Raw genomic sequence first — 72089 nt, 5'->3', positions numbered from 1 at the left:
GATGACAGCAGTTTATGCTTAATGCTTTCAGTGTTATTTTTATTTAAAACTTTAAAAAAGCATATCTCTGGGTCCCCGTATTGGCTTTTTTCTTTGTATATCCTTATATTTATTAAAATTCACTCTATTTTGTTACATTGGTTTAGAATTCTTCATGTGTTATTTTCTGACTTTACTACTGTTTTGGTCCTGCATAAACACTTTACTCATTGCCTTTTTGTTAAGTCTGTCTGAAAGGGTTGGGACCAGGTTAATTTAATGACGTTAATGGTCACCCTGGGAAGGGTGTAGATATTACTTAAGGTGGGTCATTACCCCACCCCTAAGTAATACTCCAAACATTTGTATAATATATTACTTTGAAAACTTTACATGATGGTTTGCATGCATGATGTGCGTGTTCACATGCATATACTACTGGTATCCATGAACACTGCATTGATTTGCACGCATTCTGGACTGGTTGGCATACATAAGTGTATGGTTCAGTTACATAATATATTGTTTCACTCTTGTAATGTAGTAGGTTATATGTGTAATGTGTTGTGTAAATGTACACCCCATTGGTTTGAAAGCATTAGTTGCCAATTTGTATGCATGGTGTACTGATTTGCATGCATAAGAGGTTGGATTCCATGTTTAAATATGATATTAAAGCATGATGCGGTAGATGTAAACAGTTGTATGGTTCCCATGAATAATACATTGGTTTGCAAGCACACTAAGGTGGTCATTATGTCCTTGGCGGTCAGGTTATCACCACGCCGACGATAATGACCACCAAATAATAACCACAGCAGTGATCCCTTCCATAGACAGCCAATGTACCACACCAACTACCAGCGCGGTACGACCACTGAACACATCGGTAGCCACCTACAGCCAGGCGGAAGACATAGATCGACCCTCCATATTATGACATAGCACACCACCAGGATTTCTGGGGCGGTAGCAACAACACCAAAAGCCTGGCGGAAACACATCATTTAAAAGGAGACACTTACCTCCATGGACACAGAGGAGTCTGTGGCTGCCATGGAAGCAGAACTGCAAGTCTTCCCGATGCTATACCACGCCATGGCCGTCCAGGACCACCAATGACAATGAAGATGACGATGATGAGTACAGCCACCTAACACACTAAGGAGGGAGAGAGGTAGGTGAGAGTGACACACACACACAACACATACCATACACACACACACCACACACCCAGAACCAGCTGCAGAGTAAATCGACTGCAACAGGACCCAGGAGCAAAGAAAGGCAGGACACATACCTCTGTTCCAACCACTGTAGTCATGTTGGATGAAAATTAAAAATAAACAAATATACACAACTGCATATGTACATGGAGTCCCAAAAGCCAGTTAAAAGTCTCTAATGCCCACAGAGCAATGTCCAAGCCCCAACTAGACTCCTGACAACATTGGGACTCCATTGTTCAGGGGCATCATGTTGGAAATGGGCAGGCACCTCAGGGGGCAGGGGGCAGTGGTGCTTCTCATTGGGAGGGGACTCTTAGCCCACTGGTTCTGGTGGGGGGCTCCTAGCCCACTTGTTCTGGAGGGGGCTCCTTGTCTACTGGATACAGAGGGGGCACCTAGCCCACTGGTTTTGGAGGGGACCCTTGCCCACTGGTTCTAAAGGGGGGCTCCTTGCCCACTGGTTCTGGAGGGGACCCTTTCCCACTGGTTCTGGAGGGGACCCTTGCCCACTGGTTACTAAGGGGGCTCCTTGCCCTCTGATGATGCAGGGAGTTCCTTGCCCTCTGGTGATGGAGGGGGCTCCCTGCCTTCTGCTGATGAAAGGGGCTTCTTGCCCTCTGGTGACGGAGGGGGATCCTTGCCCTCTGCTGATGGAGGGGGCTCCTTGCCCTCAGGTGATGGAGGGGTCTCCTTGCCCACTGGTTCTGGAGGGGGGGTCCCTGTACTCTGGTGATGGAGGGGTCTCCTTGCCCACTTGTTCTGGAGGGGGGTCCCTGCCCTCTGATGATGGAGGGAGCTACCTTCCCACTGGTTTTGGAGGGGGTCCTTGGCCACTGCTTCTGGAGGGGCCTCCTTGGGCTTTTGCTAGTAGGGGCATCCTTGGGCTATGTATTTGTAGGGGCCTCCTTGGGCTTTGTTTTTGCGGGGGACTCCTTGGGCTTAGATTTTGTAGGGGCCTCCTTAGCCTTGGTCTTGGGAGGGGTCTCCTTGGCCCTAGTTTTCGAAGATGGCTCCCTGGTCTTGGTTGTCTGTTTGGGAGGGGGCATCACTTTAGCCCTCTGTTTTGGGGGCAGAGGAGTGTCCTTGGGGTGGGGGCCGGTGTCGCATTCATGTGCCCCTTAGTGGCAGATGGAGACTTTGGGGGTGGTACAGTGTTTGACTGGGTGCTTAAGGTACTTGGCTTGGGGGGTGGGACCTTCTTCTTATGGGCAGGATGGGGAGGGAAGAGGTCAAGGCGGGAAAGGAAATGCTTCTTAGGGCCATTAGGGCAGGATGTGGGAGGAGGGATGGGAGTGGAGGTAGAGGGAGTGGTTGTAGGAGGAGGAGGTGTGCTGGACTTGGGTGCAGGTGCATGGACAGTGTGCGTGTGTGAGGTGGATGGCTGTTGGGGGTCTGAGTGCAAGCGTTTGTGTGTCTTTGGAGGGGGGCAGACAGGGTGGGGGAAGACAAACAGGATGTGTGGATGGATGTTGTGGTGGTGTCTACATGTGAGGTGGGTGTGCTGCATGAGGTGGTGATGGTGGTGATGGTGACTGTGCATGTGGTGTGTGGGGTGCATGTCTGCAGGTCTGCTGTTGTGGTGACTGTGGGCAAGGCTGTGTAGGTGGCATGTTCAGGGACTGCAGTGCATGCAGGTGTAAGTGCAGATGTGATTGTGAGGGAGGAGGAAGAGAGAGTGGAGGCAGTGGGTGATGCTATGTGTGCATCTGTCTGTTAGCTGTGTGGGTTAAAGTTTGTTGCCTGTGTTTGTGCGAGTCGTGTGTAATGTTTTGTGTGCATGCTTGTCTGAATGTGTGCGTGGGATGCATTGGGGGTGAGGAGACTGGGAAGTGGTAGTTGGAGGTTGGATGGAAGAAACAGGGACAATGGCTGCAGTCAGTGAAGAGGCCAGAGCCTGAACTGATCTCTGTAGGTCCGGCAAGCCACCGTGAATGCCCTCCAGGAAGGCATTTCATTGCTACATCTGGGATGCCAGAACCTGAATGGCATTCACTTTCTTTGACTGCCCTACAGAGAAGGATCTCAGGAGGTCATTAGCCTCCTCACTGAGGGCAGCAGGGCTGACTGGGGCAGGGCCTGAGGTGCCTGGTGCGAAGGAGATGCCCACCCTCCTGGGTGAACAGGCATGGGCAACTCAGTGGGGTGCTACTGGGAGGGTGGTGCTGGTATGGGGTGGTGGTAGAACCTGTAGCTGGGGTGGTCCCAGAGGGGTCTACCACCACCAGGAAGCTCCCATCGGAGGAAGAATCAGAGTCAGTGCTATCAGCTCCTGTCCCACACCGTGGTGCTCCCCTCGCTCTCCATCCCACTGGTCCTCTCAGCGTCAGTGGATTGTGCCTCCTTGGTCCCATGGGCTGCAGGTCCGTCGCCAGATGATGCTAATGCACACATGGACAAGATGACATAAGGAGAGAGAGAGGGGGAGAAAGAAAGGGAGCACATGGTCAATCACAGCACCAACACCACAGAGGGCATGCATATCACTGTCACACACTGTGACTGAGAATGGGCAGTATGGACCACACTGGAATTCCATTGGCTAAGTACCACAGCAGGTAGGAGCCAAACACTGCCAGCTACACACACACTGGGACCACCTAAGCCCTGTCTACCATGGAAAGCCAGCTACCTAGCTATCAAAAACATGCATTTTACTCAATTAACCTAAACTTGACCACGCAGCAATGTCTAAACTGGCCTATTGGGGCATCCACTGACTGATACCCTGCATTCAAATCCCATGCCAGGCAACAGAGATGGTTGTCAAACACACAGTACTCACCCCCTTGTGACTGCTGTGATGCCCTTAAGCGCCCATCCAACTCAGGATTGGCCACCCCCAGTATGCGGGCCATCATGAGGGTCAGGTTCCGATGGGCACCTCCCCCTTGTTGTGAGGCCATCCCCAGCTGGGCCTCCGCGGTCTTCCTGGCCCAGCATCTAAGGTCCTCCCATCGTTTCCTGCAGTGGGTGCTCCACCTGCTATAGACCCCCACGGTCCGCACTTCCTTGACAACGGCACACCACAACCCCTTCTTCTGATGGGTGCTGACCTGCAGAGGAAACACAAACAGTGGGACACCATGAACCACACAGTCCAGCCTGTCACACATATGGCCTATATACTGCATTAGCCCCTCATCGGGCACAAACATGACCCATACCCCTGCACTAACACTGCCACCAGCCACACACACCCAAATGACACACATACATCTACATGCAGCCATGTCGCATGCAACGTACCCATGATGTACTCACCTGTTGGTCTGGAGGCCCATACAACTGCCTACATAGGAGTAGGACCCCATCCACAAGCCTCTCCCACTCTTCCAATGTGAAGGCTGGGGCCCTTTCCCCTGTTGCATGTGCCATGGCAGGTTCCAGACACAGGTCACAGCAGCACACGCAGTGGGGATGTCGTCCTGTGGAAAGTCAGGAATCAAGTGAAGTGGTGGAAGTAACATGGTGATCACATCCGCAGCGGTGAACACCTTCACCGCCGGCATTGACCATCATTGGTTCCCATACTCCATAGAGGGCCATGTTAGCCAATGAGGAATTGCACAGTGGTGCAGACCGCATCCTGCCATGATGAGAACGTTGGCGGAGTGAGGTCACTTCCACCTGTCTCTGCACACAGGACAAGCGGTAGCCATTTTCTAATGCTAGTACACATGTACAGATTAAGAAGTGCACCAGTGTTCATGGTTCCTGTTGTCACTCCCTTCTTACTTTTGGGTCCCTTAGCTACCAACCACTGTGGAGGAATAGGAGGAGGAGGCAAGCATCCATGCACAGACCCCTTGCTGCACTGGAGGACAGGCACATCATCCTCACCTATCATCTGGAAATGGCCACAATCACAGAGCTGTGTGCACAATTGGAGCCTGATCTGCTACCTGCTATCCATTGCACAACAGTAATACCCTTATTGTGCATGTACTCTGAGTGCTCCATTTCCTGGCAACTGTCTATTTCCAGGTGACAGTGGGCTTGGCTGCAGGAATGTCACAGCCAATGTTCTCTATTGTGCTTGCAAGGGTTTTGTCTGCCTTGCTGAAACACATGTGCATCTACATTGCATTTCCCCAGGTAGATGATTTACCCACTGTGAAGGCTGGATTCTAGGCGATGGGACACATACCACATGTTATTGGGGCCACTGACGGGACCAATATTGCCTCAGTCCCCCCCAGGGCCAATGAACAGGTGTACAAGAATATGAAGAGTTTCTACTCACTCAATGTTCAGATTGCTTATAGGTGAGCCTTAGTCCCCACCCAATGTATGTCAGTGTATGCCTTCAGGAGTCATGCCATTGTGCTGGACTAATGTGTGTCCCTCACTTCTTGCAGGTGATTCCAGCTACCCAAACCTGCCTTACTCCTGACTCCTGTTAGGAATCCGAGAACAGGGATTGAGAATAGGTACAATGATGCTCATGGGCGTACTATGAGGATTGTTGAAAGGACCTTCGGGCTCCTGAAGGCTAGGTTCAGATGACTCCATCTGACAGGTGGATCCTATGCTACTCCCCTGAGAAGGTCTGCAGGATTGTTGTGTGCTGCATGTTGCACAATTTGTGCCCTATCTGCGGGAGGAGGGGGTGACAATGCACCTGTGGCAACAGTGGACAGTGAGGACAGTGAGGAGGAGGAAGACGAGGAGGATGTGGACAACAAGACACTTTTGATCCAGCAGTACTTCCAATAACACTCAGGTAAGACTGTTGAACTAAACATTTCCCAATTTCAATGTTGTGCTGTGTGGCTGTAGCACTATGCTAGTCATCACCTTTGGATCCCACCTGACTGTCACCTATGCCTTCCCTTATTGCAGATGTTGCTGTGGTTACAACAGTATATGCTGTGATGTGTACAGACTGCTGAGACACATTTGTAGGATGGATCAAAATATTAATGGACATTTACAAAGGATCCTGCAGCTCATAACATATTGTACATTACCTTCAGATAAAGCACTGTTACTCAAGTTGTGCCCCAGGGTGTTTATTAAAAATGTGTATACAATGCAAAGTTCAATAGAGTGGGATGATGGTTGGGAATAGTCCAGTATAGTGGGCCAGTCTGTTTGTGGCACAGGTCCAGTGTCCAAGGGGCCATATGAAGGAGAGCAATGGCAGTTTTAAGTGGACAGGCTGACACAGTGGAACACAAGGGGGACATTCAGGAGGGGTTAATTTCTTGGTGGTGGTCTTGGCAACTGTCTCTGGTGTCTGTCAGGGTCACAGGGACTGTTTGCGGGGTAATTCACCTTCTTCAGGGGGATGGGTGCTGGTGGCCTGTGGGTCCTGTGGCAGGGCCTCCTGTCCACAAGCTGCGGCAGATGTGGAGGGCTGGTCTGTACACTGGCTTGTGGAAGGGGCCCGCTGGTGTGCACAACAGTCCCTCATGATGTTGTTCTGCATCATCCAGCACCCCTGCAATGCAGACCATGGTGGTGTTCAGGGCCTGAAATTTTTGCTTGATCTCCTGGCTGTGTTCCCCCTGCAGCCGCTGGATCTCCTGCATGAATTTTATCACCTGACTCATCTTGTCCTGGGATTTTTGGTAAGCCCTCAGGACCTTAATGAGTGCCTCCTGGGCAATCGGTTCCCTGGGCCTGTCTCCCCCTTGGTGCACAGCTGTTCTCTGAATGTCCCTGGCCCCCTGTGCCTGTGTCCCCTGAACCGTGTGCCCACTGCCACTGACCGCAGGACCCTCATTGTCTCTCCTGTAAAGTGTGGACTGGGGTCCCTGTATAGGTGGGCACACTATTGATTGACGTGTCCTGTGGACAGATGTCTGGGGATGTTGGTTGGCTGCTGTGGTGTTGGATCCTGAGGAGGGAGGCTCTGTAGTGGACTGAGTGTGGGCTGGGATAGCCGACTGACCAGTGGTCCCTGATGGGCCAGGGAGTTCATCCAGATCCAGATTTCCAGAGTTGCTGTCATCACTGGGGGCATCTTCTGGTGGGGGACTGGGTAGCTGTGGCACCTTCTCGCCACTGTGATTGCCTGGGGCATCTGTGGGGATGTAAGTGCTGTATTATGCTACATGTCTGTGACATATTCTGCATCACTAGCTTCCCCTGTACTGTTGCCCTGCCACCTTTGTTTGTGTATGGTGATGGATTGTGGGACTGTTAGTTCTCCATGCTGTCCATGCATTGGTGGTGGGTGTACATGCAGGGCTGGAAGGGATGTGCATGTAGTGAGTATGGCTAGCAGGGCTTGGCATTTAGGTTTGTTAATTGTTGTGGTGCACTGTGTGGGATAGAGAGAGGTGATGGGTGTTAGGGTGAGGGGTGGTGGTGTGGTGGCATGCAGGTATGGTGGAGTGATAGGTAGTAAATGTTGACTCACCAGTTTCCAGTCCTCCGGCTACTCCAATGAGTCCCTCAGGATGCAGGATTGCCAAGACTTGCTCCTCCCATGCTGTTAGCTGTGGGGGAGGAGGTGCCACCGTCAGTCCTCTGGATGGTGAGCTGGTGCCTTGCTGCAATGGAACACACCTTCCTCCGTAGGTCGTTCCACCTCTTACTCATGTCTTCCCTTGCGCGTGGATGGAGTCCTGCAGCATTCACTATGTCCACCATCCTCCACCATAGCTCCATCTTCCTTGCTATTGATATCTGCTGCACCTGTGCTCCAAACAGCTGTGGCTCTACCCAGACTATTTCCTCAACCATGACCCGCAACTCCTCATCGGTGAAACGGGGGTGCCTTTGTGGTGACAAAGGTGTTGTGTGGTGTGTGTAGGTTGTGCAGAGTGTGATGTGTGATGTGGGTGTGTGTGTGGTGTGTAAAGCATGTGGGATGAGTAGGTAGTTGTGATATGTGTGTGCAGTTCTCTTTTGTGTTAGTGTTGCAAAGTGTATCTGTCTTGTCGTGTTAGCAAAGGATTCTAGGTGATGGGGGTGTTTGTTTTATAGTGCTGTTAGTGGGTGTGTGGGGTGTGCGTATTTGTGTCAGGTGTGTTTTTTTTGTTCTGGCCAATATTGTGTTGTTTTGTGTATGGGTGGCCTTGTCTGCCGCGGCGGTGCTCACTGCCAATGATTTACTGCCGTTGAATGTCCGTTGTGGTGATTTGTGGGTCATTATTAGGAGGGCATAGTATTGGTGACATATCAGTATGGGTGGTAGTTCCAACAATTTATCATGTTCAGTGGGTCTGGAGGATTTGTGGTTGTGGCAGTTTTCGGTCGGTTTTGCCTGTATGTGTCATAATCTGGGAGACGATGTTCGCGACCGCAGCGGTATGTTGGTGGCAGTCACTACGCCGGTATTCGGAATTTACTGCCAATGTCATAATGAGGGCCTATGTGTGTTTGCATGCAAAATATTATGGCCCTCATTATGACATTGGCAGTAAGTCCCGCTTACAGCCATGCCGACTGCCACCAACATACTGCTGGTGCGGCGGTTTACTGCTACCCATATTATGACTCACACATAGCAATCCGTAACTATACAGCCACACACACAAGTCCACCAGCCCAAAGTTCGGTAATAAACTGGCGGTAGCAAAACCCACACCGTTACGCCAACAGAACTACACCCACAGCATTATGACCCATGAATCACCGCGGCGGACATTCAACAGTGGTAAACCATTGGCTGTACATACCGCCACACTCAAAATACAAACACACTAACAAAATAACACTACATTGGACAATTCAAACTACACACACCTGACACATACACACACCACACCCACATGCCCACAACACTATAAAACACACATCCACACTACCCACAACCCTTTATGACTCAAATAAATTCACAACAGAGAGAGAGAAACCCCAAGAGCACCCACAGAACCAGAGCCACAGAACACCATCACCCATACACCATCCACACACCATACAGCACACACCCCAACACATCACCCAATACACCCTCACACACACCACACACACTACACCCATGGCACCACAAAGACACTCCAGGTTCTCAGAGGAGGAGCTAAGGGTCATGGTGGAGGAAATCTTCTGAGTAGAGCCACAGATATTCAGATCACAGGTGCAGCAGACATCCATTGCTAGAAAGATGGAGCTATGGCGGAGAATCGTGGACCGGGTCAACGCCGTGGAACAGCACCCAAGAACGAGGGATGACATCATGAAGAGGTGGAACGACCTATGGGGGAAGGTGTGTTCCATGGTTGCAAGACAACAGATAGCTGTACAGAGGACTGGTGGTGGACCCCCAGCTCCTTCCCCACAACTAACAACATGGGAGGAGCAAGTCTAGGCAATACTGCATCCTGAGGGACTGGCAGGAGTAGCAGGAGGACTGGAATCTGGTAAGTCAAATCTCCATTACTATCACCCCCCCCTACCTGCATGCCATCAAATACCCCCAAGCCTACCCTCATCCCCATCACCCCACCACCTCACATACACCCCGCCATCATAACCCACCCATTCCAATATCAAGCCCTGCATGCAACACCAATGCATGGACGTCACTCACAGCCCTGCATGGACGCACATCACAAAAGCATGCACATCAGAGAAAATCACCTAGCCCACAAAATCACTACTCAGACAAGGCAATGCTGACAGGGCAATCACAAACATACAGGGCAGCACACCCATGTACAAGATGTCATATGCAGAAAAAATAACTCTGGATTTACATCCCCACAGGTCCCCCACACAACATCACCAGAGAGGAGGTGCCAGCAACATCCTGTACCCCCACAGAAGAAGCCCACAGTGATGACAGCAGCTCCAGACGCCTGGATCTGGATGACCACCTGGCCCATCAGGGATCTCCAGACAGTGGGTTACCCAGGCACAGTCCCATACCACCACAGAGCCTCCCCCCTCAGAAAACACCACCACAGTACCCACCCAGCGGGCCCATACCTCTGCCCCAGGACACGTCAATCAGCAGTGTGTCCACCACTACAGGGACCCCAGGCAACCTCACAAACACAGGACGATCGGGGACCTGGGGTCAGTGGCAGTGGGCACACGGTTCAGGGGACAGAGGCAAAGGACAACTGGGAAGCTGGGAGGACTGCTGTGTGACAGGGAGAGGACAGGCCCAGGGAACCCACTCTCCAGGAGGCACTCACCAACATCCTGGAAGCATACCACCATTCCCAGGAGACGATGGGCCAGATACTGGACAAGTTGCAGGAGACCCAGCAGCTGCAGGAGGGACAGTACCTGGGGATCAGGGAGGACCTGAAGGACAACCACACCACCCTGGTCACAGTTGCAGGGTTTCTGCCAGACATGGCCAACACCATGAGGGAGGCAGTGGCACACCCCGGGCCCCTGACACTAGCCACACCGATGAACAGCCCTCCACCTCCGCTGCCACTAGTGGACAGGAGGCCCAACCACAGGACCAACAGGCCACCAGAACCCCCCCTGCAGAAGGAGAACCACCGCGCAAACAGTCCCTGTGATCCAGGCAGAAGCCAGAGAACATTGCCAAGACCCCCGCCAGGAAATGAGACTTTCCTGATTGTCGCCCTTGTGTCCCACTCTGTCACTCTGTCCAGCTTGAATTGCCATTGCTCCACTTCCTATGCCCCCTTGGACAATGCACCTGTGACACCAAAAGACTGGCCTCTCTCCTGGACTTTCCTCCACCATCAACCCAGCCCATTCCACTACCCCCTCTGCTTCTTAGCACTTAAATAAACACAATTTAAAAAATACAGGGATGGAGTCTGTCAAATGATTGAACAAACTATTTGTTTAACAAGCTTTAAACACTGCAATATAACTGTACAGGAATAAATACATAGGCATGACATGTAGTAGGCTACAGTCTCAACAAAGGGAGGGACTGGGAGATTAGTTGGTCCAGTGTACGGTCTCCCAATTAACTGAACATTCAAAAAAGGTGTACACTGTTCCAAATGGAAAAATATAATCACTAGGGGAACATTAAAGTTCAGGAGCAAGAGCCCTCACACGTCCGAGAGGATGTCATGCTTCATCATCGGGTAGCTCCTCGTCAGACCGGCGCTGCAATGTCTGACGGGCTCCCCGTAAGGGGGCTCTTTGCTGGAGATCTTTTAGGTAGCAGCTGTGGTAGCGGACACTACAAGACCTGGTGTTGCGGTCAGGCGCTAATCCTGGCATGAGAGTGAAAGCTAAAATTGGTTCCCAGTCTTAATAGGAGCGAGTCAATTTAATTAATCAATGGAATAAGACCGGGACCAAGATTAAAAACAGAAGGAAAGTGTAAAATGAGGAATAATGCTCAACCACTTTCTGCATGGTGCTGGAGCTTAAGGAGATTATCGTCGGGATCCTAGGACATGGTCAACATGTTTCGCGCACAGTGGTCTAACAAGATCCTATGACGCTTCTTCAGGACCAATACATAATGAGACTTCTCCTGTCTATATTACCAAAAGTTTGCAAAAATGTCAAACAAATCTTATAGTCACTTACATTGAAGTTCACTAATTGTCAGAAACCTCTAATGGTCGCCCATCCCTTGGTACATGGGGGGCCCCTTGGGAAGTAGCATGCCGAAAGCGGTCACTATTTGTGGATGACGGCAGTCTGCAGGGGAACCTACCCTGACGTGCTCTCCCGAAAAGACAACTTCCCGACTCGGTGCGAGTCTTTTAAAGAGAAGCTTTCCCGGCTACAGTCAACACACCAGGTGCCAGAGTGGGGAACAGATATCTGAAAATAGAGATGCCAAAGGGTAAAGAAAGTGGCCATAGAATTGGGAGAATCTGCCTGCCATGTACAATGTCAAATACAAAACTGTCATTGCAAAGTGAAGTCACAGTGTCCTACCTGTGTGTCACTGGAAGTACTGTCGTATAATAGCTGTTCTGTTGTCCTCATCCTCTGCCTCCTCATCTTCACTGTTCACAGGGTCCACTACTGCCACACACCAATCTCCAGCCTCATCCTCCTGCAGAAAAGGCACCTGGCATCTCAAGGCAAGGTTAGGCAACATGCAGCATTCCACGATGATATGGCATACCTTCTTGGGTGAGTAGTACAGGGATCCACCTGTTAGATGGAGGCAACGAAACCTGGCCTTCAGGAGGCTGAATGTCCTCTCTATTATTCTTCTTGTTCACTCACATGCCTCATTGTAACGTTCCTCTGCCCTTGTCCTGGGATTCCTCTCAGAGGTCAGCAGCAATGAGAGGTTAGGGTAACCAGAGTCACCTGCAAATATTGAGGGAAACCTATTAGCCAAACACTAACCCTTATAGCCAGCACCATACCCATACACAAACAGACACTGCGTAGGAACCATGGGCTCATTAGCCACACTCGGTGCCTCTGGAGTTGAGCCATCACATATGGGATGCTGCTATTCCTCAGGATATAGGCATCATGCACAGACCCAAGATACTTTGCATTGACATGGGAGATGTACTGGTCCGCCAGGCCAACGATCTGCACATTCATCGAGTGAAAGCTCTTTTGATTTCTGAACACCTGTTCATTTCTCTGGGGGGGACAAATGCAATATATGTACCATCAATAGCCCCAACAATGTTGGGGATGCGTCTCATTTCATATAAGTCAGCTTTCACGGTGGCCAAATCCTCCACCTGGGGGAAAACAATGTAGCTGTGCATGTGTTTAATTAGGGCAGTCAACACTCGGGTCAGCACTATTGAGAATATTGGCTGAGACATTCCTGCTACCGAGCCCACTGTCACTTGGAGGGAGCCACTTTCCAAGAAATAGAGCACTGATAGGACTTGCACTAGAGGGGGTATCCCAGTGGGGTGACGGATAGCAGATATAAGGTCATGCTCCAATTGGGCACACAGCTCTGTGATTGTGGCCCTGTCTAGTCTATAGGTGAAGATAATGTGCCTGTCCTCCATTGTGGCCAAGTCCACCAGGGGTCTGTACACGGGGGATGTCTCCATCTCCTATTTATCCGCAGCGGTTGTAATCTAGGGGACAAAGCGGTGAGCAGCTGGTCAGTATTCCACATTTCCAAACACTACACTGCATTGCATGTTGTGACTGTAACAGTATGTTGTTGGATAGGCCCAAATGGTACCTATGTGTACCGTGACGCAGTAAGGTGCCATGGCCTGCCCCCCAATGAAATGGCGTCCACCTGTCCTGTGTGGATCGACATGTGGAAATGAGGTAATGCCGCTGATGTTGTGTGCCTTTGCGGGAGGCGGTCCAGTACCGCCGTGCAACTCCTCATTGGGCCCTATGGGTTACAGTGGCCAATGGTGATGTACGCCGTCGGATGGTGCGCACCGCCATGGATGTGACCGCCATTTTCTATCTGTTCACTCACTTGCTACCTGACCTGCAACAAGAGAGGACCTACACTGCATGTGCTGCTGTGACCTGTGTCTGGAACCGATCCTGGCTCGTATCACTGGGGAAAGGGCCCCTGTCTTCACCGCTGCGGAGTTGGGGAGACTGGTGGATGGGGTCCTACCCCAGTACTGAATGCTGTATGGGCCTCCAGACCAACAGGTGAGTACACTGTGAGCACGATGCATGGGGCATGAATGCATGGAGTGCTGTGTGTGAGGGCCACGTGTAGGGGGGTTGGTGGAAGGGTTCTGGGCAGCGTGATGCATGTATTGTGGGCAATGGCTGTGCATAAGGGGATGTGAGGGCTATGGTGGACCATGAGTGTAACTGGCCGGAGGGTATGACTGATATCCTTCTCTATGTTTCTTTTTCAGCAGGTCAGCACCCATCAGAAAAAGGGTATATGGCATGCCATCGCCAAGGATGTGCGGACCCTGGGGGTCTATGGCAGGCGGAGCACCCCCTGTCGCAAACATAGGGAGGACCTGAGACACTGGTCAAGGAAGACGGTGGAGGCCCAGCTGAAGATGGCCTCCCAACGAGGAATGGGTGCCCGTCGAACCCTGACCCGTCTGATGGCCTGCATACTGGCGGTGGCCTATCCAGAGCTAAATGGGTGCTTGAGGGCATCACAGCAGCCACAAGGGGGTGAGTACAGTTTCCCAATACACTACTTGCGCGTGGTGGGGTTGTCACCGGGTGGGGTATGTAGGCCTTTGGGCGCCCCTAGGCCAGGACGGACATTGCAGGATAGGTCCCATGTTGGGCAGGGTTCTGATGTAAAATACCTCCAACCAAGCTAGTAGGAATCCACTCCTGGGCAGGAGTCTGTGTGTCTCAGGTATGCTGCTATTGGCGTTAAGTATTCCTGTCCATGGACTGGTGACTAGCATTGTGACTGTTAGTGCATTGCCTAGTGTGTAGGGCTGTTCCCTGTGTGTGTGTGTGTGTCGTGTACGCCAATGGTGGTGTTGTTGCTGCCATTGACCAAGTGTATCCTTCGTCTCTTCCTCCCCCTTTTTGTTTTGTCACCCTGTCCTTATGTGCATTAGCATCATCTGGCGGAGGAGCAGAGGCACCGGCAACGGAGGGAGCTGCATCCCACAGGGCCCAAGAGGCTGAATCCACCGACGGTGAGGGCACCAGTGGTACGGAGGGCAAGGGGAGCACTACGGCAGAGACAAGTGGGGACAATGCGGACAGTGATACCTCCTCCGATGGAAGCTCCCAGGTGGTGGCGGACACCTCTGTGCCCACCCCAACTACAGGTACAGTCACCACCCCTCGCACCAGCACCGCCCTCCCAGCAGCCCCTCAGCGAGTTTCCCGTGCCCGCTCACCCAGGAGGGTGGGCATCTCCTTCGCCCCAGGCACCTCAGGCCTGCCCCAGTTAGCCCTGCTGCCCTGAGTAAGGAGGCTATTGACCTCCTGCGATCCATCTCTGTTGGGAAGTCAACCATAGTGATTGCCATCCAGGGGCTGGCAGGCCATTTGCAACAAACAAATGCATTCCTGGAAGGCATTCACTCTGGCATGGCAGCCCAACAGAGATCAATCCTGGATCTGGCCTCCACCCTGATGGCAGCCATTGTCCCTGTCTCTAGCTCCCCCTCCAACTTCCTCTACCCAGTCCCATTCCCCTCAGCCCCAACCTATCCCAAGCACACATTCAGACCAGCGTGCACCCAAGACAAAACAGGCACAACCAGCTGCCAAGGGGGCACCACCAGCTGCCAAGGGGAAGGGCAAGGAGGCACCACCAGCTGCCAAAGGGAAGGGCAAGGAGGCACCACCAGCTGCCAAGGGGAAATGCAAGGAGGCACCACCAGCTGCCAAGGGGAAGGGCGGCACCACCAGCTGCGAAAGGGAAGGGCAAGGGGCCTGCACCTGCAGGCAGGAAGGACAGGGGACCTGGTGCTGAGACTGATTCTGACCCCCACCACCAACCATGGCGGTACAGCCATCAGAGGCTGCAGGGGAGGGGCTGGAGCCTCCCCCCACCACTGGCATTACCGACATCAGCACTGCCACTAGCACCGCCACCAGCACCACTGCCAGCAGCAACAGCCCCAGTGGGCAGCTGTCCGAGGCTGCAGGGGAAGGGCTGGAGCATCCCCCCACCACTGTCTGCACCGCCACCAGCACTGCCACCAGCACCACTGCCAACAGCAGCAGCCCCAGTGGGCAGCCATCCAAGGCTGCGGGGGAAGGGCTGGACCCTCCCCCTACCGCCACCAGCACCACTGCAAGCAGCAGCAGCCCCAATGGGCAGCCATCCGAGGCTTCAGGGGAGGGGCTGGAGCCTCCCCCCCACCACTCACATCCCCAACACCAGCACAACCACTGCCACTACTGAGCAGCCGTCACCGCTGGCGGGCAGTGTATAGTCCTGCCTCCATGGGCTGTAGTGCTTCCTGGACCCTTTAAATCCTGTAGGTGTGACACCCAGGTGAGAGACTGTGACCTTGCACTCCCCAAGGGCTGCATCAAAGGGCACAAGGCCCCCTCCAGAACCAGTGGAAGAAGCCATCCACTCACTCCCTCCTTGCCAGGATGAAGCACACTGGGCACAAGGACCCCTCCAGAACCAGTGGAAGAAGACATCCACTCACCGCATCCTTGCCGGGATGACACACACTGGGCACAAGGCTCCCTCCAGAACCAGTGGAAGAAGACATCCACTCACCGCATCCTTGCCGGGATGACACACACTGGGCACAAGGTCCCCTCCAGAACCAATGGAAAAAGCAATCCACTCACCCCCTCCATGCCAGGATGAAGCACACTGGGCACAAGGCCCCCTCCAGAACCAGTGGGCAACCCACCCACTTGAGAGACTGTGGCTTTGCGCTCCCCAGGACCAAGCAGTGGGAAAACCACCCACTTGAGAGACTGTGGCTTTGCACTCCCCAGGACCAAGCAGTGGACAAACCACCCACTTGAGAGACTGTGGCCTTGCACTCCCCAGGACAGAGTAATGGGCACGTTGCCCCCTCCAGGACCAGTGGTGTTGTACCATATTCCGGTTGAGGTGCATCCCCGTTCCCTATCCCCCTGAGGTGCCTGTGTATTTTTGACCTGATGCCCCTGCAGTGTTCTCTCCGTGTTGTTGCAGGAGTCAAGTGGGGCCTTGACCTATGTGTAGTGGCCCTGTGGCCCAAGGACATTGAGGACTGGGCAGTGTTCCTCCATTTGTATATATGTATATAGTGTTTTGATTTTGAAGAACAAATTTCTATTTTATCTTATTACACTCACTTTAATCTATTCCTTTTGTCCTTGCATTATTCCTAAAGGGTACGGGGTAGATATGTGATGTTATTGCATCTATTTATGTGTATGGTGTGTGTATTGCTGTTCGTAATGCAAGAAGAGGTATACAGTCATGGGGAAGATGTACAACTCCATGGCATTGTGGTTGTTCCCTGAGTCTCCAGAGGTGAGTCCTTTGCCTTCTGTGTACTGTTTCCGCCGTGCTTTTGATGTTGTTGGTACCGCCCTGAAAAAGGTAGCGGATAGGTCTTTTGTAATACTGTGGGCGGTACATTGTCTTCCACCTGGCCGTTTGCAGTAACTACCGCAGTGCTTGTTGCTACCACCGTGGCGGGCGGAATGTTAAAGTGGCTGTCTGTGTGGGCGGTTTCCGCTGTGGTCATAATTCCATTTTTTTATCGCCGGCCTGCTGCCAGTATTACCGCTGCTTTATCACCGACCCCCAAAGTTGTAATGAGGGCCTATGTTTTCAAAACATCACTTCATGATTTATTTGCACAATATACTGGCTCATGTATCATACTAGTTAATGAACAGCAAACACCTTGGCTTGAAAGGGTTTTCTTTCAACAAAAGCCTCTGCTTGATGCATTGGCTTGCCTCACTAAACTATGGTTTTACTCCGCAAATTTAAGGGAGTGGAGAGACAGGGACCACAAGATCTGTAGAAGGTTAGGCTGTTAAAAGAAATGTTTTTTTTATTTTAAACGGTTTTGGTTTACCAATTTAAAGTGTGATTTAGTGGGCTGTATTATATTTACTGCAAATCGGACCAAAACTATGACCCAAATAGTTCCAAAAGTATGTCCTGGAATATTGCTCACACAAATCAATAAGTGACGCAAGAACATCTAATATTATTTTTACACAAACACATATGGTGTGTTTTTAAACTAATGCGCTATTCATTGGAGCATGCAATTGTATGCCTACTAGTAGTTTATGCAAATCAATATGTTAAATATGCAAACTAGCAGGTTACATGAGAGAACAGAACATTATGCATGCAAATCAGCAAGCACTGATTTCAAACCAACAAGTTGTACTTTAAAACCATTACTTTGCACATACAAAACAGATCATTAGAACAATGAAACAATTGATCATATAATTATGTATGTCACGCAGCACAATATGCATTCAAATCAATGCGGTATTCATGAAAACCAATAGAACATGTGTGTGAACCACTGCATCACACATTCAAATCAGTATGTAATGCTTTCAATACAAGAGGCTGTATATTTAACCAATATATTACACGTACACGCCAGTACACTACAAGAGAGAAGCAGTACATTATGTATCAAATTCAAACAACTGTGCATGTCTACCAGAAAATTATAAATGCAAATCAGCATATAGTCAAATCAATATGTTCTACATTTCAACCAATATGTTGTACACACAGTATATCACACAAGTGAGCCAATATGATATGTATATGAGCCAATATTAAACATGTGCACACATGACTTACTCTTGCAAAGAAGTATGATATGTCTATGGTTCAGTGTGTTATGCATACAACCCATACATTATAAGGGTGAATCGACATAGCATCATAATCAATGCATAACACATCTGGACCAGTGAGTTATGTATGCATGTCAACCAGTGGAGTGCTTGCAAAACAAGAAAACTTGAAGAACCAATGCAGTACGCACTAAGGCCTATTCAACTAATATGTGTCACATACAAGTTCATTGGATTTCGTTTACTTTGTCATCTCATACTAATTAGAACTACTTACATACATATCAAAGGCCGCAAATACACTTTTCTTATGCAGTCACAAACTCAGGAGATGGTATTGCTGGGTCATGTTGGCATCACTGGAACATCTGTATCCTTGCAAGTAGAGATCTTGCATGAGGCAGATAATGTGTCAAAATGTTACTATGCAGCTGAATGTCATCATAAAATGTTACGAAAGCAGCAACAATATTATGTTAATAAATACGACAGAAATATCAGATAGTATACACACAGTTAACAGTAAGAGGACAAATCAAAATTTATACTTTTCGATAAATGCTTTGCATCGTTTAAGTATTTAGATGTTGTAGTCTGTAATTCAGATTCAGAAAAGGACAGCTATACTGCTGTATGCCCGGAGAGGAAATACATTTTGTTTTCAATGTTAAGTTCAGCGTTGAGGAAATCTGTGAACTATACCCGCGCTTAAAATTCTGCTTCGTGGCAATGTAAAGCTCACGGGCCTCTTACTTTATCATAACGGCTAAAATTGGTCTCCGACAGAAAAAAAAATTCTGCTGCTCAGTGGGATGTAGCAAATTGAAAGACTTGTACTTCTATAATAGAGATGAAGCAACGCGTGTTTTGGTTAATGCGGGCCCTATAACAACTGTGGGAACGAGAGACATTCAGCATATTGGCATATATATTTTAAAAAAATCTAAAAAGGACATGCCCTCATTTATGGTTGAAGTGGGGAGTTGTCCCCATTAGTACATGCCACTTGTTTAGTATTGATACACTAGGTGCTGCTGATCAAGGATTGGTGGCAATAAGAAAAACATGGAACCTGCTCTATTTTATATGGCTGTGTTAGACTTTTCATCCTTGGTGTGGTCTCCCTTAACTTTTTGCCTCTGTTCCCCAGCTTGTTGATGTGTGCTGGACTCTGATTTTATTGTTTTTGTTACTCTGGGCACTTTACCACTGCTAACCAGTGCTAAAGTGCAAGTGCTCCTTTACAAAATGTGTATGTGATTGGTTTATCCATGATTGGCATATTTGATTTACTAGCAAGTCATTAGTAAAGTGCACTAGAGGTGCCCAGGGTGTATAAATCAAATGATACTAGTGGGCCTTTAGCACTGGTTGTGCTACCCACATAAGTAGATCTGTAATCATGGCCCACACCTGCCACTGTAGTGTCTGTGTGTGCAGTTTTAACTGTAAATTCGACTTGGCAAGTGTACCCAATTCCCAGGCCTAAACCTTCCCTTTTCTTACATGTGAGACACCCCTAAGGTAGGCCCTAGGTAGCCCCAAGGGCAGGGTGCAGTGTATGGTTAAGGTAGGACATCTAGTAATGTGTTTTATATGTCCTGACAGTGAAATATTGTTAAATTCGTTTTTCACTGTTGCAAGGCCTGTCCCTCTCCTAGGTTAACATGGGGGCTACCTTTAAATCTGATTAAAGTGTAGATTCCCTTTGGGAGCGGATGGACATGTGGAGTTTGGGGTCTCTGAGCTCACAATTTAAAAATACATCTTTTAGTAAAGTTGATTTTAAGATTGTGTGTTTGAAAATGACACTTTTATAAAGTGAGCATTTTCTTGCTTATACCATTTCTGTGACTCTGCCTGTTTGTGGATTCCCTGTCTGGGTCAGTTTGACAGTTGGGCTGGTTGCACCTCACACTAGACAGTGACACAAAGGGAGCTGGGGTGTAGTCTGCATTTCCTGATGAGCCATCTGTGCTAGGAGGGAGGGGAGGAGTGGCCACTTACACCTGAAAGGGCTGTGCCTGTCCTCACACAATGCAGTCTCCGACCCCCTGGTGAGTGTCTGGGGCCTGGCCTGGGCAAGGCAGGATTTCACATTAATAAGAGACTTTACTTTGAAGTAGTCCTACTTCAAAGGAGAAATTGGGTATAAGAAGGGTATAAACCTCTGCCTGGAGAAGAGCTGAAGAGCTGAGGAAGAAGAGCTGCCCTGCCTGTGACTGTGCTTTGTGGAGCGATTCTGCAGTTGCTGTTTCTGCGAGAGTAAGACGGCAAAGACTGTACTTTGTGTGCTTTCCATCTTGAGAAAAAGTCCCTAAGGGCTTGGTTTAGAGCTTGCCTCCTGTTGTTTGAAGTCTCAGGGACAGCAAAGACTTTTCTCTGCCAGCACCTGGAGCCTCTGGAGAGACTCCTACTCTGCCCTGTGGTGCCCATCCAGTTCCTGGGACCCTGAAAGGAGAAGCTTGCAGCCTAAAGATAAGGAAGTCCATGCACAGAGCGCCGTGCGGGGAAAAGATCGACGCGACTCCGATCTGCGGCTGAAGAAACGACGCGCCGCCGGCTCCGCAGCTGAGAATCGACGCTCACAGGAAACGCGACCGAAGAATCAACGCACTGAGCAGGAGAAACGACGCGCAGCATCGCTGACAAAGGCTGGGAGATCACCACCCGCGCTGCAGGGTTTTTGTATCATTGTGCGGCTGGATTTCCGACTCAAGTACTGCTGGACTTGGAAAAACAACGCAAGGCCTGCCCGGACCCGAGAGTGCTGACCGGATCGACACATCGCTCTCCTGCGGAAACAACACGCCCGACCCGGCGAAAGGAGAAACGATGCAAGACACCACTCGGAGTTGAATCAACGCATCGCAAGCCCTTTTTGACCTGCACTCGCCCGTGCCGGGTTATTTTTGACACACCCAAGGTACTTTTTCACGCTGACAGTGTTAGTGTGTGTTTAAAACTACCTAAAGACTCTTTTTGCATTTTTATTAATAACTTGACTTGTGTATTGTGGATTTTTGTCATTTTGGTTTAGTTTTGTTAGATAAATATTTCCTATTTTTCTAAACTGGTGTTGTGTCATTTTGTAGTGTTTTCATTAAGTTACTGTGTGTGTTTTGGACCAAATACTTTACAACTAGCACTCTGAAGTTAAGCCTACTGCTCTGCCAAGCTATCAAGGGGGTAAGCAGGGATTTGCTGAGAGTGATTCTCTTTTACCCTGACTAGAGTGATGGTCCTTGCTTGAACAGGGGGTAACCTGACTGTCAACCAAAGACCCATTTCTAACAGGCTGGAAGTGTATTTTTACTTTTCCAAATATAACATAGTCTACCATCAACCGTTACCCTGGCAAGACCGTGTGCGTCACACCTGTAATAATTTCCAAGTGCGTCAGAAAATTAAGGGTTACTGCAGTAATGGGCTTGGATTTGTAACCTTTACTGAATGAGTAAGTGTTCTTCTTAGCTACCTTACCTGAATTACTCAAGAACACACAGTGGCCAATTCACAAACATCTATCCATCATCATTTCACCATCATCCATTTCCACAGTAAATGGCATCATTGCCATTTACAGAATCCACCCTTAGGAAGTGACATTACTACATTTCACCTCTTCAAGAAGTGACATCACTGCTTTTCCACCAAAATCCTCTTTGAACGAAAAAGCCATACAAGCAGTATTTATTCTTCATCATCCATTTCCCCGGGAAGTTATATCATTGCATTTACCAGCATCCACCTCTCAAGGAAGTGACATCAGTAGCTCCTGTCAAAACCAATTTAAAAGACGAAGCCATGCAAGCAGGTTTCCTTCTCCATCATTCCTTTCCACAAAAAGTGATGTCACTATATTTCCCAGCATCCACCTCTTCAGGAACTGACATCACTTCCTCCATTCTGCTTACTTCAATCAACTTCTCAGGTCATCCCACTATCCTGGCAGCCCCCAGAATATGGCAGACACAGACAAGAGCATTGCCTGGTAGCTCCAGAATGGGCTTTCAGCGAGAACCCTGTTCCACTGCAACTTACAAGGTAAGATTTAGTAATTTGCCTCATCCAGTCCCTACATTGCCCATCCCCAAAGGCACTCCCAAACCAAGATCAAACAAACACTAAATAGCATCCAGATAACACATAGACCCAGCTTCCTATATATTACTTTAACCAACACACATGTACAACTACTAAACACACACTAACACATGCTCATTATCACACACTCTGCAGTACACCTAACTCCAGAGATCACAGACCTCATGACTTATTATGAGTTTGAAACCCTCTTCATTACATAATATTGGTTGACAGCCCACATATTCTCACATGTTGAATGTCCTAGTCCCCACCAGGTACAGCATCCATTGTGCAGAACATTCATATAAGAGGGAAGGAGACATCTCAATTAAGCAGAACACCTCATGGTTCTGCAAAGTAAGCATGCAAGTGACACTGAACTTAATGTAGCTCCTGTTTTGGCACAATCCTTTTTATTTGGAGGCCTCCCGGGCAGAACAAGGACTTTCTTGATGTACTTTCAGACAGATCTCACCATGTGATCCATCTGACAGTCTCTCACCACCCTCCTGGTTGATCTAAACATCCCAGAAAATGTGAGTAAAGAAAAAAAAAACACACAGGAGGCACCCTCCTCAACCTCATTGGCAGAATCATCATGGTGCAGCACATTAACCAATCAAGACACTCCCAAGGCCATATATTTAACATCGTCATCTAAACACTACCATCAATCCAATGCAAACCACCCATTCCCCTGGACTGGGCTGATTACCTTTTCATCCTATCACCTTTCTCAGCTTCCGTCCAACAAACTAAGGTCAACACAAAAAAGAACGCCAACCTTGAGATTCTTTAAAGACTTATTCATCAAAGGCATAATGCTTGCGTTCATTTGCCAACTCAGTGTCTGAAAACACCCTAATAACCAACTTCAACATTTTTATGAAAAACATGAGAACATGCACTCACCAACTAAAATATAATAGTGCAAGCCAAAATCTTTAGCACTCTGATTCTCCCAAAACCGCACCAATAACAAATGCTGCATTTGCAGACAGGAAAGAAAATAAAAGATTAGTAAAACCCTGATGATCTCATTCTTTTAAAGTACCTTCGCACAACATGCAGACAACTCATCATGTCAGCCAAAGCAAAGTACTGAAACCAGCACCATCAGTGATGCCATCAACAAATGCAAATTATTCTTCAAGAACATCTAGTACTACATCAACCCACTGCTTGAACCTCTGGTCCCTCACTCCATACAAGTGCAATACCATCATCTACTTTTCCAGTGAAAAAATGCAGAAGTTCTTAAAGAACATCAATAGCACCAAGCCTGTTTTTACTTTTGGGTACACCTCTTCGTGGAGCATCCCACAGTGATCACCTTTTGAAGGCCTACCTCTCACATATGCAGCTACCTATAAGGCACCGCCTATGAAGATGATTTCTAATACGTGTCCTTTGTCAGAGCTATCTCTAGAGAAGCTCTCTCACCACCTTACCCATGCCGAAACCTCTTCCACTCAATGCATCTTCATAGAACCACCCAAGACAGACCGGATCCTTCCATCACTGAAGAAACCTACTCTGAAGCATGATGACATTGGCCACTACTGGTGCATCACTCAGCTGCCATTCATCAGCAAGATCATTGAGAAAGCAGTTTGCGTTCAATCCACACATCTGGATTCAGATACTACTGTAGCATGGATACTATGGATATGGATATGGATACAAGCTAATTCACACACTGTCGACAGTGCATTCCTGGCCATTGATAAGATGACCCTTGCCTCCCAATATTGCTGAACCTTTCAACTGCATCAGACACCACCAACCAACCCACCCTCAACCACAACATGAAGTCTGTAATGGGATTTTCAGGCAACATCCTTCCAGGGTTTTCCTCCTACTTTCCAGTTGACACCAGTTTGTTCACAGGGGTACCTCCACATCACAAAAGATTCATATTACCTGCAAAGTACCTCAGGGTTCCGTACTGTGTCCTGCCATCTTCACCCTCTACAGGGATCCCCTTGTGGCTCTCTGGATAGATCGCAGTATCAACATTCACCAATATGATGACAAATATCCATCTCTACATGAAGTTCTCCTCTGCTTCAGACATCTGCTGCCTCATACTATGCCTGCAACTCACCCACATCTGGATGTCAAGCCCCTACCTGAAGCTCAATCCCACCAAAACACAATTATTGGTATTTGCTAGTAACAACAAGCGAAAAATAGTTCACTAATTTTGACTGTGATGGCTTTTAACCGAAAATTCACTCAATCCCAAATCATTTGGTGTCACCATGGATCACACTCAAGAAATACATTTCCAGTACAACAAAGATGGCAAGACACTAGATTTACTGAAGAAAGTGAAACCATTCCTCCCTAAAGAGTGTTTAGAGCTGCTGTTCTAATCCTCATATTCTCAAATCTGGTAGTTGAAACATCCTGCTCCATGGCCTTCCAGACTCCATCCTGGTCCCGTATAGGGCATCCTCAAGGGCAACATACCTCATCCAGGTCCTGAAGATCCTCACCCCTATAATTTTGGAGCACTACTGACTCCACTTTCCACACAATCTTTAAAACCAGCTACATCATTTAAAACGCAATCATAGCCAGCTCCCCCACCTCTCTGTCAGAGAAGCTCAATATTTCTAGTGGCTGTTGAGACACATGCAGTGGAAAGCCATCAGGTTTGGAGACAGACAAGTGTAAAAAGAAAAAGTAAAGCAACACATCTTATCAATCTCTGCTCCTACAATCTGGAACACCATCCTTATATCCATGAGAACTACTGTAAATCTGTACCAATTCAAGAAAGAGTTGCAGAGGCACCGCCTTAAAGAATACTATGATGAAGTAACAGTTTTGAAACCAACTACAAATCCAATTGATTGTCAACTGTATCCTTCATTTTGACCCTGTGCAGTGCTTAATTGCCTTTTGGCCAGAGTCCACAATCCACATATTTAATTACTTACATGTATACATACTAAAATACATGTATTTATAAATGTGTGACCTATTATGCCAATAGTACTTCATAAGCTCATCCATGCATGTTAAACATGACATCCTTGGCTTCACTCCTCCTGTTTATCACTGCTATACATTGCTAAGGTGCTTGTGCTCTTCCCTTCAAACATGGTAAAATTGGTCTACACCTAACTGGCACTTGAATTTACTTTTAAGACCCTACGCAACCCTCTTATCAGCCCTAAACTGTCCTTTTTGATATTTATAAGTCATTCCTGAGGCAGGTCCTAAAGGCTCATAGGGTATGGTGCCTTGTATTTAAAAAGTAGGTCATGTGTTTTTAAGTTCTACATATCCTGGTAGTGAAACACTCCGAAAGTAATTTTTCACTATTGAAGACCTCCCATTGACTAACAATGGGTTAATTTTTTACAGTAAATATGTGCTAAACCTGGATTGGGAGTAGCTATAGATATTTTGTTCAGTCTCAAATAAAATGTAATTTAAAATACCACTTTTAGAAAGTTGGCTTTTTCTTGTCCCAACTATCTGTGCCTTATGCCTGTGTCCTGGGCCACATGACTGTGATTGGCCCTGTTGTTGGGCTTTGTGAATCTCTTCCAGATAGTGACACTGTGACACAAAGGGGACTTTGGTGTTGACCTAATGGGCCATCCTGGCAGGATGGCTGGGAAGGGGCTGAATGGAGTCCAACTTCAACTTCAAAGCCTTTGAGCCCTGCACAAACAAAGGAATCTGGCAACAGGCATGCCCTGCATTTTTTCACCACTCAACAGTTTGGAGCCTAAACAGGAGAATTACTTCCCACAACCAGATGTGGTGGTAGGGCAGGAAGCCTCTCCAGGAATAAATACTGGATCTCCAGTGCAACCCATCAGAACACACCTGGACCTGTGGATGTTACAGAATGACTAACCTGCTGCTTGAAGAATCGCCTTGCTTTTTGGGAAGGAACTCTGGACCTTCTTGCCTTCATCCCAGGCTGAATAGAGTGACTCCAAGGGTCCGTTGGATGATCTCCTGTGTGAGCTACAGGGAAACAACAAGAGTGTACTCCTCCTAATAGAAAGGTAACAATCCTGAAGTTGAGCTCCTCTTGACAGTGACTGGGCACATTTGTACCAAGACTCTAACTCCCACAATGACTGCCAACACAAAACACCTGTGAGGCCTCCTCTTTGCTGGGCCAGTGACTTCCAGCAGTGATCAGCAAAGCGAGACCTGCACTTTGTGCTACAGCAATGATATCCCATGATGGCCACCAATGGAAAGGTAAAGCAATGACTGTCCACGTAGACCGACCAGATCTTCTTCCTACAGCGATGACTGTCTGTGACTCTTGCCTGATCTTTGCACTACAACCATAATCATCCACGATGCTCAGCATCCTCCTCATGGCCTCCTCTACCATGAAAAGAACTACTTGCGCCAGACTTAGAAGGTAACTTTTCAGCTGGACTAACCCAGCGCCTGTATTTGTCTACGCTCCATTGTATTTAGCCTGAGCTTGGGACTTTCCCATGCCTAGCATGACCAGAGGACTAAGGGGGTGATTCTGATTCTGGCGGGCGGCGGAGGCCGCCCGCCAGAATTCCGCCCCCATTATACCGCTCCGCGGTCAGAAGACCGCGGAGGGTATTATGAGTTTTTCCCTGGGCTGGCGGGCGGTCTCCAAAAGACCGCCCGCCAGCCCAGGGAAAAACTCCCTTCCCACGAGGATGCCGGCTCGTAATCGAGCCGGCGGAGTGGGAAGGTGCGACTGGTGCAGTGGCACCCGTCGCGTATTTCAGTGTCTGCAAGGCAGACACTGAAATACTTTGCGGGGCCCTCTTACGGGGGCCCCTGCCGTGCCCATGCCATTGGCATGGGCACGGCAGGGGCCCTCAGGGGCCCCGCGACCCCCCCTACCGCCATCCTGTTCATGGCGGCTTTCCCGCCATGAACAGGATGGCGGTAGGGGGGTCAGAATCCTCATGGCGGCGGAGCGCGCTCCGCCGCCATGAAGGATTCCCCCGAGCAGCGGTAAGTCGGCGGGAGCCCGCCGACTTGCCGCTTCTGACCGCGGCTGAACCGCCGCGGTCAGAATGGTCGTGGGAGCACCGCCAGCCTGTTGGCGGTGCTCCCGTGGTCGGTGGCCCTGGCGGCCACCGGCCGCCAGGGTCAGAATGACCCCCTAAGTGTGGCGCTTTTTATTTTTTGGTGCTATTTTCACTGAAAAACTGTAAAATAAAATATTTCCGGTTCTACTGATTGGGTTTTTGTCATTCTGGTATCATTTTATTTAGGAAAATTGTGTTTTTCACTTTATTACTGTTTGTGTGCTGCATAAATATTTTACACATTGCCTCTAAGTTAAGCATGACTGTTTTGTGCCAAGCTAGCAGAGGGCTAAAAACACATGATAATTTAGTAACGTTTGTGATTCACCCTGACAAGGACTGTGGTTGTTCTCTGATTGGGGCTTCCCACCTCAAACAATAACCCAATTTCTTAAAACCTTCCTCACTCACTAATACTTTACATTTCTCACGTTTTATTTACTAGTAAATATTGCATCCCTAAGGAATAAACAGTCAACGTGTGTTTGAAATAGGTTCTCTGGTTGGTAGGCAGTTTGCACTCTGTCCAAGCAGGGACCCTCCCTCTAGTCAGGGTAAGGGAATAACACACCTGGGTAACTCCCAATCACCCCCATGGTAGCTTGCCACGAGCAGAAAGGCATAACCCCAGAAGCAATGTGTAAAGTTTTTGTACCAACACACACAGGACCTCAGTGAAAACACTACAAAATGGACTCCACACCAGTTTAGAATAATAAGTCATATTTATCTCAATCAAACAAGACCAAATCAACTAAAATCCAATATACACAAGTCAAGATACAAATTTAAAAAGAATAAGAGTCTTAATCCTTAGAAAACAGTGAGAATGCCGTGGTTACAAAAAAAGTACCTGGTTTGCGATAAAAATAAAGCTGCATGGGTGAGCGTGCATCAGAAAAGTCAGCAATGCGTCGATTCCTTACTTGCAAGCGAGGCCATTAATCGTTTCCTCCTCCGGTCGGGTCGGCGATGCGTTGTTTTTTTCTCTCGCAAACCAGAGAAATGCATCGATTTCCAGACGGTCACCTCGGGTCCGGCCAGGCTTTGCATCGATCTTTCACGCCCAGCGATGTTGAGTTGAAATCCGGTCGCACTGTGCCAGGAAAACACTCTGCCTGGGGTTTGCATCATTGTCAGCAGCCGCTAGCGGGTGTTGTGCGTCGTTTCTCCAGCCGCAATGTCATCAATCTTCCAGTCGGGATGTCGTCTATCTTCCAGCCACGATACAGGCGGAGTGTCGATTTCAGCCGCGAGGCCGGCTGTGCGTCGTTTATCAGTTATGTTTCGGATAGTACGCCAAAAATGTCCCCGCATGGTGATGTTTGCATGGATTTCAGTCCCTTTCCACCAGCTTCATCTTTCAAGAGCCCAGGGACTGGATGGTGCACCACTTGGCAGGGCAGGAGTCTCACCAGAGAGCCCAGGTGCTGGCAGAGGATGTCTTTGATGGCCCTGAGACTTCAACAGCAGGAGGCAAGCTCAACTAAAGCCCTTGAAGATTCTTCTCAAGCAGGAATGCACAACAAAGTCCAGTCTTTGTCCCCTTTAACAGGCAGAAGCAGCACCTGCAGGATAGCCCAACAAAGCGCAGTCACAGGCAGGGGCAGCACATCTCCTCAGCACTTCTCCTTGTCAGAGGCTCCTCTTGATTCCTTGAAGAAATCTAATTTTCAGGCATTTTGGGTCCAATATTTATACCTCTTTCCACCTTGGAAGTCTCTGTTGTTCACAAGATCCTGCCTTGCCCAGGCCAGGCTCCAGGCTCACACCTGGGGGTTGGGGACTGCATTGTGTGAGGGCAGGCACAGGCCATTCAGGTGTAAGTGCCCACTCCTGCCTCAACTCTAGCTCAGATAACTCATCAGGATAGGCAGTCTACTCTCCAGCTCCCTTTGTCTCACTGTCTAGAGGGAATTCATACCAGCCCAACTGTCAGTCTGACCCAGACAGGAAATCCACAACAGGCACAGAAGGGTTTCAGCAAGAAAATACTGACTTTTTAAAAGTGTCATTTTCAAACTGACAACTTAAAAACCAACTTTACCAAACAATGTATTTCTAAATTGTGAGTTCAGAGACACCAAGCTCCATATTTCTATCTGCCCCCAAAGGGAATCTGTGCTTAAATATCATTTAAGGGCAGTCCCCATGTTAACTGATGAGGGAGAAAGGCCTTGCAACAGTGAAAGCGGAGTTTAGCAGTATTTCACTGTTAGGACATGTAAAACACACCAGTACACGTCCCACCTTTAACATACACTGCACCCTACCCATCGCGCCACCTAGGGCCTACCTTATGGGTGCCTTCATGTAGAAAAAGGGAAGGTTTAGGCCTGACAAGTGGGTACACTTGCGAGGTCTAATTGGCAGCTTAAAACTGCACACACAGACACTGTAGTGGAAGGTCTGAGCCATGTTTACAGGGCTATTTATGTGGGTGGCATAACCAGTGCTGCATGCCCACTAGTAGAATTTGATTTACAGGTCCCGGGCACCTCTAATGCACTTTACTAGGGACTTACTAGTAAATCAAATGTGTCAATCAGGAATAAACCAATGACACATATGATTCACACAGGAGCACTTTCACTTTAGCACTGGACAGCAGTGGTAAAGTGCCCAGAGTACCAAAAACAGCAAAAACAGAGTCCAGCACACAGTCAAAACATGGGAAGCAGAGGCAAAAAAGACACGGGGACCACGCCAAGGATGCCACGTCTAACAACATGCAAGTGAAATCCGAATTTTCTTTCAGGAGCTCCACACAAACATCAATAAGTTCAGAAAGTAAACGTGTAACACTTGACAGTGTAAACATCTTTGCCCTAATGAAGAAGAGCTTCTGAAAATTAATTTGGAACATCTCACAATGCCAGGATATGAGAACAGAAATTACAACAGACCCCACTGTATTAGGCACTGAAGATCCATACTTGAAGCCTACTGCCATCAGGGAAGTGGTTCAGAACCCCTAATCACGTAACAAAGAAACTTCTCAAGTAACAAGAACTTTAGACAACATTGAGGTCAAGATATCAACAACCTAAATATCATGATCCTGTCCTTTTAATTAAAATAACATAATTATCAAATTAACTTTAAAATTCACACAACTATTGCAGCAAAAATATGATATACCAAGATCTTGACAATATAATTAAAAATGCTAACATTTACTTAAAAAATTGATCTTTAATATATTGTATTCTTTTTAAAACATTTGCTAAAAATATTTTTTTTTACAATTTGCTAAACTTAAGAGCAGACTTAATTGTCTTAGTTGTTAAAAAGCTCTTAATTTATGCTTTTTTTTTTTCATTGTTTGGTATTCACTAAAGCATATAAGCGCTTTCCTATGTTTTTGTGAATAACCAGAAGAAAATGTGTAACTTATTAATTGTTGTCTAATTTAGAATACCTTTACAATTTTGAATTAAAATAAAAACATAATTGATATCATAAAATCTTGTAATGTGGCACATAATGTATTTGTATGTCAATACCTGTGTAAGGTAATTTTGTAAATAAAATGTATTCTATGTGAGAAAGTGGATTGTTACTTAGGGGGTTATTACAACTTTGGAGGAGGTGTTAATCCGTCCCAAAAGTGATGGTAAAGTGACGGATATACCACCAGCCGTATTACAAGTCCATTATATCCTATGGAACTCGTAATACGGCTGGTGGTATATCCGTCACTTTACCGTCACTTTTGGGACGGATTAACACCTCCTCCAAAGTTGTAATAACCCCCTTAGTGTGGATGGTAGTCTACCAAAGTAATTATGGCACTATTCCTATTAGGTCCAGTAAAAGGTTTCAATAATTTAAACCTGGCCTGAACCCCTGGAAGCCATGGCCAGAGCAGACAGGCTTAATTTATGAAAATGTGTAAATTATTTAGAAGTATCAAATCAGCAAAAAAGTTTAAAAAAAACACAGCACAATATAAAATCTCATTTTATTTGATTAAAATAGAGAATAATTTAATGAACAAGATGACACAAAATAGCAAACATCCAGTCAGGGGAACAGAAGTTATGAATATTTGAAGTTTTCAGCAAAAATAGAACCAAAAAGCATGAAGCTATGAGTTTCGAGGTCAAATGTACATAAACGCAAGTCAGATATGAGGACCCTGATCGTTTTGGTCAAGGATTCCTCAGTGGGCAAGGCTGCAGACTGAATTCAAAGATAAACTCATTGATGAAGGATTGACAAAGAGTCTTGGTGAAGCCATCAACGAAGGCAAGAACAGCTCAGAAGGGGAAAAGTTTGGACATAGGAAGCCATTGACATTGATCAGACGTTGCTTGGTGTCAGGTCTGCTTAAGTGTTCTACCTTCAGACTTAGACCTTTTTCTAGAAGTGAGATTTCCTCTTGTGGTACAAGTCTGCAGGCTGTAGCAGAAGAGGGCTCTACATCATCCGATGCCAGGCAGAGTTGGTCGCACTGAATTAGATTTGCTGTTGTGGAGATAATTATACCAGATTTCTATGCAACACCCTGCTCTCTTAAAGTTCATAAAATTCACAAAAAACATGAATCTATTTGTTCTTCCATATGCTAGTAGTACATTACACATGCAAAATTGTAGAGTTAGAGTGGTACACCATTTGTGAAGATGTTCCAAGAACCCCAAATTTCACAAGGTATATGGAAGAAAAATGAAAGCGTTAAGGAAAATAATTTTGCCTGATAGAAAAAAGTATGGAAATGTTAAAATGATAATTAATCGAGTAGCGTAAGTTATGCTGGTTGACTAAATAACAACTGTGTCACAATTTTTTTTTTTTGTGAATGGCATGAGTGTGAGACACTGGGTTGTTGGTTGAATGCTTTAGCACCTCAGGCCTGCTGAGGGTGTCAAAGTTGAGCATACCCGTCTCTATAGAGAAAAAAGGAAGGTAGGGTTCCTAAATTTAGAAAAAGGAGAAAACAGTGAATGGAAACCTAATAGGGATTTTAAAAAGGAGTCACTCTCATGTCAAATTATTTATCTGGAATTTTTGTGCTACACAAATTCCTATATGGTACTGCACAAACACAAGTTCTGATCCACACCGCTGAACACCAATGTGAGAAATTGGGTTGCTGGTTGAATGGGGGTGATGACCATTGTTCAGGCAACAGACACAATTGCCTGACAGGGTGAACCACAAAAATACTCTAAATTAACATGTGCTTTACCCTAGGTAGCTTGATACAAACAAAAGACAGGCTTTACTTAGAAGCCATGTGTAAATTATTTCTGCAGTAAACAAATAGCAATAAGTGAAAACACAACACAAGAAAAATCCAATCAGTAGAACCAGAGTTATGACTTTTTAAAGTTTCTAGTAACAACTAGTGGCTAAAAGATCAAAGGGCCAACCATGGGTATCTGGTTGTATGAGACTGGGTCGAAGTCAAATAATATGGTGGACCACGATTGAGTATGCGCTAGATAGAAGTATTAGATAGGGCCTGGTCAATGCTTACTTTCGGACCTAGAGGAATTTTTGTTTAAAATGTTCTGCAAAAGTAAAGTTCATAAGGGACAAGGCTGCAGGAGATGTCTTAGGAAGGAGCGTCATTGTAGAGAAGCTGTAAGTTGAAGTTGCGGTAAATATTTCTATGTAAAGACCTGGTCATTTTTTGGGAAGTTTAAAATCTCCAGTAGGAAGAGGCAGGATGCTGTAGCCAAAGACAGTTTCAGGAGGTAGGATATCCTTATGATGAAGGGCCGCTGAACAGGAGTAGCCACAAAGTCAGGGTGACTGGAAATGCAATTTGGGCAGATCGATGAGCAGGTTGGCCAATGTCTTCCCTTGGTTCTCAGAGGACATTTTTTAGCCAAACATTTTCCAAGTCCCTAGTTTTGGATTTTGGCTATATGGACACTTTAGTACCACAACCAAGGGTACAAGACTAGTGGGACACTTCAGGACTCACTTGGGCTAGGTCCAGGTATGGGTTTGAATGGTAGGAGCCTGGCCTCTGAGGGCTCAAAGCAGGCTCCAGACAGCAAAGCAGTCCTTCCAGGTGCAGCAAAGCAGTCTTGTGGTGTACGAAACAGGCTACAGCAGAAGGCAATCCACTGAGAGTCCTTTGACAGGTCCATAAAGTAAACTGCAGAGTGGGATTGAGGGCTCTATTTTTATACCTGGTGCCTTATTTCATTACTCTGCCTTGGCTCCATGCTGGCTTCAGAGACAATGTGGCAGATAACAAGCCCTCTGTGTGAAGACAGAGCACAGCCTATTCAGTTGCAAGTAGGGTGGTGCCTAGCTCCCCACTCCTGCCAGCAGATGGCCTATTCAGGCACACTTCATGTCTCTATTGTATGACTGTCTGGGGGGAATTTACCAAGTCTAGGGACTACTTGAGCAGGTGGCTCAATAAGTGCTACAGACCACTAGTAAAATGTAATTTATATGCCCTGTGTGTATGATATACCACTCTACAAGGGACAAAGTAAATATGCCAACCAGATGTAAATCAATATAGTCATGTTTAGGGGAGTGAGCACAAGCACTGTAGCACTGGTTAGCAGTGTGAAAGTGCAGAGTACAATAGCCAACAAAAACGAATTTCAGCAAAAATGGAGGGAAGCAGGCAAATAGTTTGGGAAGACCACCTTAATGTTGACAAATCTAACAATGAGGATGAGAGCACGTTAGTGAAATATTAAGATTACTATCAAAGACTTAACTATTTTTGTGAATTGCAATATCAGTCTTACATTAAGAATGTTCTTAAAATTTTTCCTAATGTATTTCACAGTTAAGACACTTTGGTAATCATTCCTTATATGTTTTAAATCACAATATATATATATATATATATATATATGTATATATATATATATATATATATATAGTGCGGGTTCATGTCTTGTTTATCAAATAAGTAGCATGACGTGTTTCGGCTACATTGGCTTTCTCAAATGCTGGCCACACAAAAACATCCGAATACACAGCTTTAAATACTTGTCCCTCATTGTCTTTAACAAAAAGGTGATTATCAAAAAAATTGGTTTGTAGCACCGCCTTCTCCAGTGCTTTTAGCCCAAATAAGTATCTCTTGGTGAGTAGTTACACCACAGTGATTTTGGGCTAAACGGTATAACTTTTCACCTGCCGTGCTTTATTATTCACCATTATGCGCTAACACCAAAATTTGCAAATGTCTTTTACTTTCCAAACATTTAATATTTTAACCATTTGGCCAGAGAGCTGCCAATTACTTGAAAGCGCTGATTTGGTGATTGACGCCAATCCGTGTTGTCAAGTTGAGGTACTGGGTTTTTCAGAACCGGTACTGATCCGGTAACCCAGCGGTGCCAGGGTACACCCAAAGACCTCGGGTACTTTCCTGATTCAGACTACAGAAACTCAGAGTCTTCTAGGTGAAGTCAAAGATCGAATTTATTGGCTGCAACCAATTGACAAGTGTCCTAGAAGTACAACAGCACGATTTGCATGTTCTCAGGAGACTGTGTCAATGCAAAATCAGGTTTCCTTATATACAGTTTTTTAAGCTTCAGGCAAACATTCTTGACATTTTGGTTGGTCATTCACATGTTTTCACTACAAAGGAAAAACCAGTGTCATGATGAAACCTCATATTTCATGTCATCCAGCCCATAATAAATTACCCGGCAAGGCCTAGAATTTCACATCAGATAAGTGTGGACCCCCAATAAAAACGGGCACCTCCCCCTCGTAAAGTAAGAAGAAGAAAAGAGCAGGTGCAGGTGTGAGCAAGTTAGGCAGGGTGTGTGAGCGATAATAAGGGTTTTATGGCCTGGTGTGCCTTGATGCTATCTGATTCGGCCACTGGGAGAGGGACTGACCAAACAGGTTTGGCCTGAGGCAATGGTTCCAGCTTGCCCAGGTCAGAGAAAAGTCAATCAAGGTGTACGTGTCCTTGGAATCAAATCTGACTGTATTATAAGCCTATGTGAGGGCAACTTTTAAAAATGGCTGCCGTGTATAAAATGGGAGCCACGAGTGCAGAACGAAAATGGCGATTTCGAGGTGAAAACGCTGCTGGAATTGAGCGAAAATGCTCATGCTTAGTGTACTAGTCATTATCGGTCTTTTGATACTAAAATCGTACTGCTGTGGCAAAGTAAATTACATGGGTCCAGAATTTTTAGAACCACAAACCCTCCTTTTGCCCTTACATAGGCAATAAACCTATTCTCATGCTAATCTGAGTCCAGGTCTATGTTTATAAGGCCATGGAGATGTTGCTGGAGCAAAATTCTAGTACTTGGTAACTCTCTCTGGACAGGTCTCCTTGAACATGAAGTAGCACAAAAGGCCACATATGGCAGGACAAAGTAAGGAATACCTCTATCTGCAGTAGGTGGCATAAGATCACACACCCAACAATTAGTGATGTTCACTACTAACTAGTGTTGATGCAGAAGCTGTACAAAAGAATTGCTTACGAATTCTGATCTTCTAACCTGCTCATGTTCAGGAAAAGGGTGAAAAGAGTGCAAAGAAACAATAGTAGGAAAAGACATAGGTTGGGAAGTGGGTGCAGAAGTCAATTGAGTAGAGAAAAACAATCCTACCCATAAATGACAACGTCATGTTTAAAAGACACTAGAAAACACGTTATTAAGAACATATAGACAACGGGAGAAAGTAGTGACCACTATGAAATAATAATTTTTCACAATCCTAACCAAAAAGCAAATCCTAAAATTATCTAGTAACATTTTTAGGGCTCCTCTGCATTTCAGTAATTTTTGTATGTTCAGGTGGAACAGTGGTGACTCTCATCAATGCTCTAAGGTGAAAAGGGGGTACTCTTTCCACAGAAAATTGACTTTATTCTGCTTTTACTAAACAGAATAGTACTTTAAAACAATGCCAGCAAAACAATCAGTCTCCTAACACCTAGTCTATACAATCACACGGAAACCTCTTGTGAAACCAACTATGCCCAGAGTCCGTTCAAAAAGCCTCTCTGGCAGGCTTCTATTGTCCATCAAATTTTCTTTTGTTGTTTTCTTTCGCATGGGCCTCTCAATTCAGGCCTCTTCGTGAGAAAATACTGCTTAGTTGGAGTGCCCTCCTGGCAAACACCCACAGCTCACTCGAAAGTCTCAATGTCTTAAAGCAATGCACCAGTGTCTCTCCTCTGTGGCAGACACTACAAACAATGTGCTCTTCATTGATCAAGGGCACAAATCATCTCGTGCAGACGCAAGCACCATTAATTGGGAAATAGCTCAAGCTCAGCAGCACTTTCAGACTCCAACACTCATTATTTAGTGTCAGAGGACGCTCAAGCTGCTCTTTCATGGGCACCACAATATAGTGCCTTTTTCCAAACTTGAAATCTCCGGTGCACTGCCCTTCTTCCATTGGAGCAAAGAAAAGGGGGGGTGTGGCCAAAACTCAGGCCAAGGTGCTCAAGGGATTGCACACTGTCAGAGGTTACCAGCACATGACAGGTAGAGAAATGAAACCTCAAAACAGCTCTGCCATCAACAACAGGAATCCTTCTCTTTAGCTCCTTTACACTGAAACTTTGGCTCTGCGATGTCCAACGCCGTCTGATGGAGCAAGTACGATACCATGCGCTGGCGATCGCTGTCCAGCTTTGCTACTTTCTGGGTGCTGAGACTGTAGGGCCAAGACGTCCGTCTTTCATCTGTAGCTGTCACTGATGGGAATTAGGCTTAAATCAATGTCCTGCAGGTTATTATGACTTGATACCCGCAGAATCTAGTGACGTAGGAAATGTGCCACAGTTGTTAGTTTCCTTCAATTTAGTAAAAAAAACAGTTCATGGTTTTTAACAAGGGGACTGCAAGCAGGTGGTCTGCAATCTTCAAAGGAGTAGCCATACACCATGGGCATAAAATACAAAGACAAAGGCAGAAGGGCAAAACAGGGTCTCTAGCATCTTTAATTGGGTTCTCTCCATTATTCTCTGCCATCTATAGCTACATGAGAATTCTATCTGAATGGATTTCCTCACACAGTGGCATTGTCTAATGGGGTAAACACATATTTGCCTCAATGATTAAGTCTAGGTGTTCCTCCTTACCTTAGAACATCTCAATAGAGAAATCACATGATACCGATTATCAGGGACATGTTGAAACCTTCCTTTAAAAACTGTGCATCAGGTGCACTATGCAATACACAGGCTAATAGTCAAATGTGCAAACAAAAAGACAAGAACTAGAGGGTCCTGATATTTGCATGATTTAGGACACATCTGATCCCACCAAAAATTAAAGTAGCAGGAACAGAAGGGAACCGAAAACCAAATTAAAATAGACATTGAAAATTCGTCATGTTCATAAAGGTAAACATAAGATATCTCCTATTGAGATGGAAAACTTGTCTTACTATAATATTGAGTCAGTTAACCAGTCTATCGCTACCCTGACAGTCAGGCTGGAAAACATTGAAGCAGGCCTAAGGCAAATTCTTGAAAACCAGTCTGGTCATACCAAAGGGAATTATACATAACATGGGGTCCCTGGTACATCACTGCAGTCTGGAAATGTGAACCTGAACAATACATCAATAATAATAAAAGGGCTGACTGGTGAAAGGAATTCGAAAAAGAGAAATGGGACTAGGGCATAGCTAAAATCTCAATATCTAAGCATGATGCGACATTGGTCAGGGGAAGTAACAAAAGAAAAAATCTATAGGAGAAACAAAAAAAAATATTTGGGTGATAGTCAGGCATGTGACACAACACCAAGAGTACGAGTGATACACAAAAGCCAAAGTTACACAAATTTTAACTCTACCGTTGGCGACTACAACATATACGGTACTCCTAGCTAATGTTTCAGTTCCTTCTTCAGGAAAAAATGAAAACCTGGTTTTCTTTTAAGGAACGAAAGCCATATGCTACTTAGGAAACAGAACATCATTAACTAATGTAAAATAGAAATTAGGCCACCTTGAGTCACAGATCTATAATTTCATCCTTAGGTCCAATCAAGGATACATAAATGTAGGGCTGCCAGTTCCTTTAAGGGAAGGGGCAGTAACGTGACTAACTGCAGGTGACACACTTTGATCCTGTATATCTCTTTTTATTTTCCTTCAATACCATTATAGCCAAATAGACATTCACTGGTGAAGTGTTGTCTTTTATGTTCACAGCATGAAATATCATTATCTGTGGAATTTAGTAACCAGAACAAGTTCAACCAACTGTTGCGTAGCGATGGGCATCGTCATGACCATCCCCTCACAACACAGGGGAGCTTGTAATAGTATCAAAAGCAGCAACAAACATGCAAAAAAAACAAATAAAAAATAATAAAAACGCACAAAACGTCAAGCCATCAGATATACTTGCTGTGTATTAAGCACAAAAAGCATAGACAAAACAATAGCATGTGTGAATAAGCGGTGACACACAACACCATGTCATGTACTTTATGCACTGTAAACCTGCAGCCCAAAACCCAATATTTGGGCCTGTTTAATTTGTCAGGTTTAAAATCCTTACCCTCCTTTTGACAGTAGATCACCAGGCAATGGAAATCTGCTGTCAAATATAACTTTACTGTTTCTCTTCTAACATACAGGACCAGCAAGAACAATTCATGATAGGACCAAATACATGAAAATAAATTTCCATTACTTAACTGTTACCCTCTTGTCAGTTACTTCGCAACATCAAGCCACCTTAGTTTTACCTTTCTAAAAGTAAAAATTGTTACACTGACACTCCATATTAATTTGGCACCTACAATTTCCACTGTGAAAAATAAGTCTTAATTGGCAAATTGTTCTCATTAAGGCATGTAGCCTTCAAAATTTTTTTTAAAAAAGGCTGCATCTTATTTTCTGTCTAAGACTTAATGCAACACTTTGTTTTCTGTCAAATAAAAGCAACTAGCAGGCATCATTTTATTTTTTTAGAGCGGAGACACAAATGTATCAGTTCTGCAGAGCATTTAACATGATGTTGGGACTTTCGAAGAAACCCCTTTTTTTTATATTTTCCCTTTGGAATTAAGTTCTTTAATTGTATTGATGTTCTTCTGGAGAAACCAGAAATCCCACTTTTAGAGGCCCGTAGGGTCATTCTGCCTTTTTCAGAGACAAGGCCCTAATTTAAAAGGTCACAAGTGTCAACACGACAGCCTCCTCCATTGTTTATGGGAAAACTAAAGATAGCATCTCAGCAGCATGACTTGAGCCAGCCTCTGTAGCTCTCCTAGCTTCTGCCACTCTGAATCTGTCAAAGACAGTAGGCCTTTCTATTTTCTTTCTAACCTGCAATAATTCACTCTACTTAAAAAAAAAAAAAATTCCTTTTTAGGCGCTAAAAAAAATTATCTCTATTTCCAGATTATTAAACTACATTTACTGTGAATAATTCACAAACCTTAATAACACACATACCAGTTGTTAGAATAAATGCTTGTTGCAATCCCATGCAATGGTACATATTTCATCAACCTCGAATGAATGAACGTCTCAGTAGGCCCAGCTGAAGTTAGAACCTTCAACCTTGATATTAAAACAAGCCTTTGTACTGGCACATTGACTCATTGAATCATAAGAAGGCACAACCTGCAAATATATATCAAACCTAAATGTATGCATTTACTGAAGCCTGAGACACTTTAAAAAGTACTCTGAATGAAAGAAAATGCAGTTTAAACAGTGCTTTTGCCCAAAATCGACTTTGATATTTTAGGCATTAAAAAATCAATATCCTACAATTTTCTTGCATAATATGCATTACCAGAATGTCTATTACACAATCCATGAGTCAGCCATTGAAAATATTAACTTATACTTTATAGAAATGAGCTTGTTTGCTCCTGCGCCAAGGGAAAATTGCACATACAAATGTCATTTTAGCGGTGCAACATAACTTAAATTAAATTTTAATGTTAGGAGGTCATAGTATAGGTATTAAGCTTTATAAATATTAAAAAACGATTTTGAAAGGCACTTATTTTTTTAAATAATTTTTCCATAATTAATAATTTTCTTTAAAAAAAAAAAAAAAAAACAATTATTCTTTTTTTTGTGATAATTCCACATATAAAAGCAAGCTGCATCCCTTGCCTATTATTTGGGATACATTAACTCACAAGCCTAAGCGCATAAGCCTAACTTGAAATGCGTCACATTTTTGCGCCACTTTCATTTAAAAGGAAGGTTATGCAAAATTCCACCCATGTTTAACTGGGAAAGTGCTGGCTGAACTGAAAATAGATAATTTTTTTTTTTTTTTTTGGAGGGCCCTATTTATATCTATTGAATGTGTTTTCTAATTTATTAAGCATTTAACGGCAATTTTGTATATGTGCACAATTGCTCATTCTATAAATTAAAGAGCAACATATAGCTATGTTAGCACATCACATGGTTCATTTCTGGATTTTTTCTAAGTTTCTACTTAATATTAATTAACCAACATTTTACTTAACAAACTGTAAACATCAAGAAGACCCACAAAAACACATTGAGCTCATTTCAGATATAAACAGAAAACACTCAGTACACACAATACAGCGCGCTTTAGCCATTTTTCATAAATAGCGCCGTCGCAATTTACTTACAGAACCGTTTGCAGATCCTAGTTGTAAGTCATATTTACAAGAGAAAAAAAAAAAAAAACTTTTCTCAATTATTTCCAAGAATAGCGGACCCATACTATATTAAACGTGATGGGGCCTACTCCGTGCTTCACATATAGTTCATAGGTTGGAGTTCCAATCGGAGGAACCGGACATGAGTCCTCCAACCGGGAGTCCCTTTTACAACCAAGACAAAACAAATTTCCAAGTCTGCTAAGACCAGGCATCTTCGCTCACTAGTCTAGCTTCAAACTTCAAAGGATTATTGTTTACGATAGTCTCGTGAATACACGAGTCCTTCGGCTTTGGTACTTGCAAGTTCCAAATCAAAGTGATCCCAAAGGGATACCAAACCAAATGTCCAACTAAGGACCAAACCAAGTGTCCAACTAAGGACCAAACCAAGTGTCCAAATAAGGACTGGGAGACGCTCCACTTATACTTAACTGAAAATATCAATGACGTCACCAGAAGACTCGTCTTATCGTTTCGCTCTACCAAAAATCAAGGGTCCAAATCAGGGCGATAGCCAGGGCAGCAGTCCTTCATAGCCGTCGGGAAGCGGGGAACCTCGCAACAAAGACTTTCGGACCACGTCGACATGCAGGGGTCGATGAAGTGGCGGCCTTCCTCCAGAATTTTCACACGAAGCTCCCCACCGACCTCAGGCTTGGACCGGTACCGCTGGTATCGCCCCACGTTGGGCGCCAACTGAGGTACTGGGTTTTTCAGAACCGGTACTGATCCGGTAACCCAGCGGTGCCAGGGTACACCCAAAGACCTCGGGTACTTTCCTGATTCAGACTACAGAAACTCAGAGTCTTCTAGGTGAAGTCAAAGATCGAATTTATTGGCTGCAACCAATTGACAAGTGTCCTAGAAGTACAACAGCACGATTTGTATGTTCTCAGGAGACTGTGTGTCAATGCAAAATCAGGTTTCCTTATATACAGTTTTTTAAGCTTCAGGCAAACATTCTTGACATTTTGGTTGGTCATTCACATGTTTTCACTACAAAGGAAAAACCAGTGTCATGATGAAACCTCATATTTCATGTCATCCAGCCCATAATAAATTACCCGGCAAGGCCTAGAATTTCACATCAGATAAGTGTGGACCCCCAATAAAAACGGGCACCTCCCCCTCGTAAAGTAAGAAGAAGAAAAGAGCAGGTGTGAGCTTGTTAGGCAGGGTGTGTGAGCGATAATAAGGGTTTTATGGCCTGGTGTGCCTTGATGCTATCTGATTCGGCCACTGGGAGAGGGACTGACCAAACAGGTTTGGCCTGAGGCAATGGTTCCAGCTTGCCCAGGTCAGAGAAAAGTCAATCAAGGTGTACGTGTCCTTGGAATCAAATCTGACTGTATTATAAGCCTATGTGAGGGCAACTTTTAAAAATGGCTGCCGTGTATAAAATGGGAGCCACGAGTGCAGGACGAAAATGGCGATTTCGAGGTGAAAACGCTGCTGGAATTGAGCGAAAATGCTCATGCTTAGTGTACTAGTCATTATCGGTCTTTTGATACTAAAATCGTACTGCTGTGGCAAAGTAAATTACATGGGTCCAGAATTTTTAGAACCACAAAGTCTTAATAGTTTGGCAGGTATGCAGTGCTTCCTTGGCTGCTGCGGTTCTGGCAGTGTTAATTAAACAATCATCAAAGCGCCACTGGAACTGCCGAACTCTTAATTGACAGATGCTTCCTGCCGTGCAAGTGGCTTGCACATATTTATATCCAAAACATCAGTGCTTAATTTGTAAATAAAAAGGTGCCGGTGTCCACAGCCCTCCTCTTAAACACGCTGCCGCTGCAATTAAATTGGTGAACACAGAATACTGAGGCAGCCTAATCCTGAAACCATCTCGGGCCTCTTCAATCCATATTAAGCCACTTCCTGCCCCTTTAGGTCACTCTTGCAGCTTTCTAATTTCTCCCTTGATGACGCTTTTTCGTTTGTCCCTTCCTCTGTCTGCCCCATATGTGTCATTTGCTCGCAGCAAATGCTTGACGCAGAAGAATAAGCCCCGGCCCTCTAAAATAAGTGCCAGTGCTCAGCACCGGAAAAAATAAGAACAAATTAAGCACTGCAAAACATATATCAATATATCAATATATATATATAAATTATATATAAATCAGAAATAGTGCCATGCTGTCAGTACTCATGCCAGATTTGAAAATAAACCAGCCCTCCAATGTGTATCTTAGCAGACAAGAAATAAACGCTGCACTCATTCAAAATAGATTCAGTTTTAATATCAAGAATCTTGTGACAAACACTGACGTGTTTCAACCCTTCATTTAGCATTCTGGGAGTTGTAGTGCTAAAAACAAATCAGTTAATCATTCATATTGTGGATCACCAAAACATTGGGATATGTGTTAACATTGTTACTTATGATGTCTTACGTCTTTGTTCATATTGCCACCATTGTGATAGCATTATACAATTATAGCACATCTATTAAAATCATCATAGCTGATACATGCATTCATATACTGAGTTTTCCCGTCTTGGCTCGGTGCCCAACTAAATAACCATTATAATTTGAAATGAAAATAATCATGATCTTGTGTGCCGCAATTTGTGTTGTCCTCAATGTGATATCATTGCATAATTTCAGCAGATAAAGCATTATAATCATCACTGTTGATGAATGCATTAGTGTATAAATATCAACAATTAGGTTCAGTGCCTCACTGAATGGTCAACCTAAATCCAATAAGAAATGATAGTTTCACCATATTTGTCCCTTGAACTGAATGATATAAGGAGTTTGTATATTTCGACCTCAGTGATCATTTAGGTGCAATGTCAATTTCATTGCTCTTAAGTCCTAAATCCGCTCCCTGATTACACAGTCATAGCTGTCCATACCATGTGGAAATTACAGGCTTTCCTCTTATTCATTATTCTTTCTAAAGGAGTACAAACATTTTCTCATCAGAGTTTATCTATATGGGATCTTTGTTTGTATTCTACTAATGAATTTTGATTCTAGATGGCAAAGTTCCTGTACACTATCTCCACCTCTTTCATTCGTCCTGATGCACGCTATGCCGCAGTATTTCTTAATTCTCCAATTATTGTCATGATGTTGTATATAGTGTTCGGCGATGGCATAGCAGTTGTCCTTGTTCTGTACTGCTCTTACATGTTCCAAAATCCTCTTTTTTAGTGTGCTGGTTCTACTACCCAAATTTTTCTAGGTCTCACTCACTCTCAATAATACATACCACAAATTGTGTTTCAGATGTTATCCTCCGATTGATGGACATTGTGCAGTTTTTAAAATTGCTTATTTCTTTCGTATTTTTTTACCAATTGTGCAGGCCTTTTCACTTATGGCACCCAATGAATCCACACTTTTCTATATCCAGCTATATGTACACACTGTTGTGTGTCCCTAAAGTGACTTCTTATCAGCTTAGTTTTTAATAATTGCACTTTTATATATGTGATCTTCGGTCTTGGGCCACCTTTATTCCCTATATCTGGGTATTTACTGATGAGATTCCAGTGTCTGTTGAAGATCGTGTAAATATTCTGGCTCTATTTGCTGTATGTGCGCATAAGTCTAATAATATTGTCCTCTTTCTCATTTTCAGTTCTATTTTTCTAAAACAGAGTTTGTGAGTGGTTATTTGATTTTGTTTTCTCTGCTCCTTGTTTTATATCCTTCCAGGGACATCATCTCTCATGAAATCTCCGTGTTACCTCTTCAAATTTGCTTTTCAATAGATAAAGCATAAGTTAAACGTTTTATGCAGGTTTTTGGATGAAAGCTCATTCCATGCTGTATGCTGTTAGTAACTGATCTGACAGGATGCCACCCATCAACAAAGATGTGCTGGTAGCCATTTTAGTACTCGGGGACTCAGTCCCCTGTCCTGTAAAAAACTGTTTAGAAAAACATAGGTCTGCTGGATTGATCTCAGAGGGACCCCCAAGGGAAAAAAAACTGTCCTCTTTTTAATGGCAGCATGTTTCTGATCAAAAATATGGCAGTCACTTGCCTTCTTGAAACGTAACTCCCTGAGGTGGGCTTGCAGCAATTTTATTTAAGGGGGGAGGGCCCTCCTCCCCGAGCCTCTAAGAGGCTCTGGGGACCCTATTTCCTAGGACCAATAACAGTAAACGTCATTAAGGGAGAAGAACATGGGCCTCCCTCCCAAGTATAGACTGGCCTCAGGGATGCCATTTCCCTGGTCCTGATGTAAGCATTGTCCTGGGAACCCCATCCTCTGAGACACTGCTCTTTTTCTGCCCGGGATAGCCTGCCTGCGCTATAGTAGGCATAAAACACAGACTTGCATCCGCACATATGGCAGCAGTGAAATCGTCTGCTCCAACCCAGGTGGAACCAAAGGAGAATGGTGCTGTCAGCACCACAATGGGTGCTGGTTGGGGGGCTAGCTGGACCAGCAGGGGTCCTTAGTGCTCTCCGCAGCCACAACAAAACCTGGATTGTGAGTGCCCCGAGTGGGTACCACAGAATCTACTAAAACAAATGAATACAAAAGTCTGCCTTCCACCACAGTTGTTGCTGGGAACCCGGCAGAGGCATCTGGTGCCTCGGAGCTCCACCCATTCCCAAATGATTAAAGATTCAATGAGTGACCTTTCAGAGCCACCAGTGGCTCTGAACAATTTAGGTGATATGGGTGCCCCTGGTGGATACTGGGGCACCCACTTGGAAAAATTAAAAAAAGGAAAATTGTATTATCAATGAGCAACACCAACAGCTGATTTACTATTCACTTCTCCATTTAGCTCCCTATAATGCCCTGGGGCAATTATCAACCATATTTATATTCCTGGTGGTGCCCCCAGTAGGGACAATGGAACTACCAACCTTATGTTTAATGTTGTGGGCCAAATGCTGCCACCTTCCAGCAACACAGTAAGGGGCATATTTAAGAGCCTGTAGCGCCTCCTTGCGCCACATTATCGTCATTCTTTTACACTAATGTGTCCCAAGGAGGCCAAAATCGCTGCGCCAAATTTACAAAGTGGTGCAATGCATGCATTGTGCCACTTTGTAACCCTTTGCCCTATAGTATGCCTATGCCAGGCATAGTGTATGTAAATGGGGAGTGCTCCCGTTGGGGAGGGGCGGTTTCGGCACTTTTAAAGCCTGCTCAGAGCAGGCATTAAAAGGAGGCACACCATTGATTACAATGCGCCTCAATGGGCTTTGCAGAATTAGCGGCAACTTTTTTTTATGCTAATCCCACAAAGCTCTGAACTAGCATAACAAATTCTGACGCAAGTTCCCTAACTACTGCCATGGTTGTCCGTATTTTAAATATTAAATCAGCACCACTTTTTTTAAATCAGGGCCTAAGTTTCCTGGGCCATAGAATCATGACCCCTGGAGAGCTTACCATACTTTTAAAGGACTCTGCAGTGGAACTGCATGCTCTTCAGCTGCAGTACAGAGGCCTATTCTGCTTGGTTTTTATAACTTCACTTTGTGCCTTGAAAATGTTAAAATGTTAAAAAAGAGACTAAGATATATTTAATGTTTTTACTAAAAGTGTTTGTTAGAAATTGGGTTGTTAGTTGACTGGGGTGGAAACCTTAGTCAAACAGCAAACACAATCCCAGTCAGGGTAAATGTCTGGTAAATCCTAAATTATCCTTTACTCACCCTTTGGTAATTTGTCACAGAGCAGTCAGGCGTAACTGCAGGCATTTGTGCAACACCTCAAACAGTAAAACAGGGGAAAGACCACACAAATGGAATCCACACCAGTGTAGAAATATAGAGTAAGATGCAATAAATAAAACAAGACCAAACCAACAAAAATCCAATAAGTAGAATTTGAGCTATTCATTTTTAAAGATCAAACAGTAAATTCAAAAGTTCGGGCTGACCGAAATAGAGCACAGGCCAGCTCTAGGGACCATTTGAGCCCGCTGAACCAAAGCACCTTAAATCTTGGTTGCGAAGCACTGCATCAGTTCCGAACCATGCAGTAGAGGTGATGTGTCAATTTTCTTCACACAACAGTAGCGCTGCGAAGGTTCCGAGATGTGATAGAGTTAGGTTTTGAGTTCTTGCTGTGTTGACATTGAGAATCCAGACACCAGGGCTCGCAATGCAAAGACTGGTGTTGAGGATGCGTTGTGCAGTAGAGGTGATGCGTCGGTTCTGATGAATTTGGAGGCTGCAGAGTTGCTTTATCAAGACTGCTGTCAACAGGGATGTGAGGACCTTGCATTGGGAAAAGCATTGCACTGGCGATTTCTAAGGAGATGCATCTGTATAGGTCCATGTAACAGTGGCTATATGTTTATTCTTCTCCAGCAGCAGAAGATGCATCAGTTCTGCTGGAGCAAAAATCTGAGGCTCACTTCCATTGGTCAGGACTAGACTGGCACCACTTGGCAGGGAAGGCTCACAGATGGCAGAGTCCAGGTGCAGGAACAGGGTGGTTGGAAGTCTTCTATGTCCCTCAGGCTTCGTATCAGGAGGCCAGACAGCTAGCCCTTGGAGTCACTCTGGGTTCAAGTGAAACATGTCCAGTCCTTCTCACCCAGGCAGGGGAACAGCCAGCAGCACAGCAAGTCAGGGGTCCAGCAAAGCAATGATCCTGCAGAGTGATAGTCTATCAGTAGCACAGCAGTTCTTTTTCCTGGCAGAGAATTCATAGGTCCAGAAGTGTACTGAGTTGGTGGTAACAGAGTCCACCACGTACATTATACCCAGTTGGGCCTTTGAAGTGGGGGAAACTTAAAAGACAGGTCTTTGAAGTGCATAGAGGTCTTATTGTTCCTGCCCTGGCTCCAGACTCACTACAGGGGGTTATGCATCCCTTTGTGTGGGGACAGGTCACAACGTATTCAGGTGTAAGTGAGATGGTGGCCAGCTCTTTCCTCCCAGCCTGCCAGAATGGCTCAAGGCCCATCAAGTCACACCTAAGCTCCCATTGGGTGTGGCTGTCTAGGGGGATACACAAATACCAACTGTCACCCACCCTGGACAAGTGATCAGAGACAGGCAGCAGTAACCAAATGGCTAAAGTAAGAACAGGTAAGAAACCATAAGTTGCAATTTTAAATTATGATTCCAGAGACACCAAACTCAAAAAGTTTATTTCTTCTAGATTGTGAATTACAGTAATAAAATATAATAAGGTAATCCCAATGTTATCCCGTAGGAGAAACAGGCCCTGCATTAGTAAACAAAACTTAGGGAGTTTTTCTCTACCAGGAGATATAAAACTGAAAGGCACATGTCCTGCCTATTAATTACATTTAACTCTTCCCTCTGAGTTGTTCAGGGCCTACCTTATGGGTGACATATATGTATAAAAAGGGAAGGTTTGGGCCTGGCAAAAGGGTTACATTGCCAGGTTGGCATGACAGTGTAAAACAGCACGCACAAGCTCCACAGTGGCAGGCCTGCAACATGGTTAAAGGGCTACTTAAGTGGGCAGCACAGTCAGTGCTCACGAGCAGCATTTCATTTCCATGCCCTGAGCATATGTAGTGTACTTTACTGGGAACTTATAAGTAAATTAAATACACTGATTGGTGATAAGCCAATGTTATTATGTTTAAGGGCGAAAGCACAAGCACTTTAGTAACGGCTACCAATGGTAAAGTGCAGAGAGTCCTACAGCCAGCAAAAACAAAGTCAGAAAAGTGGAGGAGATAGGCAAAAGGTTGAAGGGAAGACCACCCCAAGGCTGTCAGGTCCCCCCAGCTGAAAGTGAGCGAGCTACCTAACCCTTGGAAGTACACTTTGATAAGGTGGAAAAACTGGGAGAGACCATCACAACTGGTGTGGTCTGATCTCCGGTGGTGCTCCACCGTAAAGTCCATTCACTGTAGAGAGATGGGCCACCTCAGCAGTTTTGGATTTTTACCCCTCATCTGCATGAGGCATGTGAGGCGTCTGTGATCTGCCTGAACCCAGAAGTGAGTTTTAAACAGTTATGGTCTTCCTCAATGCCTAGATCACAGCAAAGATTTCTCTTTGAATTATCCTGCACCTCGGTTACCGTGGAAGTAGCCTTCTGCTACTGAAGACTACTGGTTGGTCTAGGCCGTCTTGATTCAGCTGTGCTCGGACCATTCCTATGCCATCCTCTGAAGCATCCATCTGTACAATGAATTTCTTGGAATAGTACAAGTGCAATAAACATGGCTTCCTTCAGTGTATCAAAGGCTCTCTGGCATGCCTCTGCCCGGATCACCAATCTGGGTGTTTCTTTGAAGTCAGCTCTGTTAAAAGGGCTACAATGATGCTATATCTCTTAGGCAGTTTCCTGTAGTACAATGTGAGGCCCAGGAAGGTCCTCACTTCTGTCTGAGTTGTAGGGGGTTTCCAGGTCATGATAGACTCAATCTTGGCCTGAAGGGGCTACACCTTGCCCCCACCCACTAGGTGACCCAGGTACACCACACATCCCTGCTAAATTTGGCACTTAGGGCCAGGTGTAGCAAGCATTTTGCATGGTGCAAACTGCGAAAATCGCAGTTTGTGCCATGCCAAATGCCGATTGTGATGCTCATTCACAATTTGCGAGTCGGTACCGAAATTGTGAATGCGACTCGCAAATAGGAAGGGGTGTCGCTATGCTAAATTGCTTCGTGACCGAGATTGCGGTCGCAAAGCAATTCGCAGTTACCACCAGTGTCATACTGGTGGTAACCCATTTGCAAAAGGGAAGGGGTCCCCATGCGACCCCTTCTCCTTTGTGAATGTTGCCAAAAAGGGTTCTACTCTGAAAAACCAAAACCAAATGGTTTTGTTATTTTTTTTATTTTGCAACTCGTTTTCCTTTAAGGAAAACGGCCTGCAAAATAAAATAAAAAACTGCTTTATTTAAAAAGCAGTCACAGAAATGGAGGTCTGATGTCTTTAGCAGGCCACCATCCCTGTGAGTGCAGGTACTCGCAATGGGGTCGCAAATGCGACCCACCTCATTAATATTAATGAGGTGGGTCTTTGCGACCCCATAGCGACTTGCAGACGGTGTCTGAGACACCGTTCTGGTTCCGATTTTGCAAGTCGGAAATTGCGAGTCGCACCGACTCGCAATTTCTGATTCGCAAAATCTGAAAATGCTACATCTGGCCCTTACTGTCTTTGATGGTCAGGCCTTCCTGTTGCTTGGGCTGAACCACCTCACCTAGTTTTTGGAGGTGTTTCTCCCAACTGGAGACAGCAATGTCATCCAGGTAGGCAGCACAAAAGGCCACCTTTCCACCGCCCTGTTCACCAATCTATGGAGGGTGGCTGGGACATTCTTCAAATCAAAGGGCGACCACTTGAAACAGGAAGTGGCCCTCTGGGGTTGAGAATGCTGACCTCTCTTTAGACCCCTTAGTAAGAGCAGACTGCTAGTACCCTGATTTCAAATCAAAAGTAGTGAGGAATTTGGCAGGCCCAGCCTGTCAATAAGCTCATCAGCTCCGGATATGGAGTGTACATCTGCCGTTGTAATGAAATTGAGCCCCCAGTGGTCAATACAGAACTGGAGTTCTGGAGAGGCACCCATTGGATCAGCTTTTGGTACCAACACAACAGGGCTGGGCCAGGGGACCAGCATCTTGGATACCTCTTCCTTTAGACTGGGCCTCACCTTATCTGACAAGCTGTAAATTTTGCTCTTTAGAGGCTAACTTTCTACTGTGTCAATGTCATGGATGCACATGTGCGTGAGTCCAGGGATGAGAGAGAACAACATAGCAAACTGTCCCAGTAACTGGTAACATCCACTCTGCTGGTCTGTGGTCAGGAAGGAAGAGAGGTTGACGCCTTCCACTGACCCATTGTGTTCCTGTGCAGAGAGAAGTTCAGGGAGACACTCCCTCTCCTCTTCCACTCCATCATCTTTCACAGAGGAGCATGCTCACTTCAGACCTCTCAGAGTGAAGCTTTAATTTGTTAATACTTTGAGCATCCATTAGGGGTCCCTAGGGGTCAGAAGATCCACCAAGTATTTGGACTCCCCCTTTTACTCCTTTACTTCATATGGGCCAGACTAGTGGTCCTGGAGAGCTCTGTGTTCTACTGACTGCATATCTCTTACCTTCTGGCCAGGCCAAACCTCTTTAAGAGTGACCTTCTGATCATACCAGAGTTTCATGACTTTCTGGCTGGCCTCAAGGTTGCTTTTAGCCTTCTTCTAGAAGCAGTGCATCTGGTTGCAGAGGGCCAGCATGTAGCTGACCACATCCTGGGTGGGGTTCTGGGAGCTTTCTTCCAACCTTCCTTGACAAGGCTCAGATGCCCCATACCAGGGTGGCCATAGAGGAGTTCGAAGGGACTGAATTCTACTCCTTTCTGTGGCAAATCCCTGTGGGTGAATAGGAGGTATGGCAAGAAGACATCCCACTTATTCCCCATGGGTTCAGGTAGGCCCCTAATCATGCCCTTTAAAGTCTTGTTGAACCTTTCCACACAACCATTGGTTTGGGGAGGACAGGGTGTGAAGAACTTGTGGATTTCACCTCACTCATCCCGAATGGACTTCATATACGTGAACATGAAGTCAGTGCCTCTATCAGACACTACATCCTTAGGGACCCCAACAGAGGTAAAGATCTCCATCAGAGCTCTAGCCAGGACAGGTGCAGTCACTGACCTTATAGAGATTGCCTCTGGGTAGCAGTTGGCCTAGTCAACCAAGACCAGGACCAGGACACACCTGTTGCCTAAGGATGTTTTGGATTCAAGGGTCCAATGATGTTGATGCCCACCCTTTCAAAGGGGGTGTCAGTGACTGGTAATGGGAGCAAGGGATTTTGTTTTTCTTTTTCCTTGTCTTTCCACTGGCCTGGCAGGTAGAACAGGACCTGCAGAATGCATCAAAGGCGGTCCCCATTCAGGGCTAATAGAAGTGGGAGAAAAGCCTGGGGAAGGTCTTGTCTTGCCCCAAGTTTCCTGCCCGGGGTTTGCTGTGGGCCAAACCTAGTAGGAATGCCCTGTATCACTGGAGGACCACCAGCACATGGACTGCCCAAAAAGCAGGAGCTTTAGGCTCCTTATGTTGGAGATCATTTTTTCAGTAGATTATTTGATCCCCAGAGGCTTCACCTGCTGTATGAGCTAAATCCTGCTGCCTCAAGCCCTCAAGAGAGGAGTAATCCTTCTGTGCTTTGCAAAATTCCTCCAGGGTGGTCCCACCTTCAACTTGCCAGCCAGAAAAGTCAGGTAGGTCACCCAGGGTGTCAACGTCCTCCCTGGTTGGCTCAGAGAACTCATCCTCATTGACCCCATGAACCTCCACTATGGGAAATTCAGGGGCTGGTTTTCCACACCCTTTGCTTCTCGCCTTGACAGGCTCCAGATGCCATTGACTCCCTTCCAGGACAGCCACAGACCATGTGGTCATGCCAACCTACTTGAGCAATCCTAACATTACCAAATGAGGCCTGAGCTGTTCCTCCCACCAGGCAGTGTGCATCGGGTTGTTGCCTAGCAAACAATCTTCAGGTGTGGCAGCGCTCACAGCTACTTTCAGAGAACCTGAGACCCCCCCACTCAAAGGGAGCCAGGTAGATGGCTCTCCCAATTGTCAGCAACTATGACTTGGTGCAGTGTGTTCAGTAGGACCTGCTCTGCAGACACCAGCTAGCACCTGACAATAGTAATGCTGGCTCCTGTGTCTCGCATAGCCTCCATCTGTTGCCCACTGATGGTGACCCACTGCCTATACTTTGAAGTATTTGCAGCTATATGGGCACCACCTTCTTATCCCCCTGGGAAACTATGGTCACCTTTGTGTGCTCCCCAAAGGTAACTGGGACAACCTCCTCCCCTAACGCTATACTCGCCAACCCAGGCATCTGCTCATTGGTGGTTGCTGTGCCCTCTTGGGACATTTGGAGTCACCCTTGGAGTGGCCATACTTGAGGCACTCCATACATTGGGGTACAAACCTACTGGTCTTACGGTAAAAATAAACCTTCTTTTTAGAATCAGACTCGGATTGATCACCACTACTCCCTTGGGAACTAGTTTGCAGGTCTTTAGAGAACTCCTTACTTTTATGCTTTTATCCCCCTATTTCTTCTGGTTGGAACCCTGTCCATCTTTGAGGGAGTCCCCCCAGATACTGTTAGAAATGGGGTCTCTGGTTGTTAGTCAGTATGCACTCTTTCCAAGCAGAGACCCTCACTCTATTCAGGGTAAGGGAGTTACACTCCTAAGACAAACCCTGCTTACGCCCTTGGTAGCTTGGCCAAAGCATTTCAGATGTGACACCGGCTTATCTAAAATTGTTTGTATGCCATCTTCAGTTATTATTCCCCTATTGGCTTTCTATGTGTATTTATGCTTCCACTTGGAGTCCGTTCTCGCTGTCTAAATGCATCTTTAAAAAAGCCACTGACCACTTCTAAGGTCAAGTGATCAAGCCCCTGATGAGTCGAAACACATCATGATGGACCTACTTGCTGAAATAATATGTTTGTCGGATGGTGTGGTTAATTTTCTATGCTTTCTGATGCTGAAAGTGTATTTCTTCTGAATATACTTTGCTGTGACGCCCGCACACGAGCCTTGGCCTGCGAAGGAGGGCATTCCCAGCGTCATTTTGGTGGTGTATATATATATATATATATATATATATATTATATGGTAGCTATAAATTGCACCCTCGCCATGTACAGTTTTTTTATCAAAAGGTTAACTCAAAATATTATATTGATACCAATGATGTTATCAAATATGTCATGAGTGCTGTAATTGGTCAGGGAATTAGCAGTGCATGGCAAGGGTGCAAGTTATAGTTACCTTAGGGCATGAGTTAGTTAACTCTAACCATAACAGGTGACTTTCTATGGTTTTGTACATTTAAAATGTGAGCCTAACTATAATGTCCCTGTAGCCTTTGGTTCATTCGTGACTTTCCATGTTTTTAATTCTTTTTCCTAAATATAATGTTCCTGTAACCTTTGTTTTTTTTAGTGAATTTCTATATCTTTTTAACATAAAGTCATTTTCATTACTGTATGTTAATCCAGTTCCTGAGGCCAACTCCCCTAACCACCCAACCCCATGCTGTGCGCAGTAAGTCTGCGTGGCCCCCCTCCCTCGGCTGATTTCCACCCCGGGGACTCCATCCCGTGGAACATGGCCTTCTAATTGTTTTTTATTTTGGGGGAGGGGGCCATGCTGCCACCCTATCCTGGTCAATTTTGGCCAATTTCAGTACACGGCTACAGGAGGTATGATCTTTCTTACCTGGTGGGGAGCTTGTCATTCATCAGGCCATTATGGAAGTCCCAAATCTATATAGTGAATCTACAGAGCAAGGTGATCCCGATGCTTTCAAAATCACAGCCTGCACTGGGCTGTCACATTGTGCGTTTGTGTGTAAGCATGTGACCTTGCCACTAGTTTGGCTGGTGGACACTCCAAAGATGCCGAATTGTGTAGCACTGCCAACTTCAAAATGGATAGACCCTGTGAAGTGCATAATGTTCTGGGCTGCACTTTGGAGAGCTACACCCAGGGTATTGGTGAGCTGGCAATAGCTCCCGAGCTACCTTTTGGACACCCCTGGAGTAACTCCTACCAACTAAAGCACAATCTGGTTAGGCCAAAATACAGTTCTTACATACTATCTCTACATTTCTAGTAGATTTGGAAAAACACAGCAGTCAGTACTCAGAAAAATGTATGTTAAATTCAAGAAGCGCATTCAAGACAAGTAAGTGACACCAAGTCATTTCCAAATGAATTCAGAAACAAATCAAGGAAAAAGACATCAAAGTGATCAAAATAAGGGGAACCACAGATATGAAATTTGAATGTTTCAAGGCAAATACGCTTATGGAAAGTAAAGTGGTATTGAAAAATATGACTTCCCTGTTGACTGTAACCTAAGCATGATTTCAGGCCAGCTGCGAGAGAGCCAAAGTTGGATACACAAAATATCTCACCTTGCTCAAAGTTTTTCACTGGTGACTTAGGTGGTCATTATGACATTGGCGGTGACAGTTAAAGTGGTGGTAATACCGCCAACAGGCTGGTGGTAATTACCGCCAAATTAAGACCATGGCAGTGATAACTCCCATAGATAGCCAGTGTACCACACCAACCGCCAGTGCGTTAACACCATGTACCACGCGTTAGCCACCAACAGCCAGGCAGAAGACAAGGTACTGCCCACCTTATCATGACACTGCAATCCGCCATGATTTCCAGGGTGGTACCAATGCCATAAAAAGCCTGGTGGAAACACTGCACAGAAGACAAAAGACTCACCATCAGAGACACAGAGAAGAACAATGCCGCGATGGAACCGGAACTGCGAGTCTACCCGATGCTCTTCTATGCCATAATCCACCTGAAACACCAATGCCGACAAAAACAACGACGGTGAGTACAGCCGCCTAGCACACAATGGAGGGAGGGAGGAAAAGGAGACTAACAGACACATGCACAACACACACCATTCACATACACACACACCATATACACATCCAGTTGCAGAGGAAAAACAATGGCACACAACACATGTCAGGATAATGCAAGGACTACAGCAAGGCATTACTGAGAATGTATTGATTGGGAACAGTCACCAAATGGACCAATTGGATAACAAAGAGATATGTACAACTGTCCACAAAGGGTCAATGCCCAGTCCAAAGTACAAAGGGCCCACATGGCCACAGGGCACAGTCCAAGGCCCAACCTGTATCCTGACAACATCCGTACAGAACTGTGCAGGGGCATCATTTTTTAAGTGGTCAGGCACCTCAGGGGAAGGGGAGTGGGGGCACCACTGCTGAAGTTGGGAACTTTCCCACTGGTTCTGGAGGGGGCTCCATGCCCATTATCCTTTGCTGGGGAGTGCAAGGTCACAGTCTCTCAGGTGTGGTAATTGCCCACTGGTTCTACAGAGGGCTCCATGCCCATTATCCTTTGCTGGGGAGTGCAAGGCCACAGTCTCTCAGGTGGGGTACTTGCCCACTGGTTCTGGAGGGGGCACCATGCCCATTATCGTTTGCTGGGGAGTGCAAGGTCACAGTCTAACAGGTGGGGTACTGGTCCATTGGTTCTGGAGGGGGCTCCATGCCCATTTTCCTTTGCTGGGGAGTGCAAGGTCACAGTCTCTCAGGTGGGATACTTTCCCACTGGTTCTGGAGGGGGCTCTTTGTCCTTTGTTTGGGAGTGCAAGGCCACAGTCTCTCAGGTTGGGTACTTTCCCACTGGTTCTGAGGGGGATCATTGTACAGCAGTCCCTGGAGGGTGGCCTACATGCCCTCTGCTGGAGGGGAGGGCTGCATTGTCTCAGCTGGGGAAGGTGCGTCCTGGGCAGCCGCTTCTGGAGGCGAGGGCTGCTGTGTTTCAGCAGGGGATGAGGGCCCCATGCCCACTGGTGGTGGTACCCTGCCAGCCTCTGCAGGAGGTGAGGGCTGCTGTGTCTCAGCAGGGGAAGTGGACTCCTGGGCAGCCTCTGTTGGAGGCGAGGGCTGCTTTGTCTCAGCTGGAGGTGAGGGCTTCTTCCCTTTCATGGCAGGAAGTGAGGCTTCTTCCCTTTCATGGCAGGCGGTGAAGACTTCTTTCCTTTCATGACAGGAGGTGAGGGCTTCTTCTCCTTCCTAGCTGGTGGAGTGGGATCCTTCCCCTTCCTGGCAGGTGGAGTGGGATCCTTCCCCTTCCTGGCTGGTAGAGTTGAATCCTTCCCCTTCCTGGCTGGTGGAGTGGGATCCTTCCCCTTCCTGGCTGGTGGAGTGGGTACCTCAACTGTCTCCGTGGACTGTTTGGCCCAGGTGCTGTGCTGGGCTGGGACGTTGGGACCCTGCTCTTATGGGCAGGACAGGGGGAGGAAGGGAAAGGGAAGAGGTCAAGCTGGGCAAGGAAAAGCTGACAGTGGGGCGGAATGAGTGAGGAGGGAGTGGTTGTTGGAGGAGTACGTCTGCTGGACTTGGATGCAGGTGCATGGGCAGTGTGCTGATGCGGGGTGGATAGCTGTTGGGTGTCTGAGTTCCTGCATTTGTGTCCTTTTGGAGGAGGGGGACAGACAGGGTGGGAGAGGACACAGGGGACGCGTGGATGGATGTTGTGGAGGTGTCTGCAAGTGAGGTGTGTGTGCTGGTTGGTGTGGTGATACTGGTGGTGGATGTTGAAGCAGTGCATGCAGGTGTGAGTGTGGACATGACTGTGAGGGAGGTGAAGGAGTAGGAGACAGTGGATGTGGTTGTGTGTGCAACTGTCTGGTGTTTCCGTGAGTGCTTGTGGACTGAAGTGTGGTGCCTGTTTTTGACTGTGCCACTCTTGTGTGATATCTTGTGTGCATGCACCTATGTATGTGTGCATGGGATGGGTTGAGGTTGAGGAGACTGGGACTGGGTAGTGGTAGTTGGAGGGGGGACGGTAGGAACAGGAACAATGGCTGCCATCCAGAGCCAGAGCCTGAATCAATCTCATTTGGGCCACCAATCCACTCTGGATGCCCCCCAGGAATGAATTGCATTGCTGCATCTGGGATGCCAGCCCCTGGAAGGCATTCACAATGATTGACTGCCCTACAGAGATAGATCTGAGGCTGTCAATAGCCTCCTCACTCAGGGCAGCAGGGCTGACTGGGGCAGGGCCTGAGGTTCCTGGGGCGAAGGAGATGCCCACCCTCCAGGGTGAGTGGGCACAGGCAACAAGCTGAGGGGCTACTGGGAGGGTGGTGCTGGTACGAGGGGTGACGGCTGTACCTGCAGCTATAGTGGTCACAGAGGTCTCCTCCACCATGAGGGAGCTTCCATCAGAGGAGGTATCTGAGTCAGTGTTGTCACCTCCTGTCTCCGCCGTGGTGCTCCCCTCGCCCTCCCTCCCACTGGTTCCCTCGGCGTCGGTAGATGCAGCTCCCTCTGCCACCAGTGTCCCTGCTCCTTCACCAAATGATGCTAATACACACATGAACGGGATGACAGAAGGAGAAAGGGGGAGGGATAGAAATGGAGCACTGGGTCAATTACAGCACCAACATCACAATTGGCATACACAGTACCGTCACACACAGGGATCAGGATTGAGCACTATGCATTGCACTGGCATTCAATTGGCTTGATGCCACAGCAAGATGAGGGCCAACCACTGCCTACTGCACCCCTCCTGGGACCCACTAAACTCTGTCTGACATGGAATGCAACCTAGCTAAGTTACCTGGATTTGCTATACACCCAATACCCTTGAGCTGAATCACACTGCAATGTCTGACTTAGCATTAAGGGCCACCCACTAATTCACACCCACCACCTGGATCTCATGCTACCCACCAATTATTGTTGTACCACACACTGTACTCACCCCCTTGGGTCTGCTGTGATGCCTTCAAGCGCACATCCCGGTCTGGGTAGTCCACCGCCCGTATGCAGGCCATCGGGGGTCAGGTTCCGACGGGCACCCCTTCCTCCTTGGGAGGCCATCACCAGCTGGGCCTCCGTGGTCTTCCGTGCCCAGCGTGTCATGTCCTCCTACCTTTTCCAACAGTGGGTGCTCTGCCTGTTGTAGACCCCCATGGTTTGCATGTCCTTGGCGATGGCATGCCACAATCCCTTCTTTTCATGGGTGCTGGCCTGCAGAGGCGATACAGACAGGAGGACAACATTACACATACAATCCAGCCTGTCCACATATGGTCCACCAATCCTGTTTCCATCTCCATTTGCACACACATCGCCCTTCGCCCACCATGTACACTACCACCAGACGTTCTGCCCCGATGACACGATGCTTGCACACACATCTCCATGCATCCTTCCCACATGCATAGTGCCCAAGGTGTACTCATGGAGTCCCATACAGAAGTCCGTACTGAGGTAGGACCCCATCCACCAGTCGCTCCAACTCCTCCGAAGTGAAGGCAGGCGCCCTTTCCCCGGTCACACGGGCCATAGTAGGTTCCAGACACAGGTCACTGCAGCACACATAGTGTGGGTGTTGTGCTGTGGAAAGTCAGGAAAAAAGTGAGAATTTAGATAGAAAATGGTGGTCACGTCCGCGGCGGTGTACACCGTCACTGCAGGCACTGATCGTCATTGGCCACTGTACTCCATAGAGATGCATATCAGCCAATGAGGAATTGCAAGGCGGTGCAAGACCGCCTTCCGCCACGACGCCCAAAGTCAGCAGAGTTACCTCACTTTCACCTGTCCCAAGATACAGGACAGGCGGTCGCCATTTCAGGGTGGTGGATAACGATCAGATTATCCATAACTGTGTCATTGCCTAGAATTGCACATACATTGCCATTTCCCACTGTACCATCATATTGATGTTGTATGCACACTGAGGTGGTGGTTCCATTGATCAAATTGTCACAGCCTAATCACTCTTGTGTCCCTTAGACACCTACTATTGCGGATGAATAGGAGGAGGAGACAACCTCTGTGTACAGTGTACAGCCCCCTTGTGGACTTGGCTACACTGGAGGACAGGCACATTATACTCACCTATAGACTTGACAGGGCTACAATCACAGAGCTGTGTGCCCAACTGGAGCCTGACCTGATAGCAGCTATCCGCCACCCCACTGGGATCCCCCCTCTTGTGCAAGTGCTGTCAGTGCTCCATTTCCTGGCAAATGGTCCTTTGCAAGTGACAGTGGGCTTGGCTGCAGGAATGTCACAGCCAATGTTCTCAATCGTGCTGGTAAGGGCATTGTCTGCCTTGGTGAAGCACATGTGCAGCTACATTGTTTTCCCCCAGGTGGAAGATTTGGCCACTGTGAAGGCAGGATTCTATGCAATGACGAATATCCCCAATATTATTGGGGCGATTTACTATACACATATTGTGTTTGTCTTCCCCCCGCCAGAATTAACAGGTGTTCAGGAATCGGAAGAGTTTCCACTTAATGAATGTGCAAATGCTGTTCCTGGTGCACCAGTACACCTCCCACAACACTGTCAAGTATCCTGGGTTGGTGAATGACGCCTTTGTCCTGAGGAATAGCAGCATCATAAAAGTGATGGCCCAACTACAGAGGCACAGGGTGTGGCTAATAGGGGAGCCAGAGTCCCCACCCACTGTTTTTCAGTGTATGCCTTCAGGTGTTATCCCCATAGCATTGTTTGAGGCTAAATAGTGTCCCTTAACATTTGCAGGTGACTCTGGCTTCCCAAACCTATCATGGCTCCTGACCCATGCCAGGACAGGGGCTGAGAACTGTTATAATGAGGTACATGGGTGAACCAGAAGAATTAACGAAAGGACCTTCGGCCTCCTGAAGGCCAGGTTCAGGTGCCTCCATCTGACAGGTGGATCCCTGTGCTACTCACCCGGAAAGGTCTTCCAGATAGTAGTGGCATGCTGAATGTTGCACAACCTGGTCCTCTAACGACATGTGCCTTTTCTGAAGGAGGAGGAGACTGGAGATGCCACTGTGGTAGCAGTGGACCCTGATGACAGTGAGGATGAGGAGGCAGAGGATGAGGATGTGGACAACAGAACATCAGTTATACTTCAATACTTGACACAGACACAGAGGTGAGGCAGTGCAATTAATCATTGCTCTGACTATTGATTTCATCTGTGTGACTGTAGCATGATGGCATTCAATTCCTTTGCATCCCAACTTACTGTCACCAATGGCTTGTCATTTTATAGATGTTGGTGATGTGACAACAGTGTCCTCATGTGATTACTACAGACAGTTACAGGTCCTTAATTGTATGCTATCACAGTGTTCAGATAATTTACACTAGTTGTGACTGTTCCCATAAATGCACATTCTCAACACATAAAATACTATTGGTCAAGTTGTGTTCAAGGGTGTTTATTGTAGTGCTATATAATTAGGAGGAAAGTGTAATGGAATGGGGGGATGGTAGAGAAAAGTCCAGGGTATTGTTCCAGCCTGTTTGAAGCACATGTCCAGTGTCCAAGTGGCCATAGGAAGGGGAGAAAAGGCAGTTCAAAGTGGACAAGGTGTCAGGGTGGGACACAAGGGGGCCAACCAGGAGAGTCTCATTTCCTGGCGGTGGTCTTGGTCTTGGCAACTGTCTCTGGCTTCTGACTGGATCGAAGGGAATGTTTACGGGGTGGTTCACCTTCTGTAGGGGAAGGGGTGCTGGTGGCCTGTGGGTCCTGTGGTGGGCCTCCTGCCCACTAACTGCAGCAGAGGTAGAGGGCGGGTCAATGGACTGGCTAGTAGTAGGGGCCCGCTGCTGTGCTGTTGAATCCCTCATGATGTTGGCCATGTCTGTCAGCACCCCTGCTATGGAGATCATGGTAGTGTTGAGGGCCTGTAAGTCCTCCCTGATCTCCTGATGGTGTTCCTCCTGCAGCCACGTGTTTCCCTGCATGTTGTCAAGGATCTGGCCCATCTTGTTCTTGGATTGTTGGTAGGCCCCCAAGATCTTGGTGAGTGCCTCGTGCGGAGTCGGTTCCCTGAGCCTGTCCTCCCCCTGGCGCACAGCGGTCCTCCCATTGTCCCTGTTCCCCTGTGCTGCTGTCCCCTGAACAAGTGTGCCCACTGCCACTGACCCCAGGTCCCTGATTGTCTTGGGTGAGGTGTGGACTAGGGTCGCTGTACAGATGGGCACACTGCTGATTGACGTGTCCTGGGGACAGAGGTGTGGGGATGCTGGGTGGGTGCTGTGGTGCTGGATACTGATGGGGAGGCTCTGTGACATATTGTACATCCCTAGCTTCCCCTCTATCATTGCTGTTGCCCTGCTACCTTTGTGTATGTTGATGTATTGTGGGATTGTTAGTTCCCTTATGCTGTGCATGCTTTGGTGATGGATGTCCATGCAGGACTGGGAGGGCTATCCATGCATTGGTATAGCATGCAGGGCTTGGTATTGGGGTTAGTCATATGTGTAGGTGCAGTGTGTGGGATGGAGTGGAATGATGGAAGTCAGGGTGAGGGTGTGATGGGGTTGATAAGTAGTAAATGTTGATTCACCAGTGTCCAGTCCTCCCGCAACTCCAGTGAGTCCCTCAGGATGCAGTAATGTCAAGACTTGCTCCTCCCATGCTGTGAGCTGTGGGGAGTTGGGGGTCAACCGCCAGTCCTCTGTATGGCGAGCTGGTGCCTTGCTGCTATGGGACGTTCCTTCCCCCTTAAGGTCGTTTCACCTCTTCCTGATGTCATCCCTTGTTCTTGGATGCTGTCCTATGGCGTTCACCCTGTCCACGATTCTCCGCCATAGCTCTATCTTCCTGGCAATGGATATTTGTTGTACCTGCGCTCCAAACAGCTGTGGCTCTACTGTGGCCTCCACCATGACCCGCAACTCCTCATCTGTGAAATGGGGGTGCCTTTGTGCGGACATGGATGTTGTGTTGTGTGTGTAAGTGTGAGGGTGTTGAGTACTGTGGTTGGGTGTGTGAAGTGGTGTGCCTGAGGGATGTATGGGTGTTTGTGGTGAGTGTGTCTAGTTGTTGCAGTGGTCTTGGTGTCAGTCTGGTGGCAATAATTTGTATTCGTAAAGGTTTGTGGGTGATGTGGGTGTGTGTTTTATAGTGCTGTGGGTGGGTGGGTGTGGTGTGTGTATGAGTGTCAGGTGTGTGTTTTTGGTATTGGCAAATGTTGTTTGGTTTAGTATTTGGGTGTCCATTCTGATCGCACCGGTCTGTACCGTCATTGGTTTACTGCCATTGAATGTCCGCCGTGGTGATTCGTGGGTCATGATGTAGTGGGCATTGTTTTGTTGGCGTAATGGTATGGGTGTTGATACCGACAGTTTAACACTGACCTTTGGGCTGGCAGATTTGTGTATGTGGTAGTATTCTGTCAGATTGGTGTGTGTATGTGTGTCATAATATGGCGAATGGATATTCGCTACCGCGGCAATATGTTGACGGCCATCACTGTGGCAGTAAGCAGGATTTACTGCCAATGTCATGATGAGGGCCTTTGTTCCTTGATTTAACTCCTGGAGCATGAGGAACCATCTGTTAGGGTAGAAGAGTACTTAACATCTGCCAACTTGGTGAATGGTAGTCTACCCAACTTAGAGATTACTGCTGGTTGAGTGGTCAGTTCTGTAGGTTGAAAGGAGCCGTAATCATGGTAGTCCTATTCAAGGTACACAAAGTTTGGTGAATGGTTGCCAGCAGTTTTGACTGTTGCCCACAAAACTTTTAAAAAATTTAGTTTTTCAAGATTAACCTCCCAAAATCTCAGTCTCCTGCTAATTGATGAACTATTAATCATGGTCAATGGATCCTTGTACTCTGTTGTTGTCCCACAAAGTCCAAAAACTGTTCTCCTTTGCAAAAACCTCTTTTGCCCTTTCAGTATGAACAATTTACGGTCAGGACCTGTTCTTGCCTATCGGTGCAAATTGCTGGAGAAACTGGTATTTACAAAACCCTAAGGGATATGGAGCCAGGGAGAGTTAAGTGGTCCAATACATCAAACTCCCTACATACACCAATAGTTTAAACTGAGATGTATTGTGCCAAAGGAAAAAAGACTCCATTCTACCTAGTTGGGTCGGGGTCTTGCAGGTACTCGAATGCATCAGCCTAGCAAGAATAATAGTCCTTACTCACTGGTTCCTGACATGCTTCTTCATTGGGCCATTCTCCTCATCAAGCCAGCACTGCAGTGCCTGACGGGCCCTACTGGAGGGCTGTTTGCCGGAGAACTTTTTTGCAAAATACCAGTGGTGAGTGGAGGTGAGAGGGACTAGAAGAAAAAAACTTTACAATTGGCTAGAGGTTCCCCTAGATAACTATCTTTAATACAACCTGGCACCTGTGCCAAGATTTATAACAGAGAGCGGGAAAAAACAGAGGATAATGATCTGCTTCTCTTGTAGAAAAAAGGTGTAGGAGTCAGGGGACTGTGTATGGTTATTTCCTACACGACAGAGCTACTGGTCAACATGTTTCTTGGCATAAAGTAGTCTAAAGGATCTAATGGAGATTCACTGGGACCTATTGATGTGCCTAAACCAGCCTTACATTCGAGATATATGCTTCTGAATGCAGGAATCAAAAAAATAACAAAGCACCTGTTTTAAGTTGAAATACAAACAAAAATTCATAATGAAACCTTTCACCCTAGAAAAATGTTGAAAATGTGTGTATAACAACAAGCCATACTCTTGCACAACTTAGGCTATAATGAACACTTTCATACTAAGACAGAGGTGGTGCATCGACAGAGGTGGTGAATCCCCAAGTGAGTGATTCCTACCCTCCTAGTTCGGGTACACAGACTCCTTGGGCATTTCTTGGATCATGGTCACTACTCAGTGATGGCAATCATAAAGGTTAGTAAAGTGTTTTCCAAGTTCACGTATGGACTATGGATATCCATCTATTGATTTAGAAAATGTCAACATGGATCTTACCTGCAATTCACTGTGGTCCAATGCACTAGCCAATGTTTCTTACTGTCATAGGCCCTCATTACAACCTCAGCGGTCTTCTCAGAAGACCGCTGAGGCAGTGGGCGCCAGAATACCGCAGTGACAGTGTTACCGTCCGCTGGCCCAGCGGAAAAGTCACATCAACATTGCTGCCGGCTCGTAATAGAGCCGGCGGCAATGCTGATGTGCAGTGGGTGCAGAAATTCGGGCAGTGAAATGCGCGATGAGGCTATGACCGTGGGCCCCTGCACTGCCCATGCCAAGTGCATGGACAGTGCAGGGGCCCCAAGGGGCACCCCAAGTCCCCCTTACCGCCAGCCTTTCCATAGCAGTGTTTACCGCCGTGGCCAGGCTGGAGGTCGGGGACTCATAATCCTCAGGGCAGCGGTGCTTACACCGCTGCCCTGGGGTTTCTGGCGGTATAGTGGAGGGGCCGGCGGTATGGCCGTGGCTATTGCACCACGGTCATAATAGCTGGCGGAACACCGCCAGCCTGTTGACGGTGTTACCGCCAGCTTATCACCGTCCGCCAGGGTCCTAATGAGGCCCATAGTCTCTAATAATAGTTAGCCAATATTGGGGGTAATTATGACAGTGGCGGTAAATGCCGCTTACCACTGCAGTGACAGCCGCCAACATACCGTTGCGGCGGCAAACATCCTTTTGTTATATTATGACACACACACACTAATCCAACAGAATACTGCCACAAACACATATCCGCCAGTCCAAAGGTAAGTGGTAAAGTGTCGGTAGGAACACCCGTACCATCACGCCAACAAAACAACGGCCTCCACATTATGAACCATGGATCACCATGGCGGGCATTCAACAGCGATAAACCATTGGTGGTACACACCGACGCGGTCTGAATGGCCACCCAAATACAAAACAACACAACATTCGCCAATACCAAAAACACACACCTGACACTGATACACACACAACGCACTGACCAACAGCACAATAAAACACACACATACATTACCCACAACCATTTATGAACACAAAAAATAGCCAAGAGATAGCCACACACATCACAGCAACAACTACACACACCACTAACACCCAACCATCCGTCACGCACCCCACACCCCACCACATTATACAGCACACACTGCACAACACACAACACCCATGTCCCCACAAAGGCACCCATGTTTCACTGATGAGGAGTTGAAGGTCATGGTGGAGGAAATAGTCAGGGTAGATACACAGCTGTTTGGAGCACAGGTACAGCAAATCACCATTGCAAGGAAGATGGAGCTATGGCAGAAAATTATGGACAGGGTGAATGCCGTGGGACAGCATCCAAGAACACGGGACGACATCAGGAAGAGGTGGAATGACCTACGGGGGAAGGTACGTTCCATGGCAGCAAGGCACCAGTTTGTTATCCAGAGGACTGGCAGAGTACCCCCACCCCCTCCCCCACAGCTGACAGCATGGGAGGAGCAAGTCTTAGCAATAGTGCATTCTGAGGGACTCACTGAAGTTGGCAGAGGACTGGACACTGGTGAGTCAATATTTACTACCTGTGACCCCCCATACCTGCATGCCATCTCACCCCCTCACCCTGACTCCCATCACTCCACTCCATCCCACACAGTGTACCTACACATTTGAATAACCCCAATGCCAAGTCCTGCATGCCATACCAATTCATGTACACCCTCTCAGCCCTGCATGTACACCCACCACCAATGCAGGAACTCAGGACTTCTGGATCTGGATACAATTCCTGGCCCATCAGAGACCACTGGTCAGTCAGTCACCACAGCCCACTCCCAGTCCACCACAGAGCCTCCCCCCTCAGTAACCATTACCACAGCACCCACCCAACATCACCACACCTCTGTCTCCAGGACACAGCAATCAGCAGTGTGCCCACCTGTAGAGGGACCCCAGTCCACACCTTACAGCCAAGACAATCAGGGTCAGTGGCAGTGGACACACCATTCAGGGGACACAGGCACAGGGGGACAGGGACACTCGGAGGACAGATGTGAGCGAGGGGGAGGACAGGGCCTTGGACCCAACTGCCCAGGAGGCACTCACTAATGTCCTGGGGGCTTACCAACAGTCCCCGGACAAGATGGGCCAAATTCTTCACATCATGCAGGAGAACCAGCGGCTGCAAGAGGAATACCATCAGGAGATCCGAAAAGATTTGCAGGCCCTCAACACCACCATGGTCTCCATAGCAGGGGTGCTGGCTAATATGGCAAACATCATGAGGGAATATACAGCATACCAGCAGGCCCCTTCCAAAAGCCAGTCAACTGAACAGCCCACCACATCTGCTGCAACTAGTGGACAGGAGGCCCTGCCACAGGACCCACAGGCCACCAGCACCGATCCCCCGGTAGAACCACCCCGGAAACGTTCCCTACGACCCAGACAGATGCCAGAGACACCTTCCAAGGCCAAGACCACCACCAGGAAATGAGACCCTCCTGAATGTCCCCCTTGTATTCCACTCTGTCACCTTGTCCACTTTTAACTGCTGTTGCCCACATTCCTATGGCCCCTAGGACACTGACCTGTTCCACAAACAGACTGGATCAATACCCTGGACTTACCTCTACCTTCACCCAATTCCATTGCACTATTCCTTCTATAAATCTCACTACAATAAACACCCTTGAACACAACTTGAGTGATAGTGCTTTATGTGATGAACATGTGCAATTATGTTAACAGTTACATCTTGTGCAATTAACCTGAACTTTGTGATAGCATACAAATAATGACCTGTAGCTGTCTGTAGTCATCACATCAGTACACAGTTGTAATAACATCAACATCTGCAAAATGAGAAGGCATAGATGACAGTCAGTTGAGATGCAAAGGAAGTGACTGCCATCCTGCTACAGCCACATTGCAAACACAAATAATCAGAGGAATGTTCACTTCCACTGTCTTACCTGTGTGCGATTGGAAGTACTGCCTTATTACTGATGTTCTGGGACCACATCCTTATCCTCTGCCTCCTCATCCTCACTGTCCTCAGGGTCCACTGCTGCCACAGGGGCATTTCCAATCCCTTCCTCCTGCAGATAAGGCACATGCCATCTGTGGGCCAGGTTGTGCAACATGCAGCATACTAGAACTATCTGGCAGACCTTCCCAGGGGGGTAGCACAGGGATCCTCCTGTCAGGTGGAGGCATCTGAATCTGGCTTCAGAAGGCCGAAGGTTGGTTCTATTATCCACCTGGTTCATCCATGTGCATCATTATACTGATTCTCAGCCCCTGTCCTGGCATTCCTCACAGGGGGCAGGAGCCATGACAGGTTTGGATAGCCAGAGTCATCTGTATGAAATGAGGGCCAAACATTAGCCTTACACAATGGTATGGGGGATACCTCCTGAAGGCATACACTGACATACATTGGGTGGGGACTCAGGCTCACCTATTAGCCACACCCTGTGCCTCTGTAGTTGTGTCATCACATTTGGGATGCTGTATTCCTCAGGACAAAGGCATCATGCACCGACCCAGGATACTTGGCAGTGACATGGGAAATGGACTGGTCCACCAGGCACAGTGTTTGCACATTGAGTGAGTGGAAACTCTTCCGATTCCTGAACTCCTGTCCATTGTGCCAGGTGGGGGGCACATGCAATATGTGTTCCGTCAGTCACCCCAATAATATTAGGAATATGTCCCATTGCATAGAATCCAGACTTCACAGTGGCCAAATCTTCTACTTGGGGGAAAGCTGTAGCTGCACATGTGTTTGAGCAAGGCAGACAAAACGCTTGCCAGCACTCTTGAGAACATTGGCTGTGACATACCTGCTGTCAAGCCCGCTGTCACTTGGAAAGAACTAGTTGCCAGAAAATGGAGCACTGATAGAACTTGCACAAGAGGGGGGATCCCAGTGGGATGACACATAGCTTATATCAGATCAGGCTCCAAACGAGTACACAGCTCTGTGATTGTGGCCCTGTCCACTCTATAGATCAGTATTATGTGCCTGTCCTCTAGTGTAGCCAAGTCCACAAGGGGTCTGTACACAGGATCTTGTCTCCTCCTCCTATTCGTCCGCAGTGGTAGGTATTTAAGGGACACAAGAGTGAGAAGGGTGTAACAAAACTGAAAAATAGAATCACCATCTCAGGGTAACTGAGCATGTGTGTAATTGGACAATGTGAATGGCAATGTATGTACAATTTACAGCAATGATGCAGTTTCCAATTCCTGATTGTTGACCACCACCATAAAATGGTGAGTGCCTGTCCTGTTGGTATGGACAGGTGGAAGAGATGTAACTCCGCCGGCATTGGGCATCTTGGCGGAAAGCTGTCTTGCACCACCACGCTATTCCTCATTGGTTACAATGGGGCTCTGTGGAGTACAGTGTCCAATGAGGATCACCGGCGGTGGTGACAGTGTAAACCACCGCGGATGTGACCACCATTTTCTGTCTATCACATCACTTGATTCCTGACTTTCCACAGGACAACACCTACACTGTATGTGCTGCTGTGCCCTGTGTCTGGATCCTACCATAGCCCATGTGACAGGGGAAAGGGCCCCTGTCTTCACTTCTCCGGAGTTAGAGCACCTGGTGGATGGGGTCGTTCCCCTGTGTGGACCTCCAGACTAACGGTGACCCATGGGAATGATGCATGCGACAAGGTTGCATGAGATGTGTACTGGCAGTGTGTCATTTGGGGGGGTATGTGTGGTGGTAGTGTACATGCAGTGATATGTGTGCCAATGAAGATGAAAATGGTCTTTGTGGGCCTTATGTGTGACAGGCTGGATTGCATGGTTAATGGTGTCCTCCTGTCTGTATTACCTTTTCAGGTCTGCGCCAATCAGAAAACCCCCCTGATGAACTGCATACTGGCTACGGCCTACCCAGCGCTGGATGGGCTCTTGAGGGTAGCACAACAGCCGCACTGGGTGAGTGCAGTGAGTGTGACAACCAGTTTTGTTGGCTGACATGGGATCCTGGTGGTGGGTTTCAGTTAGTGGGTGCCCCTTAATGCCAGCACAGACATTGCTGCGTGGTCCAGCTCAAGGTCAATGGGTGTATAGCGAAATCTTGTAACTTAGCTAGGTGGCATTCCATGTCAGACAGGGCTTAGTGGGTCCCAGGAGGGGTGGAGTTGGCGGTGGTTGTCTCTCATCTTGCTGTAGTACCTAGCCAATGGAATACCGCTGCGATGCATAGTACTCAATCCTGATCCCTGTGTTTGATGGTAATGTGTATGCCATCTGTGGTGTTGGTGCTGTAATTGACCCAGTGCTCCCTTTCTCTCTCTCCCCCTATTTTCTTCTGTCATCCTGTCCATGTGTGCATTAGCATCATCTGGTGGAGGAGCAGGGGCACCAGTGGCTGAGGGAGCTGCATCCCACAGGACCCAGGAGGCAGAGTCCACCAACGCCGAGGGGACCAGTGGGATGGACGGCAAGGGGAGCACTACGCCAGAAACAGGAGGTGACAACACTGATTCTGATTCCTCCTCCAATGGAAGCTCCCTGGTGGTGGCGGACACCTATGGAACCACCCCAGCTACAGGTACAGCTGCCACCCCCTTACCAGCACTGCTCTCCAGGCAGCCCCCCACTGAGTTGCCCATGCCTGGTCACCCTGGAGGGCGGGAATCTCCTTCGCCCCAGGCACCTCAGGCCCTGCCCCAGTGAGCCCTGCTGCCCTGAGTGAGTAGGCTATTGACCTCCTGAGATCCATCTCTGTAGGGCAGTCAACCATACTGAATGCCATCCAGGGGATGGCATCCCAGATGCAGCAATGCAATGCCTACCTGGAGGGCATCCACGGTGGGTTGGCAGCCCTACAGAAATCGTTTCAGGCTTTGGCCTCCTGTCTGATGGCAGCCAGTGTCCCTGTTCCTACCGTCCCCCCTCCAACTACCACTTCCAAGTCCCAGTCTCCTCAACCCTAATCCATTCCATGCACACATTCAGACAAGCATGCACACAAAGCATCACACAAGAGTAGCACAGTCAAACACAGGCAACACACTTCAGGCCACAAGCACTCACACAAACAACAGACAGTTGCACACAAAACAACATCTCTGCCTCCACTATCTCCCCCTCCTCCTCCACCTCCCTCACAGTGACATCTCCACTCTCACCTGCATCGACTGCATCAACAGCCACCACCACCATCACCGTATCAAGCAGCACACACACCTCATTTTCAGACACCTCCACAACATCTATCCATGCGTCCCCTTTGTCCTCTCCCAACCTGTCTGCTCCCACTCCTAACAGACACAAATGCAAGCACTTTAGGCTCCCAACAGCCATCCACCTCACACACGCACACTGTCCATGCACCTGCACCCAAGTCCAGCAGACGTACACCTCCAACAACCACTCCCTCAACCTTCACTCCAATCCTTCCTCCCACATCCCATCCCAACGTCCCTAAGAAGCTTTCCCTTGCACATCTTGACCTCCTCTTCTTGCCCAGCTGCTAATGTTTTTATGACAACAAAATAACATGCTGACTAGTAAGCGGAACACAAACAAGTGGTGTGCCCGGTGTATTAGTAGCTGTAATGCATCTGTAGCAGTTAACCTTATCACTTAGCCCATAGGGTCACTTCCTGCCCAAAAACCATCATATCAAAAATCAGTACTCACTTGCTTGTGGAGTGCCGTGGTCTGTATGACCTACCCCATATTCAACCCCATGGAGCGATCTGAAGCTGGAGAGAGACAGTTTTCAACCCTCACCAGGCAGAGGGTGGTACGTGTGAGAAAAAGGCCTCTTTTTGACATAGTTAGCCCCCACTTTTTTCCTGGCATATGATGTAGCCTAGAAGTTGTTAGTGCCCAGGGCCCTTGCTAACTAGGTTCCCTGGGTCCGAGCTCTTCCCCTAAACTGTTGTAAAGCATTGGCAAAATTGTAGACACCTTTAGCTACCACTATAAGTCCCTAGTAAAAGGTACACAGGGCATGAGGTACTAAGGGTAGGCCCCTGAGGATAGCTCCACTGATTGTGCCATCTTCTAGGGCCATGCACCCAGTACTTCCATTGTAGGGTGAGTGTTATGGTGCAAACCTAAAACACAAACTCGACATGGCACACTACCTGTGTGCCTTGTCCACTATTCTCTGCATACACTATGAGTAAGGCACCCTTCTGGCAGACCTTCCAACCCCAAGGCAGAGTGCACTATACTATATGTCAGAGTATAGCTGCATGAGCAATATGCCTCCACTGTGTCCTTGTCAAACCTGGGACATAGTGAGTGAACAGAGCAGCCATTTTAATACATGTGCTAGACACTGGCCAATATGAGTTGTTTTTGTTATCAAACAACTCAGAATGATAAATCTAAACTGGTACAAGGATTGGATTTATTACAAAATGTACCCCCTGCAAAGGCTAACTACCCTGACATGGTTTCTGACTGGTCCAATCCAGCCTGCCACCGCCAGACACCCATCTACAACCTTGGGGTGAGAGATACTTCTTTCTGGGTTTCAGAACAAATCCCTTCCTGGGTGGAGGTACTAACACTTTTCCCTCAGCAATGTGCACTGCCCTGGCAGCAAGCTATAAAAGGCTGACTGCCTTCGAAACTCGATCCCCAGGCCTGCTGCTAGCAGCAGATGGCCGCCCCATTGCAAACCCCCACTTTGGTGGGAGAAACAACAGGAAATTCAAACAAACTATAGGAGGAGTTGCCCACTTGACATGCACCACCCCTAAGGTGTTGCTTGTGAGGTGGACTCTCAAAGACCAGCACCAAAAGACCCAATGTATGAGAACTGTGGACCTGCTGCATCAAAG

The sequence above is a fragment of the Pleurodeles waltl genome, chromosome 10 (assembly GCF_031143425.1).
Source record: "Pleurodeles waltl isolate 20211129_DDA chromosome 10, aPleWal1.hap1.20221129, whole genome shotgun sequence".
In the NCBI taxonomy this organism is placed as follows: Eukaryota; Metazoa; Chordata; class Amphibia; order Caudata; family Salamandridae; genus Pleurodeles; species Pleurodeles waltl.
The sequence above is the reverse complement of the archived record's forward strand: the minus strand, read 5'-3'. Positions refer to the sequence as shown.